The sequence below is a fragment of the Mixophyes fleayi genome, chromosome 2 (assembly GCF_038048845.1).
Source record: "Mixophyes fleayi isolate aMixFle1 chromosome 2, aMixFle1.hap1, whole genome shotgun sequence".
Taxonomy (NCBI): Eukaryota; Metazoa; Chordata; class Amphibia; order Anura; family Limnodynastidae; genus Mixophyes; species Mixophyes fleayi.
The window spans coordinates 16,411,359-16,483,447 of NC_134403.1; the positions used below are offsets into that span (position 1 = coordinate 16,411,359).

At 42.1% G+C, this 72,089-nt stretch overlaps 1 non-coding gene across 1 annotated transcript; it reads left to right on the top strand.

Annotated features, from left to right (window-relative positions):
* Positions 1-40,160: 40,160 nt before the first annotated feature.
* TRNAP-AGG (transfer RNA proline (anticodon AGG)) lies at positions 40,161-40,232 on the top strand. Its single transcript has one exon. It is a non-coding gene; the product is annotated as a tRNA-Pro (tRNA).
* The last annotated feature ends 31,857 nt before the right edge of the window (positions 40,233-72,089 follow it).

Consider the following 72,089-nt stretch of genomic DNA (forward strand, 5'->3'; position numbering starts at 1 on the left):
CCATGCAATCTCCATAGTCACACATTAGCAGCAGAATGGGTCAATGACATTCAATGAGAGACTGTCACAGGTTGTCACCTTTCCAACAAGTCAGTTTGTCAAATTTCTGCTCAGCTAGAGCTGCCCCTGGTTAGCTGTAAGTGCTGCTACTGTGAGTGGAAACATCTAAGAGCAACAACAGCTCAGCCACGAACTGGTAGACCACACAATGGTACCACTGAGTGCTGAAGTGAGTAGACCGTAAACACCGCCAGTCCTGGGTTGCAACATTCACTACCGAGTTTCAAACTGCCTCTGGAAGCAACGTCAGCTCGAGAACCATCGGGAGCTTCCTGGATGAGCGGCTGCTCACAAGACTCAGATCACCATGTGTAATGGTAACCGTCAACTGGGATGGTGTAAAGAGCAACACCATCAGACTCTGGAGCAGTGATGAATTAATGCTTTAACATCTGGCAGTCTGATGGATGCATCCGGGTTTGGCAGATTCCAGAAGAATGCTTCCTAGCTGAATGCGTAATGACAATTGTAGTTTGGTGGAGGAGGAATACTAGTCCAGGGCTGTTTGTCATGGTTTGGCCTGGCTCTCTTAGTTCCAGCAAATTGTGTGCTTCCAAGTTTGTTGCAATATTTTTTGTAAGGCCCTTTCCTCTATCAGCATGACAGTGCCCCCATTCACAAAGCGAGGGCCATCCAAAAACATTTTTCCAAGTTTGGTGTTGAAAAACTTGTCTGGCCTGTACTGAGCCCAGACCTCAACCACCTTTGGGATGAACTGGAACGCTGACTGTGAGACAGGCCTTATCGCCCAACGTCAGTGCACGATATCACTAATGTTCTTGTGACCGATTGGATGCGGATCCCCAAAACCTTGTTCCCAAAATATAGTGGAAAACCTTTATAGCAGCAAAGAGTAGACCAACTTCATATTAATCCCCAGGTAACAAGAAAGAGATGTCCAACAAGCGCATATGGGTGTGATGTCCGGGCGGGTGACTACATACTTTTGGCCATGTAGTGTATATTGTGCCGATATAGCTAGATATATATATATATATATATATATATATATATATATATTGTAACAAAGGGAGGCATTTATCTGACAAGATGCAGAGAAAGTATACAAGCAGAATAAAACATTGGCGCAGTTATGCACCTAGATTGAGGTTAAACCAGGTAAAGACTTATGTATAGTTTAAAGTTTGGTAAACTTACATGATTTGAAAGCTCCTTCCTCTCAGCAAACAGACAGGGTGTGTCTGTTAGTGCAAACAGAGCCAGTGATGGGTGTTTCCTCTTAAAGAGAAGGTGGGTGTGTCACCTGCCCGTCAAGCTAAGGCTGGGGGAGGAGTATCATGTATAAAAGCTTGATTGTGTCATTTGTTCACTGAGACCAACGCTGGTAAGCTGGCTGGTCTGGAGAGAGCTGGTCTATGTCTAGCTAGCGTTTAGGGTCTCCATAATTGCTGTGAAATTCATACGGTGTCAAAACATTTACCATCCTGACAATAAAGCTGCATAAAAAGATGAAGTTGTTCACGTGTGCTTCAGCAGTAGCGGGCTCTTGCCACAATATATATATATATATATATATATATATATATATATATATATATATATATATATATATATATATATATATATATATATATATACTTTGGAAAATCTACAGGCCCATTCTGATTATTGATTGTGACAATATAAATACTTAAATACTCTGTGTCATATTTTAGGGGATTAAGTCAGTGATATAAACCTGACAATAATAATTATTATTTATTTATATTGTTTATTTATTTATTATTATTGTTCTTTATTTAACTCAGTTAAATAAAGAACAATAATAATAAATAAATAAATAATATAAATAAATAATAATTAGATGGCAGATATAAGTGTCTCAAGTAGATTGGGATTTCGTCCTGCTCGGACGCACCGCGTGAGCTCTCCACTGGGGCCCAGAGCCTGGGCTCCTTACTCCTGTGGAGCAGCCCCCCGGCACCTCTCCGCTGCCTGCCTGCCTACCTCACCTCCACCCGGCCTCTCTCTGAGTCCTGCACCCGCTTGACTTGCCTGCTCTCGGCCCCCTCCGGCAGTACTTCTATCGGGTCCCCGGCTCTGGCCCAGCTGCCTTCTACCTGGCTCTCTTCCACCGCTCCTTCATCGATCTTCAGCGTTTCCTGGCCAGGTTCTTCCCTCCAGTGGACCTCCATTCGGCTGTTCTTCCCGGGTCCTCCCGCTGTCTGGTACTGTTACATTTACTGCCATTTATTGCCTCCTTAATTTACTTTACTTACTGTTATTTTACTTAGTAACTTATTACTTATTTACTTAATTTTATTTACTTATTACTTTTCTTTATTTACTGCTATTTACGGTTATTTACTGTCCTCTGTTTTTGCTCATGCCCTTGCCTTATACTTACTCTCATCTCTCTCCCATGTTCTTTGCATACTCATATATCTTTTTGTCGCATTTGCCCTCAGTCACTCCCCTCAGCTCATACTACACGACCTGCCACACTCCTATGCCTCATCCTCTCTCACCTCCATCTTAGACCTTTCTTACCGTCCTTATCTCACTCTCTTTTCACTCCCTTGCTCACGTCTTTTGCCTCCCCTGTACCCTGCGGCTGTCTCTCTCTCTCTCTCTAACCGTCATTCTACTTTATCTCACATTTCACAGCCTTCCATGCCCTTACGCCACCTCCTCTCTCACCTTCTTACTTGGCCTCTCTAACTGACTTCTTCCCTTCCTTCCTAGATCACCCATCCTCCACCCTCGATTCTGCCCTCCCTCCTCCTCTCTCTCCTTACCATGCCTCCCCGCTCTCGCCCCATACCCTTACTCTACCCCCGCCCCACCTCCCCCTCTCCTCCCCGCATTCCCGCTCGCACTGCTCATCTTGCTAACCTCATTTCCATCTCCCCCCTCTCCTCTCCCCCTTTCTCCTGTGCCCTTTGGAATGCTAGATCCGTCCGTAACAAACTGACTGCTATCCATGACCTCTTTTTATCCAACTCCCTCAACCTTCTGGCCATTACCGAAACCTGGCTCTCCGATTCAGACACTGCCTCCCCTGCTGCCCTCTCCTATGGTGGCCTCTCCTTCACCCACTCCGCCAGACCCGGGGCCCACCCTGGCGGTGGAGTCGGCTTCCTCCTTTCCTCCACCTGTACTTTTCGTGTCATCCCTCCTGAACCCTCCCTCTCCTTCTCCTCCTTTGAAGCCCACTCTATCCGGCTCTTCTACCCCATCCATCTCCGCGTCACTGTCATCTACCGCCCCCCTGGCCCCACCTCCCTTTTCCTTGACCACTTTGCTGCCTGGCTTCCCCACCACCTATCCTCTGACCTCCCCTCCATCATCCTCGACGACTTTAACTTCCCCATCAACAACCCCACCGACTCCGCCTCCTGCAAACTGCTCACCCTTTTTTCCTCTCTTGGTCTCACTCAGTGGACCTCTTCCTCTACCCACTGCCTTGGTCACTCCCTTGATCTTGTCTTCTCCTACCTTTGTAGTCTCTCTGACTTCTCCATTTCTCCCTTTCCTCTATCTGACCACCATCTCCTCTCCTTCTCACTCTCCTCTTCACCTGCTCCCCGCCCCCAGCCCAAACCTACTCTGTCCATTCGCAATCTTGACGCTCTTGATCCAGCCACTCTGTCCTCCTCTCTCGATACTCTCCTTTCTCCCCTTTCCTCCCAGGCCTGCCCCAACCAGGCGGTCTCCCTCTACAATCACACCCTCACCTCCGCTCTCGATGCGGTTGCCCCCGCCCACTCCGTCCACCCTCGCTGCTCTAAACCCCAACCCTGGCACTCCAAATTTACCCGCTTCCTACAAAAATGCACCCTTACCGCTGAACGCCTCTGGAGAAAATCCCGCTCCCTGGCTGACTTCCTACACTTTAAGTTCATCCTCTCCTCTTATAGCTCTGCCCTCTCGCTCGCCAAGCAATCTTTCTTTAAATCCCTCATCTCTTCCCAGTCCTCTAACCCCCGCCGCCTCTTCGCCACCTTCAGCTCTCTCCTGGCCCCTTCTCCTCCCCCTCCCCCCTCCTCCCTGACTGCCATCGACTTTGCCTCCTTCTTCTCCTCTAAAATCGAGTCCATCCGACTTGACATCGCCTCCTCCACTCTCTCGTCCACCCCCCCTTCTCTTCCGTCCTCTCCCCCTAGCCACGTTTCCCTTCACTCCTTCCGCCCCACCACGGGTGAAGAAGTCCACTCCCTCATCTCTTCCCCTCCCCCCTTCTACCTGTCCCCTGGATCCTATCCCCTCCCACCTTCTTCGCTCCCTTTCCCCCACCACCTGCTCCCACCTCGCTCACCTCTTTAATCTTTCCCTCTCCACCGGCATCTTCCCCTCTTCCTTTAAACATGCTCTCGTATCTCCCATTCTTAAGAAACCTAATCTCGACCCCACTTCTCTCTCTAACTATCGCCCTATATCTCTTCTCCCCTTTGCCTCCAAATTACTCGAAAGGCTCGTCTGCAGCCGTCTCACCTCCTACCTTTCTGTTCACTCCCTCCTTGATCCTTTCCAGTCTGGTTTCCGCCCCCTTCACTCCACCGAAACTGCCCTGGCTAAAGTTACCAATGACCTCCTCTCTGCTAAAGCCAGAGGCCACTTCTCCCTTCTTATCCTCCTTGATCTTTCTGCTGCTTTCGACACCGTCGACCACCCCCTCCTGCTCCACACCCTCCAGTCCTTTGGTCTCTCCGGCCCTGTCCTGTCCTGGTTCACTTCTTACCTGGCTGACCGTTCTTTCTCTGTCACCACCTCTGGGTCTCTCTCCCCCCCTTCCACCTTTTCAGTCGGGGTCCCTCAGGGCTCTGTTCTAGGACCCTTACTCTTCTCTCTATACACCTCTTCCCTGGGTGAACTCATCAGCTCCTACGGCCTCAAGTACCACCTTTATGCTGATGACACTCAACTCTATCTCTCCTCTCCAGATCTCTCTCCCTCCCTCCTCTCTAGGGTGTCCGCCTGCCTCTCTGCCATCTCCTCCTGGATGTCCTCTAGATTCCTTAAACTCAACCTCGCCAAAACCGAACTCATTGTCTTTCCTCCCCCTCTGACCTCTCAATCACTGTCTGCTCCTCCTCTATCTCCCCTGTCCCCCAACTTCTCTGCCTCGGTGTCATCCTCGACTCCTCTCTCTCCTTTGCCCCTCACATTCTCTCTCTTGCTAAATCCTGCCACTTCCAGCTGCGTAACATCGCACGCATTCGGCCCTTCCTCTCCCAAGATGCCACCAAATGTCTTATTCACTCTCTGATCATCTCCCGCTTGGACTACTGCAACCTCCTCCTCACTGGCCTCCCCCACTCTCATCTCGCTCCCCTTCGTTCTGTTCTTAACGCAGCCGCTAGGCTTATCTTCCTTTCTCGTCGCTCCTCTTCTGTCTCCCCCCTCTACCTAGCCCTTCACTGGCTCCCCTTCCCCTACAGAATCCTGTTCAAGCTCCTCTCTCTCACATACAAGGCCCTCGCCAACTCCACTGCTCCCTACATCTCGAACCTCATCTCTATTCACGCTCCATCCCGCCCTCTCCGATCTGCCAATGACCGTCGCCTCTCCTCTCCTCTGATCACCTCCTCCCATGCGCGTGTCCAAGACTTCTCCCGCGCTGCCCCCCTCCACTGGAACAAGCTCCCTCCCTCCATCAGAACATCCCCTAATCTGTCCAGTTTCAAACGGGCTCTAAAAACCCACCTCTTTCTCAAAGCCTTCCAGTCTCCCACTTAACTTCCTACCTTTTTCTGCCTCTTCCCCCTCCCCTGACTCTGCCCCCGTTCCCCCTTCTCTCCCTCTCATCCCTGTGTCTCTCTGTCTGTCTACCCCTCCCCTTAGATTGTACGCTCCCTTGAGCAGGGCCATCTCACCTCCTGTTTCCTTCACTTCTAACTCTGCTCTCCAGCTACCTTTCCCCCCACCCCTCTGGGGGTCTCCCCGTCATCCGTGCCCTTCCTCTTGGGCTCCAGCGCTTGCTGGTCTTCCCTCCCCCTCTCTCTAGCTGTGCTTTGAGCTTACAGAGTTACTGTGCTTATTGTTTATTGTACCGTGCTGTCCCACCTTGTATTGTACTTGTTTGTCCCTGTACGGCGCTACGGACACTTTGTGGCGCCCTATAAATAAAAATTAATAATAATAATAATAATAATAATAATAATAAAAGTAGGTTGTCCCAGTAATTGGGGAGCTCAGTTAGAGAAGGCTGAGCGCCCAGATTTCTAACTGAACATTAGAACCATTAGCAGCATCTGAATATAGATGTTAGGTGGTAGCAGTAGGGTAAGAAGTCTGGTCAGAATTTGGCAATTTGTCCAGGAAGCTTTTGGACGATGAACAGGTAAAGATTACTGTACGTCTGGACACCTGGGACTGCCAACCTGGTCCTGATAACATAAAAGAATTGTAATTGTAGATAAACAGCAAAACAAAACAGCAGATTGTATTGTAAAGTGCATCAAGATAACCAAGGTGAATGTTAGGGGCTGTATCACAACCTACATCCCCATCATCTATAATCAGTTGTGCTATGCACTTTCTGGCCATGGAGTTATAATTATTATTATTTTTATTATTATTATTTTATTTATACAAGAAATGTTCCATAGAGCAAGTCCAATTTGGAATACATTTTGGTCTCAGGGTGTCTGACAAACCAAACGTACGACTAGCATTACACTATAAATCCCAGTACTTAAATTTGGACACTGATATCAGATTAGTGTTGGAGTTTGTTCTAATCAGTAGATCAAGTGTAATTCACTTTGCAATTTTAGCCATTGTCTCAAATAACATGGATACTGTTTTATTACAATTGGAGAACAGTTTATTATCTCTTGTCCCACCTGAGAGAAATCAGATTGCAATACATTTATAAGGTCAGAGAAGTTTCGGCTGAGTGTTATCTGTGTACAGATATATAAAAGGAGTGAGGCCAGTGAGACCACTTTAAGGCTGGGGTCACACTACAGGTTTTTCACCCGATTATCAGGCCAATCACATGATAAACGACCGTTCGCTCCATATCGCATTAGTGTGTACACTGCAACGATGAATGATCATTGTTCTAAAGCTCGTCTTATCGTTTTATTTGATTCGTAAACCGGACTAAAAATCTTGTTCAACGATGGAACAATGTCGTTCCAATTCTGCAGTGTGTATGCACTCAGCACCGGCAGTGTCCATAGATCTCTATGGATTGTACAGAGTCACAATCAGCCGATGGTTAGGACAGATGAAGAGCACAGATCTGACGGTACATCCTGTATACCATCAATAGTGTGTACACATGAATCGGGATACAGATCGGGACTTTCAGCCGTTGGTAAAATCGTTAAAGATATCGGCATCAGGAAATTTTCTGTAGTGTGTACCCAGCCTAAGCCGTGTGTCACTTTATTGCACCAATCAATTGTCCATGCTCCACACTGATTTCCATTAGTGACTTTTAATAAGGTTGTTGCTGTTGAATGTATTGATTAGAAACAAGACTGAAACCGACAAGCGGGGAATTTGTTGTTTTGTAAAAGCAGATTTAGGAATGAACCCAGTAACCAGGACTTTGAATAGGTCCATAGTTTGAAATAAGACTTCTGTCACCACTTTTGTGGTTCGGAATAACTCTTTCAGTTTTTCCATACCTTGGAAATTTGACCAGATTGCATAATAGGTTTTAGTAAGGTGGCACAACGACGGCGGAACTGAGGGGTCCTGCTCTGGCCCACACTTATTATTTAGTTTCATCTAAGCCTGCTCTAAACCTCCTCTTCACATGCTGGGATAAGTGTGAATTTGTGATTAGAATTTGTTGGGGGGAAGTGATGTATGAGTGTGTTCAAATAGAGCGTGTGAATTCTTGTCTGTACTTGGCCTATGTCAGTCCTCCCCTTTTCTACTCCATTCCGCCTCCTCAATCGAAAGGAGGCACAAGTGTTAAATACTTGCAAGTCTGCAGTACCCCGTATGCGTCCACTCGCTTTGTGGGTATGCACTGTATACATTTGCGCAATTTGCACTATGCAAACTGACGAAAGTTCAACTCAACAAAGCATATATTGTTAAGTATTTCCAGTGCGCCGCCAATATCATTGTTGTCAGAGAGTGCTGCGTCATTCTTATTAAGAGCAGGTCCCTGGTAGTAAGAGGGCACAATAAATTTTTAATGTCATTCCAGCATTTTGCAGGATTTGATGTGTTTGTAAAGTGCATGTATTTGGCATGTGCCTGTAATTATGAAGATGTTTAGTAGAATCACTCATTGTTCATTATTTCCAAACGGCATTTTTGAAGTGGTATACGTCAATAAGATCGGGAGTAATCAGGAAGGTGATCCCTACACACTCTGATTCAGAATGACGTGCGGGAATTGCAGAGTTTTAGGAAATCTGATTGAAAAATACTCAAATGCAAAATCAATGCCAGGTATCATATTCAGTCTACACCAGGGACAGGTGGTTAAGTCATCATGGAAATGTCCAAGGTTAACATGTTTGAATGTTCTTGTGTCCAAGACTTTTGGATTTGGCTTTAGAAAGTTTACACAATATACTATGACATGATCATTAAAAATACCAGAGCAGTGGATTCGACTAAGGTGGGATGATAGGATCCAGTCTAGGAGTGAATCATTGAAGGAATTGAGATTGGTCCTCCTTGGCTGGGAAATTATTTGGTTGAAAATAAGTAAAATGATTTTGGCATATAACTTGCTGTTTTTGTGGTCCAGTCAATTCAGACTCCCTAAAAGTCAACGGCTTACTTTATGAATTTGGAGAAATTCCAGAAAATGTATTGTGTTAGTTAGGGACTATATTGAGATTTTGGGGGTCGATAGATGCCAACAATAACGATCGGAATGGTGAAGGGAAGGCAAACTTTTCCAATTAAGTATGGAAATTTAAATGGACTACAGGTGTAACGTATTTTTCCAAATTTAATGGAATCACCTACATAGAATAAGACTCCTCCTCTTCTATCTTTCCTAAAACATAAACATCCTTGGATGGGAACAGCTGCATCCCCAATCTTAGGGCTCAGCCATGTTTCTGTAAGAATTCTGAATTAAGGCCTCATGCATAAAACATCACGCCCTGAATTCATTCAATTTAGATATTAGCCGATGAATATTTATATGGATGTCAGTAAAGCTCTTTTGGAAGCTTGAAAGCGACTCTATCAGCGATATGGGCATTTGGAGAAAGGAGGGGAGAGGTCGGGATTTGCTTTAACATCACAACCAGAGTCAGCAGCTCAATAGATAGAAATGCAATGTATTGTGTGTGCCTTGTATCATAGGAATACTTACTACATCTGCTGGACCTATGCATAGATGGTGACTTGCAGAGTTGTTGAGGACAAAACTTTCATGTAATTTAAATAATGTATCTTTAAATTATATAAATGTAACAAGTTCAGATGAAAATATATGTTATGGGCAGCACGGTGGCTCAGTGCTTAGCACTTCTGCCTCTCAGCACTGGGGTCATGAGTTCGACTCCTGACCATGGCCTTATATGTGTGGAGTTTGTATGTTTTCCCTGTGTTTGCGTGGGTTTCCTCAGGGTGCTCTGGTTTCCTCCCACGCTCCAAAATAAAACCATACTGGTAGGTTAATTGGCTGCTATCAAAAATTTACCCTAGTCTGTGTTTCTGTGTGTGTGTGTTAAGGATTTTGGACTGTAAGCTCCATTTGGGCAGGGACTGATGTGAGTGAGTTCTCTGTGCAGTGCTGCGGAATTAATGGCGCTATATAAATAAATTATGATGAGGTTTTGTTCACTGGGATGTTGGGTAAATAGCATGTATCTGAAGATAAAGAACAATCATTCTGAACGGCAGTAATACTGTTAAGGACTTTTGCAATCTGAGGTATTTTTTTAGAACAGATCTTTGGACACTACTAGATCCCGTGCAGAGAGCCTCAGAATGTAACATGATATAAAGACACAGATGAAGAACACAGAAGGGAAAAAGACAATGCAGTGTATTAGGTTCAGAATAGCATCTAAAAAACCAATATACTAAAGTAACCTTAATTGGCAGGAACTCTTAAACAGCTGTAGACAAAAGAGGCTTGAAGACTAAGGGCCTGAGTCATTAAGGAGAGCAAGGCAAAAAAAAGGAGGAAATGTTTTCCTGGACAAACCATGTTACAATGCAAGGGGTGCAAATGAGTTATTGTGCACATAAGATAAATACTGACTGCTTTTCCATGTAGCACACAAATACTAAATATTGATAGCTTTATGTTTACACTGAAATTTAAAGTTGATCTAGGACATGCACTACCCCAACTATAAATCTGTCCCTACATTTTAAATTTACCTCCCCCTCCAATGCAACATGGTTTTGTCCAGGTGCAAAGTTACTCCTTCTTTTATGCTTTACCCTCCTTAATAACTCAAGCCCTAAAAGTATATTACAGTGTTAATTTATCGCTAAGTGTTAAATGTGAATGTCTTGGCAGGAAACTACCTATTTTTATTCATCTAACAGGACGCTATAAAAAAAATAAATGAATAAGCAGAAAAAATAGGTAGATTGGTCCCACTGCAAATTATACAAACCGTTTCCATGCTGTTGAGCTGAGTTTAATTTAAAGAGGGGTTGAGAGTGGGGGGGGGGGGGGGGGGCAGGTGAACCGTGTGTCTGCCTGTTTAGTGGGAGGAGCCTCCAGCCTGGTGTGGCCACATCCCTTCTGCGGCCATGGAAGAGGCCCTAAGAAGATGCTGTAGCGGGCCTGAAATTCATCAGCTGCTCCCTACTCCACGGGGTAACCAGTCCTACACTCAAATGCTCCGGGGCGCATCCAGACCAACGTGGGCGTCGGGGGTCGTATGCAGGCCCGGCGCTCGCATTAGGCAAGGTTAGGCACTTGCCTAGGGCGCCGGGCTCTGGAGGGCGCCACAGATTAAAAATTACTTTAAAACTGTGCGGCGACCGCAGACCATACCTTTCACGGCCGCCGCACAGCTTCACATACATCCACAGGGAGGGGTGATGGGGACTATTGCTCACTACCACCGCCGCCTCTCTGCTCCGTCTCCTCCCCTCCACTCACTTACTGACTGTCGGACGTGACATCATCATCACGGCCCGACAGTGTCAGTGACTATTTTGTAAGTGTGCAGGGTGGGGGCGCCGATTGTGAAAATGTGCCGGGCGGGGGGCGCGCGGGGGGGGGGGGGGGGGCGAGGGGCGCGGAGTGTCGATTTTGTAAAGGTGCCTAGGGCGCTACGGACCCTAGCACCGGCACTGGTCGTATGGCGTTACCAGAACTGATAAAACATGCTTTATTCTACCTGAACCGCTGTTTTCAGATCTCCAGCTGGTATATAAGTCATCATGTCAGCCAGGCAGCGGAATATTTAAAAAACAATCGGCACAAGTGGAAGAAGCAGGGCGGAGCTGGCGAGCTACAGGAGCGCATAACTAACAAGGAACTTTTCTTATATAAATAGAAATAATTTAAACAATACTGCGTTAAAAATTATTTATTCAAATAACAAAAGTAAAGAACTAAAAAACATAAACTTTATTTAGATACGTTCAATTTAAGTTACATTTTTTTTATATAAGCTACATATTTTCTATATTTAAATATTATGTACTTTTTATCTTAAAAATATAATAAATATTATAATAATATATAAAACTACTGTACATGCACTTACATAGATATAAGTTAATGTCATCCCTACTTTCTCTCTCTCTCTCTCTCTTTTCTGTCTACTCTTCAAGATATCTCCAGTGTGGGTGACGGGGTACAAACCCGAGAGCCTGGTAGAGGAGCCTGTTAATGGCATTTAGTCTTCCATTGAATGCATTAAGCTGGGATCCATACAGCCAGGTAGTAATGGAGAGAGCTGAATGCACACCCCCTGTTTATCATTTGGACTCACCATCATTCATTGTGAATCTTCGTTGCCTTTTGTCATGGAAAATGTAAAAATGTAAAAACAAAAGTATATTTTGCAGGCCAAATCAAAATGTATTTTCAATGAGAAAAGACGAAAAAGTTTCACATAAAATACACACACTAAATTTTGTTTCCATAGATTGTTAGGGTACAATTGACCGCGTGTTCCCCAGGATTTAAACTACCAATCACCAGACACTGCTTATCGCAAGCCATTTTTATATGTGTAAGTTTGGAGGATCCTCTTTTCTATGTCTATATCCAACTTACTGGTGGAGCATGCTGGGATTTATAATTTTCCAGCAGCTGGATGAGGGGTGTGAGACAGAATTGTATATTACCTAAGAAGTACAGGATATTTCAAGACCATCATAATCTGGCTTCATTAAATCTACTGTCATAGAGGCCGGTGGCGGATATAATTGCGACAGTGGTAATGTTGGCACTTGACCTGCAAATGTTGGCCGCTAAATGGCGACACTTCCATTATGCTGACAGGTTGACAATGTGATTGGCCACATGTACAATGTCGCCAATCACATTGCCGACATAAAAAGACCAATGACGCCGGGTCCTGCGGCTATGCCCCGGTGTGTCACACGCCGGCCTCCCGCGGTGTCTCCCCGGGAGCCGGCGTGCGCGCCCTCTGCTCTCCCACCAGCCTGTCTTACCTGTTCGGCGGCAGCTGCTCTCCTGATCTCCTCCAGCGCAGTCTGTCTCGCCGGCTCTCAGCGGTTCTGCTACCCCCTATTGGCTGCCCTGAATGAACCAGCCTATATCATGTCCTTCTATCCCAGGCTCTGGGCTGGTTCTTTCAGTCAATTCCTGACTACTGACCTGGAAACATCTCCTGTGCTTTCCCGTTCCTGGTTCCCGTGTTCCAGACTCTCTATCCCAGTGTTCCTGCTCCTCCGGGCTTCTACGCTGCAGATCATTCCTGCTAAATCTCTTCCAAGTGACGACGCTGCAGACCATTCCTCAAAACCATTTCCAAAGTGACTACGCTGCAGATCATTCCTGCTAAATCACTTCCAAGTGACGTCGCTGCAGAACATTCCTCAAAACCATTTCTAAGAGACTACACTGCAGATCATCCCTGCTCAATCACTCCCAAGTAACGATGCTGCAGAACATTCCTTCCAAACCACTCCCAAGTGGCAACGCTGCAGATCATCCTTATTATCGCTCCCTAGTGGTAATTTCTCAAGTCATCACTAAACTCCAGTTGTCAGTAGTAACAGCTACAAATCTCCTGTGGCTCTACATCTTCTTTACCTCCTGTGGTTTACTACCTCTCACATCCTACGCTCATTCTCTTGTGGTTCGTTGGGAACTTCCCTAGGGGGTCGCGACCTGCAAGTGGAAGCCGCGAAGTCCATATTCCCTTGCGGGAATCACTAGCGAACACCTTCCATTTGTTATACTCCGCGTCCCTAGCTGAAATCACGCCAATCCCGGCTGAACTACCATGATCCAGCTGCCCCTCGTTAGAATAGTGACACGGTGCCAACGGCGTTGGTCTTTTAATGTCGGCATTGTGCTTGGCGAAATTGTCGCAATTATGTATCCTACCCATAGTGGCACCTGGAGACATCCAAATAAATGAAGCAATAAATATGAGTCCCAGAGGGATGTCCCAGCACCTAACTATGCTAATAGAGGAGGGAGAGGGTGGTTTGGAAGGGAGAGTGATTCCCAGGCTCCGGCACACCAATACTCTTCACTTTCTTTACACATTTTCATCTCCATGAAGGCTTTCACTAGGTGCCGGCAAAGGATTTTTACTTCAAAAATGTCCCACTATAACAAGTCGCCAAATATTGATTAATTAACATTAATCTGACCTTTTTGTGCAGCTGAATACCTCCTTGTCTGCTCTTAGGGTGTCCTGCCCGGCAAAAATAACATTATTTAGAAGAATTGTGCATACTTATTGGGAATATCACACATTCCGTGAGGAATACCCTGATCCCACTAGGTCCAGCCTGGTCTGCCTCTAATCCTAAGCAAATACTTGTTCACTCTGCAATCAGCGCAATCCTCCTCTGCTAATCCATGCGCGACTCTGTAAAAACAAGCTAATCAGAGGAAAAATAGATGCACGATGTCAAAGTACAGGAAGCAAATGGGCTGTTGGGCTGTGATGCTGAATTATTAGCCCTCTGCAATGTGAGAAGAACTTTGACGTCTCTTTTGCACAAGTTCTTTGGCCATTTTTACTTTGTATTTGTTACACATGTAATAGTTTATTTAAATCTTAGTTTTCCCACATAAATTCACGATACAGTGTGCTTTCTTTTGATATTATAGCTGGGATCAGTATATTTGTTAACTTTCAAAATAGAAATAATATATAGCTGTGGGAGCTTTCTAATATGAGCACTGAAGTGTCTGGTGCATGGATAGACATTGACTGAATGCATAGAACCCTGGGGACTTGAGTCACTAAGGAGACCAAGGCAAAAAAAAGAGGCCAATTTGATCCTGGACAAACCATGTTACAATGCAAGGGGTGCAAATTAGTTTGCACATAAAAAAATACTGTCTGTTTTGTCATGTAGCACAGAGATACTTGATAACTTTATTTTTACACTGCAATTTAAAGTTGATCTAGGACATGCCCTACCCCAACTATAAAACTGCCCCCATATTTTTAATTTACCTCCCGTCCAATGCAACATGGTTTTGTCCAGGAGCAAAGTTACTCCTTTTTTTTATTCCTGACAATGTTCCTGTATTTTATTATTGACCAAACGCACAGTACTACGTGCTCTGCATGCAGCTAGGTCCTAATTTTCAGGAATATATCTCTTGGTAGCAGTCTGATGAGAATTGAGATGCTATCGTGCATGCTGGCAAACATTTATGTATGAACATAAGTGTGTACATATAAGTCATGATGTTGGCTACTGTGCACTAGATATTTAAGTATCCCAATCTAAAATCTGGGCTGTTTCCTGCTGGGAGGATTTAGCTGTGTGCCTCAGTTTTGTACTCTCTTGCAATTATTTTTGGCTATCCTGACTTGGCTACTGCTGTGTGCTGACCTCTTATACCACTGCTAGACCAGTTGTATCTGTCTTGAACACTCACTTATTTACTGATCTTGAACCTGTGCTGTCTGTCCCAACCTCTAACTTGCTTATCGATCTGCAACCTGTGCTGTCTGTCCCGACCTCTGACTTGTTTACCGATCCGGAGCCTGTGCTGCCTGTACTGACCTCTGACTTGTTTACCGATCCGGAGCCTGTGCTGCCTGTACTGACCTCTGACTTGTTTATTGATCCTGAACCTGTGCTGTCTGTCCTGACTTCTGACTTGTTTACCGATCTGAAACCTGTGCTGTCTGTCCTGACCTTTGACTTGTTTACCGATCCGGAACCTGTGCTGCCTGTACTGACCTCCGACTTGTTTATTGATCCTGAACTTGTGCTGCCTGTCTTGACCTCAGGCTTGTTCACTGATCCTGAACCTGTGCTGCCTGTCCTGACCTCAGACTAGATTACAAACCGCAACCTATCTTGCCCATCCTGACCTCAGACTTGTTTATTAATCCCGAACCTGTGCTGCCTGTCCTGACATCTGACTTGTTTGCCGATCCTGAACCTGTGCTGCCTGTCCTGACCTCAGACTTGTTTGTCGATCCTGAACCTCTCCTGTCTGTTCTGACCTCAGAATAGATTACAATCTGGAACCTATGTTGCCCATCCTGACCTCAGACTTGTTTATCAATCCGGAACCTCTGCTGCCTGCCCCAACCTTTGACTTGTTTACCGTTCCTGAACCTGTGCTGCCTGTCCTGACCTCAGACTTGTTTACCGATCCAGAACTTATGCCGTCTGTTCTGACCTCAGACTTGTTTACTGATCCTGAACCTGTGCTGCCTGTCCTGACCTCTGACTTGTTTACTGATCCTGAACCTGTGCTGCCTGTCCTGACCTCTGACTTGTTTACTGATCCTGAACCTATGTTGCCCACTTGACCATTGAGTTATTTACTAAAATGCAACCTGTGCTATTTATTCAGCCTTAGAAGACAACTTTCGTGAAGATGTGGCTAGTTTGGGCAAGGGCATAGTCAGAAGTCTGCTGGGCCCTGTGGAGAAATGTCTCTACTGGTGTTCCTTGTTCTGGCTGCGAGATACCACCACATAGCTGGGGACAACTGATGAGTATGTGCACATGTGTAAGTGAAAGATAGGATCCAGTCTCTTGATTAGACGACATCACCCATGTAATGCTCATGTTTAGACACTAGAGGCACCAAACACTCTAGCCGACTGTGAGGACGCCTTTGTAGCCAGGATCCCAACACCCAGGGCTTTTGTGCTTATATTACACTACACAGATGTGGAAAAATATGCAGAGAAACATCACGTTTAAATTATACCCTTTTCCTCTAAAGCACATTAAAAAAATAAAAATAATCAGGATGGGCTATAAAACATTTTCCAATGTTATTTATACCAGTCGTATATTTTTAAGAAACGTTTCCCACTTTTATGACCCGGTGCTTTGAATGCATGCCACGGCGTTTATATCATACTTGCCACTGTCTTTGTACTCAGACATTTTATTGTTGGAGAAAAATGTTGGCATCTTTCTAATAACTGATAACATTAATCTTGTTACGACTTTCCTCAAGTTTACAGCATTTGGAACCTCAGCGGGATGAGATAGGGATAGGAAAAAGTATCACAGCCCGGAATGTTTCAATCATAACAATCCCTCTAAAAACATGCAGGGACTCTCAATACACGGTGTTCACACCCTACATAAATATATAAAATGGAGCAAGAATATAATATTTGTATTAACGAGGTATTATTGTATGTTCTGTGATCTGTGTATAGAGGAAAAATCGTAAAGCAGTTACAAAAAAAGTGGAGGTGTTGCCCATAGCAACCAATCAAAATCTAGCTATCATTTAATAGAATGTACTAGATCAATGGCAGCTAGAATCTGACTGGTTGCTATTGGCAACACCTCCACTTTTCCTTTATAGAAGCTTTGGTAAATCTCCCCCTTAATGTACTCAAACATTTGCAGCTATGAACTTGGGCAGCACGGTGGCTTAGTAGCTAGCACTTCTGCCTCACAACACTGGGGACATGAGTTTGATTCCCGACCATGGCCTTTTATGTATGGAGTTTATATGTTCTCCCTGTGTTTCCGTGGGTTTCCTCCGGGCGCTCCGGTTTCCTCCCACAATCCAAAAACATACTAGAAGGTTAATTGGCTGCTATCAAATTGACCCTAGTCTGTGTGTGTTAGGAATTTAGACTGTAAGCTTCATTGGGGCTTACAGGGACAGGGACTGATCATTATCAACATCATCACCATTTATTTATATAGCGCCACTAATTCCGCAGCACTGTACAGAGAACTCACTCACATCAGTCCCTGCCCCATTGGCCAATTAACCTACCAGTATGTTTTTTGGAGTGTGGGCGGAAACCGGAGCACCTGGAGGAAACCCACGCAAACACGGGGAGAACATACAAACTCCGTACAGATAAGGCCATGGTTCGGAATTGAACTCATGACCCCAGTGCTGTAAGGCAGAAGTGCTAACCACTGAGCCACCGCGCTGCCCATGTGAGTGAGCTCTCTGCACAGCGCTGCAGAATTAGTGGCGCTATATAAATAAATGATGACGATGACGATGAACATGCATTAAAGCGTTGACACAGGAGTTTATAATACAGCATGTAGCACCATTTACTGCTTTGGCCCTTAAACAATTCCCAGAAATAATGTAAAACTAAAGTGAAATAGACATGACATATTTCCCTCACCATGACCTCTTACTTTATTCTATTACTTTCTCTGTTTCCTGATCTTCTGAGGTTCGATGTTTCTCTCCCTCTCAATTTGGCAATCACTTTTATATTTTGCTGGCACGGTGCCATTCATAATACTGAAAGAATGGATGTATCAAATAATGGCATAAGTCACCCACCGCAAATGTCCAAATATTTTCAACAAGCCCAATCATTCAAGACTTCGTATTTTTTTTTATTTGATTTTTTTATACCAGTTTTGAAACAAGCGTGTCAGAGAACTGCCATGGATCTGCATTTCTCAAACATACGCACTAAGCGGAAAAAAAAAGGTCGCTAAGAATCAGCATTTCAAAAGAGCCGATATAAATCACAAGAAAATAATAAATGCTGCTCTGCACAAGCCTAGGTCTCCATATATACAGAACGATGGTGGGTGGCCCAGCTCGCTAATACACTACACATTCCCTCTCTTCTGCTGTACTGTAAACAACACAAGTATAATACGTTTATAGGGACACTGAGGTCAACCGATGCTACAGAGGGAATGATTCGAACCCTCGGTTCTTACAAGAGTGCATAATGCTGTGACCATGACTGTTGGGGTGATGGACAACAAGATACACATTTTACAAGTAGTAGAATTAATGGTCCGATTGCATTCAAAAGGGAAAAGCATTTACTGATACCAATATTGTTATACACACATTTCATAATAAAATCATCCCAGCGTCTATTTTAAAACCGCTCAACTCACAAATCTAGTTCACCCTTAAAAAAAATTAAACTAAAAAAAGAAATAATTAAATGCCAGGATAATTAATATATACATGCACAATAATAAATGAAGTCACAATTGCTTAAAAACTCAAATGAACAAAATGTGTATTAAAAGACAAATCAAATTTTGCAAAGCCTCTGTGACTAATTGTCAAAAACATAAACAGTGGCAGTTTATAACATTCTACCAGTCCTCCATATAATCATTTCACCTTGCAGTATACCTCACTCTCTGTCATTGTCCATCTCTCCCACTCTTGCCCTCAGATCTCCTTACATTGGCTCACTTCCATGTGTCAACCGTTTGTTTGCCTCTTTCCCTTTAGATTGTAAGCTCTGGTGAACAGGGCCCTCTTCCCTCCTGTTCTCATTACCTATAACTTTTGCTCACCAGCTACGCTGCGCACATCCTCCTTGGGGCTCTCTGCCCATTGTCTCCACTCCTCCATTGTCTTCGCACCTCTTTCAGTGGCTCTAAACCTGTTAGTTGCGCCCACGCTAATGGGCACAGGTTTCAGCCTGCGCTGAATATACCCCTTGTACCCCAGTAGCTGTGTTGAGAGTTGTAGTCGTATTTGTTTATTGTATTGTACTGTTATACCATGTACTGTCTTGTTGTTTGCCCTCTGTACTGCGCTGCGGACCTCATGTGGCGCCCTATAAATAAACATTAATAATAATAATAGTTAAGATCTTATAGATGTGTTGGCTGAGAATATTGATGTTAAATATGATCTGCAAGTAGAGACTCAGGCCTAATTTAGCGTTAGATGGAAGTTCCTATGTGGCCAATAAAAATCTGTATTTCTGTACTGCGCAGGCGCACCAAAATACAGCTGTACTCATAGTTGTGCGTATCTTATACTTGCGGCCACTTGTGCTGCAGAGGCATGTAGGGGGTGTCAACGTGGGGGCGTAGAGACGCAAATTAATCAGAGATGCTGTGAAGATACGTGGTTTCCAAATCAGTCAGACACAGTATTAGAGGAAAAAATAGAAGGATGATTTATTCTGCAGAACAGGATTAAATACAGCACGGCTCCCTTAACGATAGCAGGTCCAACATCAGTTCAAATAAATCCAGTGAGATATGTTCCACAGCACATCTCTGGCAGAGCATCACCTCTTGGCCAAAGTCAGTCACACACATCTCCAGCTCCCAGGGTAGCCTCTTTTATCACCTCATAATCCCACCCTGGGAATTGCCTGCCCATGGAAGTTGCAAAAGGCCTCAATTGGTGGGCTTATCACACTTACCAGCCCCCTCCCCTACCTCCCCAGGTGTCCTCCCTCAGGTGACCCCTGCTGGGTCCGGCTCCTGGCTGTCTGTAGAGCTCACTAATGGATAATAGGGAACAAACAGAAATAACAATGGTAGCTTAATTCACTCAACTCTGAGTGTTCCATGTGGAGGTGGAATTTAACCCCTGAAGTACTTTTCCAAGGAGATGTTACAGTTCCATCACTTATACTTCCTGATAACAACATGGCTAAAAAGTGTAGTCCGGTTATTTATTATATTGAGGGGCTGTAACACTGGTTCCATACACCATGCCCGTTCTTTTACAGATGCATTCAATTTTGACTAAGGCGTAGCCTTAAGATATGCCTCTTAAGTATATTTCTCCACTGGCACCGGGCTGTGCGTTAAAAGATGCGGTGAAAATAATGGAGTCAAGTCTCTTCTCGGCAGTAAAAAAAATTAATTCTGGCAGCAATATAAAATTGTGGGTGCAGGGTGGGTGGCATGGGTTTGAAGGATGGCCTGGTGTCAAGAAGGCCAGCAAAGAAGCCACTTCTCTCCAGGAATAAAGATCAGTTACAGACTGATATTCTGCAAAAGGTACAGGGATTGGACTGCTGAGGACTGGGGTAAAGTCATTTTCTCTGATGAATCCCCTTTCAGATTGTTTGGACAACTGGAAAAATGCTAGTCCGGAGAAGGAAAGGTGAGCGCTACCATCAGTCCTGTGTCATGTCAACAGTAAAGCATCCTGAAACTATTCATGTGTGAGGTTGCTTCTCAGCCAAGGGAGTGGGCTCACTCACAATTTTGCCTAAGAACACAGCCATGAATAAAGAATGGTACCAAAACATCCTCCAAGAGCAACTTCTCCCAACCATCCAAGAACAGTTTAATGATGAACAATGCCCTTTCCAGCATGATGGAGCACCTTGTCATAAGGCAAAAGTGATAACTAAGTGGCTCAGGGATGAAAACATCGAAATTTTGGGTCCATGGCCAGGAAACGCCCCAGACCTAAATCCCATTGAGAACTTGTGGGTCAATCCTCAAGAGCCGGGTGGACAAACAAAAACCCACAAATTCTGACAAACTCCAAGCACTGATTAGGCAAGAACAGGCGGCCATCAGTCTCTATGTGGCCCAGAAGTTGATTGACAGCATGCCAGGAGCGAATTACAGAGGTCTTCAAAAAGAAGGGTCAACATTTCAAATATTGTCTCTTTGCATAAACTTAATGTAATAGTCAATAAAAGCCTTTGACACTTATGAAATGCTTGTAATGTTACTTCAGTATACCATAGCAACATCTTGATTTGATCAGGATTTTATGTTGATAATGTGCATCTATGAAGGTTGCAATTAACTAATCATCTCTTCCCTTGATCATTTCTATATGTGTGTTAGTTTGAATGCATGTTAGAATGCTGTTTGTCATGGCTGATAATTCTCCACTGCCTACAATGTCATCTTTAATCTGTGTATTATCCTCATCAATTTAACTACCATCAATTCTCAAGAACACAAAAAAAAGGAAGATGGCGCTTCTGGCAAATGTCCAATGAAGTTTCTCAGATAAACTCCCTTATGAAGATCTATTGTCCAAAATTTTTTGAGCAAATATTCAAATTCCAAGTTCAAGATTTCATTCAACCTGTCTCATGTTGTTAGTTGTAATCAAATCCACTCCTCCAGATAATACATAAAAAGGAATAGCAAATATCATAGTTCAACCAATATATTTTAATATATTTGATATCTTTTAAGACCCATTGGAACCAATGCAGGGTGTAATAAATACAAAATCACCACGTGATCCATTCCTTGGCCCCTTTTGGGTATGTACTTACATATACACAACAGATAGTGAGCCAAATATGTCAATTATCAATCCAGCAGATTCTTTCCAAAACTAGTTCTCGACTCCGTTGAAGATGGTATGAAAAGGGGAAAATAAATCTCTCATAGAGTAAAATCTGTATACCATTTATTAAAACATAAATACAAAAACAGACTGGAACATGTATAATCTGAATCGCTCCTACGGCAGAAGCGCTTGTGAGGATGGACTCTTACCCTCAATCCACTGATACAGGCATGTAGATAAATGCATAAATTCGGAGAGAAACTCCAAACCGCCGGCTGAATATCCACACGTCCCGGGGCAGACAGAGAGGACAAGAAGAAAATGCCCACGTTTCAATTCGTAAATCTTTATCAAGGCATATGGTCAATCCTTAAGAGCCGGGTGGACAAACAAAAACCCACAAATTCTGACAAACTCCAAGCACTGATTAACTTGATTGGCAAGAATGGGCGGCCGTATGTGGCCCAGAAGTTGACTGACAGCATGCCAGGGTGAGTTACAGAGGTCTTCAAAAAGAAGGGTCAACACTGCAAATATTGACTCCTTGCATAAACTTAATGTAATTGTCAATAAAAGCCTTTGACATTCATGAAATGCTTGTAATGTTACTTCAGTATACCATAGCTACATCTTGATTTGATCAGGATTTTATGCTGATAATGTGCATCTATGAAGGTTGCAATTAAATAATCATCTCTTCTCTTGATCATTTCTATATGTGTGTTAGTTTGAATGCATGTTAGAATGCTGTGTGTCATGCCTGATAATTCTCCACTGCCTACTGTCAGAAACCCCTCCAACCAGTACAACACCACCCGGAGTACTCTGAGAGTCAGGTGTTCACTGGAGCCCCTAGTGGTGGGGACAGACTTGGCTGCAGACTACAGAGGGTCGTGTGATGTGTACCAGCTGCGGGGAACCCAGGAGCAGAGGGTAGTGGCAGACAGCAATTCCAAAGAACAGGCCGAAGTCAGGGGTCACTTGCTAGGAAGAATCGTCAGGAAACATGCCAAGGGTCGAGGTCACGGGCAAATCAGCAGAAACGGAGATATAATCCAAAAGGTCAAGGGCACGGGCAAAAGACAAATCCAGGAAACAGGCAGGGGTCATACACGGCAGGCAACAATCCAAAGGCTTAAGACCAAGAGTACAGGAGTACAGCAGCAGGCAGCAACACAGGAATCTAGAAGCTATAACCGGCAGGGAGGCTGAGTCCTCCCTGCCTTATATACAGAAAACAACCAATGAGAGCCAAGCTCTATAATTGCCCCCAGACTGTGCCACTACTATTAATTAAATTAAATAGCCCACAGGCTATTCTCAAATTGCGCACGCGCCCGGCTGCCCCACAGTGCCGGGACGCGGCGCTGAACCACTCAGCGTCCGACCGGTGCTACGGCAACGGTCAGGCTGGCCCCGGAAGTGACGTCCCAGTCGCCATAGCGACGGCCGGGACGGAGGTAGGAGAGCCGCGGCGGCTGGGCACTGCCGCGGCTCGTAACACCTACATTGTCATGTTTAATCTGTGTATTATCCTCATCAATGTAACTACCATCAACTCTAATCTGATCAGCATCACTGTCATCATCATCATTTGCTTGCTTGAGGGCAGCTTATTGAGATGATCAATCTCCTTATCTTGCTCCACAAAGCTTAGTGAATGCTCTAACCAAAGAAGAATGGGTACAATGACACTAAAGCTACAGTTTTGGATGTAACATGTTATGGTCACTAATGATTTTTCTCATGCAGTCTCTCAAGCATGGCCACAGTAGAAAGTCATTTAACTGGAAGCAGAGATGATGTTGAGATCATCTGTTACGTATCATCATCAACATTTATTGATATAGCGCCATCAAATTCCGTAGCGCTTACGTATTTGTAAGGTAGTAAGAGAAGGTCTTACAACATATAATGGGTCTCATTAAGTAAAGTAGAGCTAAAAAATTAGTAACTTTGGACCTTTGCAAAACCATGTTGCAATACAAGGGGTGCAAATGAGTTTATTTGTTTGCACATAAGGAAAACACTGGCTATTTTTTCATATATGATGCAAATATTTGATAGCTCAATTTTTACACTGACATTAAAAGTTGATCTAGGGTATGCTCTACCCCAATTATAAATCTGTCCTCACATTTTAAATTTACCTTCCCCTCCAATACAACATGGTTTTGCCAAGGTTCAAAGTTACTCATTTTTTTGTTTTGCTTTACTCTCCTTAAAGTATCAGGCCCAATGTGTTCAATTTACTCAGATCTTACTTATCTTTGACTTTTACCAACTTATCCTACTAGCGCTACTGTGCCATGCCAGCTAGTCATTGCCTGTGTTAACAGCTCCCAACGTGGTGTCCACAGTTGTACAAGAGTAATACCAGGCTCTTTCACTGGCACTTGGAAACGTACATGCCGGTTGCTCTGGCTAAATCTACCCTTGCCTCTAACTATGGATCAAGATTGCTGGGTAAATACACAGAAATATTCTGCGCTAGACCTAAATAATGGTTGTGGGTTGATATGATTGGAGGAAGCACGTGTCGTGACAAGATACTTTTATAAGCACATAAATACATAAAAATACACAGTGATTGATAAAATAGTTATAAACTAGTATAAATTTGCACACATGGATGTAAACATTGATTCCTGTAAAAACGCATATATTGCTGCAAACCATTCAATTATTCTAACATTTTGGCATTCTTATTAGAATAAAAGTGGTACATATAGTAAAATAAAGTTAAAATAAAGTAAAGTGAAGTAGTCCAACCATAAAGGTACACTGATGTGTAACTTAATAGAAATAGTACAGGCTAAATAGTTCAATTGCAGATGATATGGCAAATGTCCTGATAATTTTGCAGTCCAGCTTGTCCTGGCTATTATATAGTGGAAAAAACCGATCGAATATAGCGACCAGTATACTTGCGCTTGGTAGCGTTCAGAGGTGAATCGACGAGTCCAGACAGGTCCAGATGTCGTCCTTATCTGCGGGTGAGTGTCCTTAGTAGGGAGTATAGATGGTACACTATCGCGGAGGTTTACGGAGGTCTGCTGAGGGACGGTGATCCAACCGCCCAGTGTACTGTTGGCGTGCGTTCCACCTTGGAGCATACTACTACCGGATATGACGAACCGGATGTGGAAAGACTGGATGTAGCTCGTGATTGGCCGAAGCGTTTCGTCACAGAAGTGACTTTTTCAAGGCTGTAGTTGGTCTATGTGTGGAGGTGTGCCTTTTATAATTGATGTAGCGATGATTGTCCGGTTATCCCGGAAATGTAGCAGATAAACATATTAGTGAGACAATATAATATCTTCTCGTGTTATATATGGTTAAGTGCATTGACTTGAGATAAGGCATATAAATATAAAATATGGTACAAATGGTTGTCCTATATAAAGTGGTAAATATGTACAGGACTCTAAATAAGTCAATATACGTTAAAGCATTGTAAAGGCAGTAAATAAAGATATAAACTAAACAACATGTTTGACAACACAATCAACATTTAACACAATCAGCATTTTACATCAGTGTATTTACTTTTTATTCATTGTAGATGAAGAGGCTTTACTGGAAATTGTGATAAATAATACCAGTGAAGTGATCTGGGATACATATGGATATCCTGATGGGCACTTTTATGTCCTAGTTCTATTAACCTCATGTGGTATAGTGGGTGGTGTTGTCTCTGGGCTTAGGTTACCGTTAGGTTTACATAACCACTTGATAGTCTATGGTATACTATAATGATAGTATTGTGAGATAGTAACCTTGGTTTATCTTGATCACTTATGTTGTGTGGAGATATCACAGAGGCTAGTGGCCATCGGTTTAGTTGTCAGTATGTGTCTGCTTTCCATCACTAGGTAGGGAGATCAACTCTCCAGATTACTATTAACTATTTTATCAATCACTGTGTATTTTTATGTATTTATGTGCTTATAAAAGTATCTTGTCACGACACGTGCTTCCTCCAATCATATCAACCCACAACCATTATTTAGGTCTAGCTCAGAATATTTCTGTGTATTTATATGTTGACAGGTTGGACTTCCCTGATATTCCACTGCTGACCTATTTATCCTGTAGTGCGCTTCCCTTCCCTGTAAGATTGCTGGGTAACTGGCACAGCGATGGGCTCAATGTAGGACATCTGGGGGACGGATTGAAGTATGAGATTTAGTCTGTTAGTCACGGGACCACAGAAGTGCATGGACAGGCTTCATCACGGGAACAAGCACTCAAATTAATTGCATTTAGTACCACAATTAGCTGTTCTAAATGCATACAAGTATAATACAAGAAAATACTGTTTATATAGGTTACGCGTCATCTTTTTATACTACTTATTACACAAGGCTAGCAGTGGGTAGATCAGCCCCCTTAACCAATCCAGACTGACCTCATTATCTGTCCACAAGGATCAGTGTGGACATTTTACATTAACAACACTGGCAGCGGGTGTATCCATCCCCTTGTTTACGTGCAGAACGAAACCGAGGACTTGGACCCCTTTTGACACTGGCACCACATAGTCTAGGCTGGGAGATCTAGTCTTTAGAACTCACACACAAACCTGATGCCTGGGATTTTTCACCAGGTTCTAACACCAACTCTGAGTACAATTATTTTGTTTTTGGTTTCCCTTTACAATGCAGCGCCGCTTTAAATTTAATCGCCGAAGACGCTGAACACGCCGGAGTTGAAGAATCCGGACATTAATACATTTACCCCCATGAGTCATTAATGCAGGCATACTGAGCGCATGGTGCATTTGTTTTAAACTGCACGTAACTCGGCTCTGCGTACTCCCAAAGTCAACGAAGCATACGAGACTGACATAACTAGGACTCAGGACTAAGACTAGATCACTAGCTATAACAAGAGATACGGCAGAAAACCAGCCTAATTCTGCGTGCGTCCATCCCATTCCCTCCCTCAAATCGTAGGCTGTGTCGTTTGCGCTCGAAGATGACTTGGACGTGGCTGCGTTCTGTTACATACCATCCGGTTCTGAGCACGCGCAGAGTGATTTTGCGGACAACACATACAAAATCGGCAGATACGTTCCTTAATGACTCAGGTCCTGAGTCACCATCCAACCCATAAAGGGAGAAGTATATAGCAAATTTATCCTGATTATTTATTTGAACGGGTAGCCGCAAAAAATCCAGAGATTTATTTGAAAGGTCCTGTGAACATTGGAGGGCAAGACATGCAGAAAAAGAGACCTTTTGTTTAACACCAGCATCAGCATCATGAGGTAAGAAAGAAGTCTTATTAATTAGGATTGATGATACACACTAACAACATGTTGATGTCTCATTGATATCGTAGGTGACCTTCATCACAAACTGGTCCGCAAACCTTCCATGGTAAGTCATCACCTCACTATCTCAAAAATACTCTTCCCACTGGAATTCTTTCAAGATAATCCCTGCACCAACATACAGCAACCTTTTTGCATTTGGCTGTAAATGTGATCATTGCAAAAATGTCTATGTATACTTTAAATCAACGTTTTCACTGATACTAACAATGCCCACAGTGAGAAATCTGTAGGGATAGCCAAATGTGAGCTTTATCCCACACAACATTGTTGATGAGGTTGAAAAAAGACACCAGTCCATCAAGTTCAACCTATTTTGGATCTCCTGCCATCCTGCACTTATATTTGAAATTGATCCAGAGTAAGCAACCGCCAATCTGTTTCAATTGGTAAAATCCCCCCAGACCCAATATTTCAGTCCTATATTTACCCTACATCCACTACTATCCTTCATTTTAATTAACGGTCGTATCCCTGGATACACTTTTCCGCAAAAAATTTGTCTAGCCCTTTCTTAAACATATCTATTTAATCTGCCATCACAACCTTCCCTGGCAATGAATTACATCTTGACTGCCCTTACCATAAAGAACCCCTTCCTTCGCTGGTTGTGAAACTTCCTCTCCTCTAACCTTAGGGGGTGACCGCGTGTCCTGCGTATAGTCCTTGGGGTAAAAAGTTCCCATGAAAGTTCTTTGTATTGACCCGTAATGTATTTGTACGTAGTAATCAAATCTTAGTCGCCTCTTTTCTAAAGTAAACATGCCTAAACTGGATAACCTTTCCTCATAACTTAATGACTCCATACCCTTTATCAATTTTGTCGCCCTTCTCTGAACCCTTTCTAGTTCCAAATTATCTTTTTTTATAGAGTGGTGCCCAGAACTGTATAGCAACATGTGAATGGCTAACATTCTCAAACACATAACTACCAGTGGCCAATCACGTTAATGCATTTCACCAGATACCTGTGAGACACTTTTGTGAAGTGCAAGCATTCTTCTGCTATTTAAACACCAGACTACTAACTCTATAGTCCAAATTAATTTATCATTTAAAAGCTCTTAGGCTCTCAGGACTTAACCACATGTACTTACAAAGTGATTTAAATTATTTAAATTTGCTTTTAACTGTTTGGTTTATCCAGCTTATCTATAAATATTACCTCCTTGTGCTATGCTGGTTTATTCTGATGGAGTAACTTGACTGTACGTGAACCCCGTATCAGGTACTTGTCGTCACAATGTTACGTCATCGCAAGGTGGCATCGAGATACTTTCTTTGTAGCTTCTTTCGGAGTCTACATTGCTTCAGTTCTACAGCATAGCATTTGCATTACCGTGTCTGAAACATTATCTTTTAACATTTTATTCTAATTGTATCTGATACATTCAGAGCATTTGGCATCTGACATTATGATAACATTATATCAGACGTTCACAGTTTGGTAGATCATTTTAAAGTCAAAATCACGTGACATATTTCCTGTCTAGATCTACATTAATAAAAAGATCATCGGACTGGTGTTTTGTTACAGTGTATATGTATTAGCGAAAGTATTTGCTTATAATAATTTATCAGAGAGACATGCTAATCGTGTTTTGTTTTATTATGCATTCCGAGTCATATGAATGTGCAATTCATATCCATTAATCCACTTCACCTAAAATTACTCCCTTACGGTATGGCCAGCGCATTAAATCTGACATCAGAGTGACTGCACTCCCTCTAGGCTCACAATGACCTACACTCACTAAGCAGATCAAGGTTTCCTCTTCATTAAATGACCAAGAGCTACCATTACTTCGAAGGGGGCAGTGACTTGTGGCCAATCAGCAATAGCGCTATATGTATCAGATGCTGATCTCGGTGCTTTCCTGCCACCGCTGTTGTCCTTTACCAGCCCGCCTCCAGACGACTTATGGATACCAACTAACTTTGAATAAATTCACTCTATAAAAATACCATACTCTTCACTTGTATCCCATCTTTACGGTATAGGTACGTTTGGTATATTTTGAGCAAGGGATGATCTAAAACAAAACCACCTAAGGCTGTCAAGACATGTCCTAAGGAACGTTAGTTAGTTTTTTGACGAGCTTCTGCATGGTCCTAAGTGGAATTTCCATTCTTCAAGAAAGGCGGGGCACTAATGCAGACTCTACCAGGGTGATGGTCATCCATTGGGATCTAAAGGTCAGCAAATCGGTACGAATTCTAATTAATAAATCCAGCCACTTGACTTTACCAAGTAGTTACTGCCCAGGTGGAAAATAAGAATTTTGGGAAGTCTCGATCTTTTGATTTCGCTGGCAAGCCAAGGCAGGAGGTAAGAGCAACAGAGGCCCCATCTTCCAAGCCAATGACTATCTACCGGGGCCTGAAAGGAATCCCAATTAGAGGCCGTCTCGGGCCGCATGGACAGAGGTCCCTGCTGTGTCTCCCTGGTGAGTGAGACTAAGAGGGGTGATGAGGAACAAGAGACTGGTGGTCGTCCTTGGGCAAGCCGCCGCCGGAAGGGTTAAAGTGCCAAGCACTAAAATGTCCGGCAGAGGAAGAGGGGGGGGGAGGGGGAGTCAATCAAACGAGCAGACGGGCAAGTGATTCTCTTAGAGGTAGCAAAAGGGGGAGGGAGAGGGGAAGAACAAAGGTAGTATAATAAAAGAGGGAAAACTGAGAATGAGGTGATATGTAAATGGGTAAAGTCAATCGATGAGGAAATATCAGGCAAATAAAAACAATTAGAAATGAAATTTCTGCTGATTAAGTGAATCTTTATCTGCAGCTAGTTTCCAACAGTTCCTGTCAGCTTCTGTGCAGTAATAGAGACAGACTACAGGCAGACAGTGCATCTAAGTAAAGCCGAAGCACTCTCCCTTGCCAGCCATTGATTTTAAGTGCGTTAGTTTTCAGAACCCTACTGTCATTTTTGTGACAATAGATAAGTGGACAGAGCAAGAGACAGTAGACACAGAACAAACTAACTGTCAAACTAGAATGGTACTACTACCTGAGGACAAGGAGAGTACCAAAGGCAAAGCACTGGTCAGGGAGTAATCCAGGTAGACAACCTTGAGGTCACAAACAACAGACAACAATGGTAACAGTATGTACAGTAGCATGCACGCAATCGTCAGTAGGGGGCTCTGCTCTACCTGTCCTATAAAGACCAGGGAGCCAATCACAGAGCTTCTCAGGTCAAGCCTCCAGCAAGGCACCAGTGAAAATGTACTGCAGAGAACGTCTAACATCAATATTATGTTTTTTTGTTTTTTTTTTCATTTTGAACACCATGCCTAAAAACTACTAAACACATTTAAAGTTCCTTTACCCATACATTTTCCCCATAATTCCCCTATGTACTGCCCTCCTTACTAAATTGTGTAGCAGAGCTGTTCATTAATTATTTTAAAGTGTCACAAATTAATGGTTAAAAAAAACATGTATAGCATGTCATTATTGTGTGGTACAATCGCAAGTCCTACCAACTTATGTTACCTTTCACAAAGTATCAGACTAGGGGGTATATTTACTAAACTGCGAGTTTGAAAAACTGGAGATGTTGCCTATAGCAACCAATCAGATTCCAGTTATTATTTATTTACTACATTCTACAAAATGACAGCTAGAATCTGATTAGTTGCTATAGGCAACATCTGCACTTTTTCAAAAGCACAGTTTAGTAAATATACCCCCTAGGGGCCTGATTCATTCAGGAGAGCAAGCAAAAAAAAAGGAGTAAATTTTCACATTGGCGAAACCATGTTGCATTGGAGGGGGAGTTAAATTTAAATTGTGTGGACAGATTTATAGTTGGGGTAGGGCATATCCTAGGTCAACTTTAAATTTCAATGTGCAATTAACTATCTCATTTCCACCCCTTGCACTGCAACATGGTTTGTCCAGGAGTAAAGTTACTCCTTCTCTGTGCTTTCCTCTCCTTAATGACTCAGGCCCTAGGTGCGTGATTATGTCCAGCTCCGAACCCCGCCGTTTCCCAAAACATGGGCCTCCTGCCAATCTATATCATCATCATCATCATCACCATTTATTTATATAGCGCCACTAATTCCGCAGCGCTGTACAGAGAACTCATTCACATCAGTCTATAGAGTGTAAACTTGCGTATGTTAATACTAATAGTAACTAGGAAGACAACACTTAGGACTCGATTCAGAGTGGAATGCAAGCGTAAGCGTAACTTGGATTGAAAAAGTTGCACGCAAGTGTACGTGTATGCAGGCCCGGCGCTCCCATTAGGCAAGGTTAGGCAATTGCCTAGGGCGCCGGGCTCTGCAGGGCGCCTCAAAATTAAAAAAAAATGACTATGGTCATTTAAAACTGTCCAGAAATCCACGGGGAGGAGAGGGGGGAAGGGGCTATGAATCTTACCTGCATGAAGCTGCTCCTCTCTGCTCTGTCTTCTCCCCTCCGCTCACTGACAGTGACAGGCCGTGATGATGACATCATCACGGCCCGACTTTGTCTGTGAGTGGAGGGGAGAAGACAGAGCAGAGAGGAGCAGCTTCATGCAGGTAAGATAAAGAAAGACATGGGGAGGGGAGCTGAGGGGAGGGAAACGCAGCGGCAATTTTGACAGGGTACCCACGGCGGGGGGCGCCGATTTTTAAAGGGGGGGCGCCAATTTTCACACTTAGCCTAGGGCGCCAAGGACCCTAGCACCGGCGCTGCGTGTATGTACGTCGCGTTCAGAGTTGAAGATGCACCAGGTCAGAATGAGCAGCAGAAGCATCCGCTTGACACAACAGATGGGAGTGGTCGGAATTAATGGCACAGACAATCCCGACAGAGTTTATAACTACAAATTAACACAGAAAAGTAGAACTGCGACAACATGACGCTATCAACTTACAATATATCAAGCAGTCCTTAAGTGTGACCCACTGCCTGTATAATGCAATCCTGTATAATCTAATCTTGAGTGTTTCTACCTCTGGCACATCCTCCCTTCCACTCCCACCATCTGTTGGGGTCCCACAAGGCTCTGTTCTTGGCCCTTTACTTTTTTCATTATACACCTCTTCTCCTAGAGCATTAATTCCCTCATTCTGCCTCCAATACCACCTCTATGCTGATGACACCCAAATCTATATCTCTTCCCCTGACCTCTCTCCTTCTACACTATCTCGTGTAACCACCTGTCTCTCTGCTATCTCCACATGGATGTCCCAACGCTACCTAAAGCTCAACATGTCCAAAACAGAGCTTATTATCTTCCCTCCTGCCAGAGTCACCACCTGCCCTCAAATCTCCCTCACTGTCAATAACATCACAATATCCTCAGTCTCCCAAGCCCGCTGCCTTGGTGTCACACTTAACTCAGCCCTCTGCTTTATTCCTCACATCCAGACTCTCTCCCAGTCCTGTCGATTCCATTTTAAAAACATTGCCAGAATACGCCCTTTTCTTACTCAACATGCTACCAAAACTCTTTCTATTCTCTCATCATCTCCCGTATTGACTATTGCAAACTCCTGCTATCTGGCATTCCTGAGACCCATATATCCACACTTCAATCCATCCTAAATGCTGCTGCAAGACTGATCTTCCTCTCTCACCGCTCCACATCTGCTGCACCACTTTGCAAATCCCTACACTGGCTCCCTGTGTCCTCCAGAATCCAATTCAAATTACTCACCCTTACCTACAAAGCCCTCAGCAACACAACCCCTGCATACATCCCAAATCTTACATCAAAATACTATCCCTCCTGTCCTCTTAGATCTACTTCTGACCTGCGCCTTGTCTCGTCTCTGATAACCACCTCTCACTCCCGTCTACAAGACTTCTCCCATGCTGCTCCCCACTTATGGATGTCCCTACCACGCTCAATCAGACTTTCCCACAGCCTTCAAATCTTTAGATGCTCTTTGAAAACCCATCTCTTTTTTAGAGGTGACCTTATCCTCAATAACACTATTTACACTAATACACCCTCACAACTATCCCAAACTCCACTCTGATCCACACTCGCTCCTTTTTTTTCAGCTGAGCCCTCTTCCCCTTAGAATGTAAGCTCTCTAAAGAGCAGGGTCCTCCATACCCTTTGTTTACATGTCTCCATTCATTGTTTCTGCCTTGTATGTTCTTGTTTTCCGTATGTCCTGTTTTATGTATGTCCTTGTCTTCCCTACTGTATGGTGCTGCGGAGCACTGTGGAGCCTTACAAATCTACAATAACGATAATAATCCAGGCAGTGGGTCTGGGAATGGCCGCTTTTAAAAACGTTTTCACAGTGTCTATTAGAAAGGACGTCATTTCTTCATGTAAATATTAATTAAAGTCACATTTTTCATCTGTACATAATTAAAGGTGCTGGACATAAAGACTGCCTGGTATATGGTAAGTCCATATTGTCATGATGTCGCAGTTATACTTTTCGGATGTTACTTTGTAGTTATAAACTCTGTCGGGATTGTCCCTCCGATGAAAGCACCACCACCACAAGATACCACTTAGACACTTGTGTAACACTTGCCATCCTGTACAAAAACCTTTTATTTTATGATTTATGAAGGCAATCACCATGAAGCATCATTTAAGAACACCCCTTTTCTCCGCTGGCAAACAGTAAAGGGTCTATATAGCTGCAGTTATGTACGCTCACTTCCTGCAAAGATACGCTAGACAAACGGGCGTACGCCTCAATCTGAATCAGCCTCTTGGTTATCATGAGTGTATCACACAAATCACATAGATACTTTACTTTTTTCTTCTATAGTTTTTGCAACTCTCTGAATAATGAGTTTTCAGATAATAGATCCCAGAACTGTAAATGCCAACATGTAATTTATGAACAATTGTGCAAATAAAGGTGTTTCATGCGAGTCCTGCACTGAGTAAATAGCTGTCATTGGTCAGTAAGGTTTTCGTTTTCATTAACATCTTAAGAAATTTTATCACGGAGCAAAAGTCTTACAAAAAAGAGTCAATTTTCCTTACATAGAAGAATAGCAAACACAAAGACAGTCACAAAGTGACCCAAGAACGACCCGCCAGCCGGGGTGATTTTTTACTGTATATATTCAAAACACTGCAAGTTTAGATATCCATTCATCAAACTCTCGCAAGAATTTACTACAAATCAAATTTCTTTATTTGTGTAACTGGCCCAATACTCTGTCACCGCATCGGATCTCCAGCTAGAACACTTTGATAAATAGCTCCAGTAAATAAATCATTATTACCACCGGCCTGTCATTAAAACGATGACAGAAACATTAGGATTAATCTGTGATCTTTGGTATCGGCGTACGGAAGGGTCCAGCGTTAAACAAGTCCCAGATGTGACATTTACCGCCTTGCGCAGCAATTACAGGTAACATATTTGGGGAGAAAATGATCATTTCCTTTTTTTTAACAATGTACGTACTGTGTATTTGTACGCACAGTAAAAATGTTAACCCCGAAGATGCTGAAAGCAGCTTTAAAGGGCTCTCCAACAAAATGTTTAAGTTTTCCTTCTCATCCTCCTTTACCGACTGATGTGAAATGAGGTTTCTGTCGTCTCTGTGCTCTAAAACACTGTATATTAAACAACATTTTGCCATCAAGAAGCGCAGGAAATAAAGGCTTTGGAAAGATGGCTGTTGCCCCCGATTTCAATTGCTTCTCCAAAGAGATGTAAAGAAAGCCACCAAAAAAAAAAAAAAAAAAAAAAACACCACATACATACAAAATATACAATTATATTGCTTCCTAAAAAAAAGTAGATGTGAAACCACCACCAGTGGCAAAGGCTACATCACCGAGGGGTAAATTTGGAAAGCTGAGGGTTTGGAAATTTGAAATGTTGCCTATAGCAACCAATCAGATTCTAGTTATCATTTACTTCGTACATTCTACAAAATGACAGCTAGAATCTGATTGGTTGCTATAGGCAACATCTCACTTTTTCAAACCTGCAGTTTGATAAATTGTCTTTTTAAGCATTGTAAGCGAAACAGGGGAAAAACAGAGGTGTAATTATCCGTTGGATCTTTACAAATAGGAAGTCTGCCCTTAACCTTACTAGTAATGGTGCTCAGATTTGGGAAGATTATTCGGTGTACTACGAGGGCATGAAACCCATTTAAATTAAGAGAGTCTACTGTGAGTAGGTTGATCCGGCTGCATAGGAGAAACCTGCCGTTGGACAGTGGTGTCTGGAGATGTTTTAGAGGGATTCATGTCTGGGCTCCTGTTCAAGAGAAAAGAGGGTCGTCTATCACGGAGGTCTGTCATCCCCCCCACGTCACTTGTCAATGAAAACTGCCCCATCTATACCTGCTGGTTTTAAGGGGCTGACATTTCAGCCCCTGGTTTGGTAGTCCTGTCTGCTATTGCACATGCTTTCATGATTTTCCTTTTAGCAAAGAATTCACAAACAATCAATATATGAATATATTTGCGACATAAATGTTTGATTCCAAATATAACTATTGTGGGTGTGACTCAATTGCCATAACACAGAAGAAATGTTTTGCAAACGGTTTGTTAAGACAAACATCTGAAACTAACAAATGTCATTTCCTTCATTAAAAATGAAACAATATTATATGGATGTACTGTGTCCTACTCTCAATAAAGTCTATATAAAATATGTTTTGCTTGTTACTCCTTAGATTAATTCACTAAATTTACTCCTTGATAGTGCCAACAAATATATATATATATTTTGTTTCATCTCATTGCAAATATTGAATATTTTGCAAAACAGTGTAAGTAATAAATCTGTGGACAATATTTGAATGAGAAGATTTTAAGGATACATTCCAGAAATATGTAAGAATCGATGTTTGTTTGAATTACACTATTGTGTCTTGGGCTGTTCCACCAGAGTGACGGTGGAATATAGACATCCAGGTACTGTAGGATCAACATAGATACCTTATCGAGAAGATAATGGAAGGGATTTACCTCCACAAATTGTAACAACTGTCTTCCATCCAAGAAGTTACAATGGATGGATGACATGAGATTTCATAGAGCTATATCATCATCATCATTTATTTATATAGCGCCAACGTATTCCGTAGCGCTTTACAATTGGGGACAAACACAGTAAACTAATGAACAAACTGGGTAAAACAGACAAATATAAATAAATAATAATAATAATAATAATAATAATAATATTTGCCAATTTGGTAAATCCTAAAAAAGAAAATGACATTCTAATATAAGGGTTATCAGTGAGGGCCCCCACAAAAATATTCAGACATTTGGGGTAACAAATAAAATCAATAAATAAACACATCTATGAACTCTAGGTCACAGCTATCAATATAACTGGTCATTTAAAGTTAGCGCCCCGGCTAACGAGGTCCTGGATTACTAGCGAAGGAATCTGTTGTCACAAAACACAGATTCCAGTCGCCATAGCTGCACTTTTATATCTCACGGCGAATCGCCCAGGGAGTACACAAAATACTCTGCATACTTCACTGTGACCGAGCAGAGCGATAGCTCCATCCAGGAAAATATTTCTCAAAACCAAAAACATGCCAGTTACTCATGTCTGTGACATCTGCACAAGACATTAAAATAGGAAGCTGTTAAATTTCTCTCCAGAATCTGATATGTTTTTCAAAATAAAACTTGAAATTTGCTCGTAAAGGCAGGGGATGGTTAGCCGTAAACAGGCCGAAATCTCAATGGAAACGGCATGTTTCAGTTCAGGTGACACATTAACTAGCGCACTAAAAGTCTGTTTGTTTCTGAGTCACTAAATAATAAATAGGAAGCTTAGAACACCTTAAATCAGGCCTTTCAATACGAGATAACATTATCTGATTATATGGTTATATACAATGTTTTCTGTTTGCTCTGGAAATGTTTACTTATTATCAAGGAAGAGATAAATTCAGCAACACTCTATGAGGTTATAAAGAACGATGTTATACTGTGGAGACTATGGTGCATTTAAATCTCTAGAATACAAGAGACGAATATAAGCTATGATTACCCAACAGCTATCACAGTTGTTGTTCCACAACCTTATGAATCCAGTGTTCACCACACCTCTTAGAGTGTCAGCTCATTTGGTCAGAGCCATTCTTACCTTCTGTTCCACGTCATTGTATGTGATTTGTTTGTGTCGTACGCTGCGTAATATGTTGGAGCCTTATAAATTAAAGATAACAATACCAGCTTATCCAGGTTGTAAATGAGAAGATGACACATACATGTTTTAAAACAATGTAGATATCTGCAAGGCCTGACTAAGAGTTCTGGCTGCCCAAGGCTAGTACACCCATAGAGCCCCCCAACCCCCTCACCACTACTGTATAGGTGTATAGGAATATTCTCCAGCAGTCAAATTTAGACAGATTGTGCTGTTCTCTCTTACCTGTTCTTGCTCTTCACTTACCTGTTCTTGCTCTTCTCATACCTGTTCTTGCTCTTCACTTACCTGTTCTTGCTCTTCACTTACCTGTTCTTGCTCTTCTCTTACCTGTTCTTGCTCTTCACTTACCTGTTCATGCTCTTCACTTACCTGTTCTTGCTCTTCTCTTACCTGTTCTTGCTCTTCACTTACCTGTTCTTGCTCTTCTCATACCTGTTCTTGCTCTTCACTTACCTGTTCTTGCTCTTCACTTACCTGTTCTTGCTCTTCTCTTACCTGTTCTTGCTCTTCACTTACCTGTTCATGCTCTTCACTTACCTGTTCTTGCTCTTCTCTTACCTGTTCTTGCTCTTCACTTACCTGTTCTTGCTCTTCTCTTACCTGTTCTTGCTCTTCTCTTACCTGTTCTTGCTCTTCTCATACCTGTTCTTGCTCTTCACTTACCTGTTCTTGCTCTTCACTTACCTGTTCTTGCTCTTCTCTTACCTGTTCTTGCTCTTCACTTACCTGTTCATGCTCTTCACTTACCTGTTCTTGCTCTTCTCTTACCTGTTCTTGCTCTTCACTTACCTGTTCATGCTCTTCACTTACCTGTTCTTGCTCTTCTCTTACCTGTTCTTGCTCTTCTCTCTTGTAGCTTTGCTGTCTTCCAGACTTGGGTTCCTGTTTTGAAAATATGCAAAAATTATAGTATAATGCAAAATGTTAGCAAACCCTGAATGATTAGGCCAGGGGCGATCCTAGTCTTTATTTTTAGGGGTGGCAATTTAGCATAATCACGCCCCTCCTTCACTCTGATTGGCTGCCCCGGTTGGGGCCACCCCTCCGGCAATTGGACCCGCCCCTCCCATTTTGATCACTGTGTCTTGGAGCAATTTAAATTTAGGTTTGTGCTACTAAGGGGGGCGATTGCCCACGATCTCCCCCCCCCCCTTGGATACGCCACTGGATTTGGCTCTTTAGTTCAAACATAACACTCCATTATGGGCAGATAAAACTACAGCATAGTCCAGGCATATATAGGCAATACTTGAACATTTCTGGTCAAAGAGATGTAGTCAAATACAAACATCTACCAGCCCCATACGACTGGTATTTAGCATATTAAGACCATAGAGAAATTGTAACCGCCACACAATGCAGAGATCATGCCCCCCCCAGCAAATTTCAATACCCACTCCGCAGTCATTTTCATCACTTACCTTCAGCCACCCCTCCGCCCCTCCCAGACTCACTTATCGCAGTCTTCTACATGGTAGAGAGACTGGCAGCAAATCCGCTTGTTGCTCACTGCCTGGCAGTGCCAGTGCGGACAGGCAGTGCAGACAGCACTTAATCCAGTCTGGTGATATGTGGTGATCTCACAAGACCAGACCAAGAACCGCCTCCGCACTGACAGTCAGCTAACCGAAAGCGGATGTGCTATCAGACTGCCTGTCTGCTATAGTCATTGTCGGGGCCGATCCCTTTAGAGCAGCGGCAGCCCCCTATGCCAGCCAACCCCAGGACCGCCTGCCACCTATAATTTTAGAAAAGTGGTAAAAGAAATAGTAAATGCATGTAGCGTCGCGCCTACTCCGGGCCCCAGGCCGCAGTATGACCTGCCCTTTGGTTGATCAGGCTCTGGATATCTGTAGAATAATATAACTTGTGATACATGAATTGTAGAAGCTGCTCAGGATGGCTCTCTGATAATGATGGAATGCTTATTTAAAAGTGTGTCTGTGATGAGGGGACCTGAGTCAGTTGTCTCAAGCAGCAAGTTTTTGGGGGGCAGTAAAAGTAGTGAATTAATTTGAAAAGTGTCAATTTTATTGCTACATAAGCAAAATACTATCAGTCTATATCATAATGCTTAGAAGTGACACGTGCTTAGAAGTGCAGACAACTATTATATGAAAATATTACTGGCAACAAGCTGGTTCAAGGAACGAAACACGGCTTTTTCTGTAGTCCCCAAAAAATCAAAAACGTTGTTGTTTTTTATTATCTATAAATTGAAATATTTTTGAATGCCAGAGGTTCTAGTGCAAAGTGTACATGATGGAAACAGAAGTGATTATATATACACACACATACATACATATATATATATATATATATATATATATATATATATATATATATATATATATATATACATACACATACACATGGGGTAGAGGATGCTGGGTATTTTTTAAAGAGACACTTTTCCTAATGTTCAAATGCACAAACACCAACCTTAGCTATATAATACATAAGCATACAAAGGGTGGATATATAGATCTAGCTATTGAGTCCCAGAGAAGGGATCATACTGGGAGTAAGAGGGATTTGGCTGCTGAGGATGTAATTGTGCAACATCTACACGTGTTGCTGGAATAATACAGCTTTCTAACATTTTCTTATCCCAAAACACTTCTCCACCCATTACCTCACCAGTATTGTATAATTGCATGCTCCTGTTGCAGCCCTTGTTGCAAGTGAGTGAATTACAAGTACTGAGTATAAACTGTTTGTCGTTCTTCTACAAGCACATTTTTTGCAATTGCAAAACGTCAAGCTGAGCATTTGTGGCATGTCCACATGTCCCAGCATGCCTTGTCAGCCTGGCATGCTGGGATTTGTAGTTCAACAAAAAGTAACCAACCAGAGGTTGATCAAGCCCGGTAAATTCGCGAATTGCAAGCAGATGGTATATTGCAATATCTACATAATGAAGGTTTATTGCTGAACAGCAGTGATACTGTTTGCAAACACCATGGTCTGCAATGTGCAGCAGTAATAGTCTCGTCTCATAACCTCCCCCCCCCCCCTCTGCTGGTTCAGTTCCACGTGTTCAGTTCTAAAATTTTAAGAGAGAGGATTTCTATCAGCTGGCTCGTTGGTCTAGGGGTATGATTCTCGCTTAGGGTGCGAGAGGTCCCGGGTTCAAATCCCGGACGAGCCCATTTTTTTTCTCTCTCATTAATCTGCTTTGTAAATTATATTAGCATTATTATTAGTTTATTTACATATACAGCGTGTGAATTTTTTTTAAAATGAGCTCATCGTATGCAAAATATTTTCCCATTCAAGTGTTTTGCACAGTGCAACATATAAGAAAAAGGATATAATTCCACTGGTACATTTGCAAACAAATGAATGATTATGTAATTTTGGAAAATGAAAATATTTATTTTATGATGTTTAACCTTGGACCCCATAGGCTCAAACTGCAAATCCCAGCCTTCGTCCAATGGGTCAGCTAAAGTAAATGGAAAAGACAATATAAATGAATTTCTTGGGCATTTATTTTCCATTTATCTGCAGTGGGGGGCAGTGTGTCCTGAAGGGGGACAGCAGAGTGGGCTGTAAAGGAGACATTGTGCTGAGGGGCAGTGTGTGATGGAGGGGGGGCACAGTGTGATAAGGGGCACAGTGTATTGAGGGGACCGCGTGATAAGGGGCACAGTGATTTGAGGGCTGGCGGGAAGAGTGTCATTAATTGTCCACTGGGTGCTAAGAGACATTTATTTATACATCCTTTTCACTAATGTTGGGGGAGCTAAGGTGGGTGATGAATTGGCTGTGAGGAAGGTGATGAATTAACTTGGGAAGTTTGTGATGAAATTGTCAGGGGTATCATGAATTGGCCACATTCATGAGGATAAAGCTAAACGACAACAAAGCTACAAGAACAGTAAGAAAGAACAGCAAGAACAGGTAAGAGAATCTGTCTAAATTTGTTTGCCGGATAAAAAACCTGAATTTCCCTTTATTGATACAGGTGTATTAGACTAGAGCTGCTGAGTGCTGACCTCTCACAAACAGCCATCTTTAAATATACATTTCACTGAATGATCCTTATAAAATAGACAATTATTGAAAAATAGAAAAGATTAGAATATATAGCTTTTTTGGGGTGTGTAACTGCTGCTGAATCTCACACGCAAACACTCAGTTTTTTTCTTATTTCCCTTGTCACTGCCCCACACAAGATTACTGTCACTAGAAAAACTCAAGTTTAAAAGAAAGAAATCTGTTTGTTTTCTGGATTCTGCTGCTAACAGTCTGACAGCAAAAGCACTGTTTTTCTCAAAGAATATACTAGTTAGTTCAGAATGATTTATATCTAACTCAGTCTGTATATACTGACTAGTACTATTAGATATATACAATGCGATGTATTAACAACAACCAGTAGCCACTAGTCTGTGTAAAGTCTATTTAAGACTTAAATTAATAGCAGTTGATCAGGAAACTATTGTAGCTGACTGTTCTCTACAGAATTACTTTTAAAAGGACTCTACTGCCTTCCTATGTCCCAAGTTCACCCTGAATAAAATATAGATACACATATATATATATTGAGCGTTTTGCAAAGAAAAATTGCCGAAAATGTTCCACCTCATCTTGAGATTTGAGTTTGGCTTGAGAAACTGAGTCACAACTTGGTCTCACTCGGCACCATAACATCGGACTTTGTCGGGATCCGAACCACTCATCTCTAATATATATATTTATCTATATTTATCTATCGATCTATGTATCGATCTATGATTCTATCTATCTATATATATGTACAAGTTAACCCGTGCATGATACTCATGCATTCTAGTCAAATCAAGCTACTTAAGGTGTTAAAAAGGTTCTTGTCATGCATTTGGGCCATAGCCCAGGCCTCCTCAGGGGAAGAGCGTTACTTCCCGATGCAAGCGCCCTTTTTTTAACGTAGTTTTGTCCACATGTCACCACCTCATCATTCTTTTCCATCACCTCATCCTTCATCTTCATCGCCACATCTATCCAGATGTCTATCCAGACACAGGGATCTCTCTCAGCGGTCCTGAGTATCACACTCCTCTCACTCTGTCACCCCTGGCAACCACCAACAACTCCCCACTGTCACCCCCGGCAACCACCAACCACTCTCCACTGTCACCCCCGGCAACCACCAACCACTCCCAACTGTCACCCCCGGCAACCACCAACCACTCTTCACTGTCACCCCCGGCAACCACCAACCACTCCCAACTGTCACTTCTACTTCAAAAAATATATATATATTTTTTTAAAATCTTTATAAACACTTTTAACAATTAAATTAACAAATTAAAAACATCTTAGTATACCAAATTTCAGCCCTTTCTGAGTTTTTTTTCCACACACACTAAGAATTTAGTAGGTCAGTGTATAACTCTGCCCAGCAGGTGGCGCTGCAGCTTGGTTTTATTTTTTCCACACAGACAGACAGACAGACTAACACACGCCACTAGACATTTATATATTAGATATATCTATATATATATATATATATATATATAGATATATATATATAATGCCTTGTATTGAACCCAAATGCAAACCTGTGACTTCATGTTGTGCAATGAGATATTTACGCATGCTTCAAGAGGAGGGGGGAGATTTAGGAGAGCATTCCAGGTACAGTCGGTGGCTGCAGAGCATTTGCGCAGTCGCACAGATACATGACGCAGGAGCAGCCTCCATGTACACTGAGAACCCGATAACCCGTGTTTTGGAAGAGAAATGGAAAAATCCAGTCACAGCCCCCAATAATATTACAGCCTTTGGAGACTGGCATTTCTGTGCAGCTATTAGTGGTGTATTATGGTCAGAACGAGGAGAGGCAGCAGAAGCCGGAGACACGAAACATGAACCAGTCACTGTAGAAATATTAAGCGACCATAACCGTCCTTCACCATGTATCCTAACTAAGTATCCTTCCTCTGCTGGGTTTAGAGAAGGCTCTTTCTTTCATTTCCACAGGCATATATGAAACTAAGTTATTAATCTAGGAGTATAATTAGAATTTAGCACTTTTTTTCGGGTGGGTGTTTTTGGAACTATAGTTATTCAAATAAGCAGTTCATATTTGTATAGTGATTTAGAACAGCTATACTGGCTGCTGCCTTGTTTTCAATAGTCTTTGAATTCTTATGATTATTTTGTTAATTGGTTGTGTTGTTTTGTTATTATTGGTTCAGTGTTAACTAGAGATGGGCGGGCTCGGTTCCCCGAGATCCGAATTCATCCGAATTCAGTCTATCCGAGTACCGAGCCGAGCACATTCTGTACTCTCCCGCTCGTTCGGAATCGAAATCGAGGCAAAACGTCATTGTGACGTATTCGTATTTCTGAGCTCAGTTCTCGCGAGATTTGAAAAGCATAAATACCAGTCTCCACAGCAATCCATCGCCATTTGACAGAGGGAGAAAGCAGGGTTAGGTCACACTGGCTATATCAACGCAGGGACAGAGCAGTAATTGGAGACATTATTGTTTCTATTCAATACCATTCTAATCTTAATACCAGTTGTTACAGCAGTAAGAGAAGGATAGAGGAGGGTTTTTGTTCAATATCTGGCACTCAAAGTGCTTTTGGGGTGTTCCCCATTCTTTTGCATTAATTTTTCTGGCTGTCAAAAGTCCTATTTGTCAGCAGTCTAAAAATATAATATTTAGCACTCCAAGTGCTTTTGGGGTGTCTCATATTCCCCAGTGTTTTACTGTAATTTTTCTGGCTGCCAAAAATCATATTTGTCAGCAGTATCTAAAACAATTTTTAGCACTACAAGTGCTTTGGCCTCATTATAATGGAATCAAAGCAGTCCACATATGAGCAGAATCAGCAACCAGGTTAGGATAATGTTTGCTCTGAATCAGAAATGACACCAATCCCTGGGGAGAGTCCATCCAACAGTGGGATGTCTAATCGTGAGCATTCTGTTAGTGTACCCATAAAGACGGGCCCTTTCAGCAGTTCTGCTGATGTGTGCCTGAACAGCCCGAGTGTAGCCGGTGATACACAAATTGAGGATGCCACTTTGGAAATAGAAGAGGATGAGGGGGAGATTTGTATAGGCGACGAGGGCGCTAATGAGGATGTTGATGAGGATGAGGTAGTTTGTGTAAGTCCTGCACCAGTGGCAGCAGTTCTGGCATGTGACAAGAAAAAGGCCATTGTCATGCCTGGCCATAAAACAAAAAAATCCACCTCTTATGTGTGGAATTATTTCTACCCCAATCCACAGAACAATTGTATAGACATTTGTAGTGTATGTCAAGCCACAGTCAGTCGAGGGAGGGACCTTAACCATCTTGGAACCTCGTCTATGTTACGCCATTTAACGAGAGTTCATGGCAAAGTGTTGGGAAAAGCTGAAAGTTCTTCCAAAAAAATTACAAGCACTCCCATCATCAGCTAGGACCCTCCGGTCACCGACATCCCGACGGCTACAAAATACACCCACCACACCATCCTCATCAATATCCTCAGTAGCGCTCGGAGTTAGCCCTGCATCCCACTTAGTAAGGCTGGATGACTCCTGCACTATAAATGATTCCTCTGAAGAAAGCGTTAGTCCCACTGCTGCTGCTGTTGCTGCTGCTGGGGGTGAATCGTCAGCCCAGAGGAAGGCCAAGAAAAAGAGCAGTCCTACATTTCAACAATTAACTGTGAAACAATCATTTGCTAGGGGAAGCAAATATGACAAAAGTCACCCAGTCGCCAAGCGAATCACAGACGCCATGGCTGCCATGTTAGTGTTACATCTGTGTCCAATACCCACAATAAATGCAGCTGGCTTTTCACAATTAATTGAGGTTTTGTGTCCGCGTTACAGAATTCCATCGCGAAACCATTTTTCCCATAAAGCTATTCCACAACTATACCAAAAAGTGTGTACAAATGTAGAGATTGCGCTGAAAACTGCCATTCTGCCCACTGTCCACTTAACCACAGATATGTGGACAAGTGGAAGTGGCCAAACCAAAGACTATATGACTGTGACAGCCCACTGGGTTGGTCATTCACCTTCACCAGCAGGAACAGCAGCAGCTACGTAACATTTGTCACAGGCAGGCCACTCTTTGTATTACCGGCTTCACTAACAGGCATACGGCTGACAATTTGTTACGCAAACTGAGAGATGTGATTGATACATGGCTTATACCACTTGGACTCTCCCCAGGATATGTAATTTCTGATATTGGCAACAATATAGTGCGAGCATTACAGCTGGGTGAGTTCCAGCACATTCCCTGTTTTGCTCACACCATCAACTTGGTGGTGCAGAGCTTCCTATGAACTAACCGTGAGGTGCAGGAGATGCTTTTGGTGGCCCGTAAAATTTCAGGCCATTTCAGGCATTCTGCCACAGCATGTAGGAGATTACAGCAGCTCCAAGAGCAGTTTAACTTGCCCTGCCACCAACTTAAGCAGCAGGTGGTAACTAGGTGGAATTCCACCCTGTACATGCTGCAGAGGATGGAGGAACAGCGCAAAGCCATCCAAGCGTATTGCACAAGCCATGACATTGGGAAAGGAGGGGGGATGTATTTCACTCTTGCACAGTGGGGAATCCTTTCAGTGCTGTGCAAGGTGCTGAAACCATTTGAAGTTGTGACGTGTGAGGTGAGTGCAGATTCTGCTAGTTTGAGCCAAGTCATTCCTTTAATTAGACTATTGGAAAAACAGCTTGAGAAACTGAAGAAGGAGATGAAAGCAAGCAATTCTGCAAAGTATGTTGGCCTTGTCGATCAAGTACTTAATTCGCTTCACAATGATCCTCGAGTTATTAAGATCTTGAACTCGGATCAGTACGTTTTGGCCACTGTGCTTGATCCAAGGTTTAAGACCTACATTGAGTCTTTGCTTCAAAATGAACGAGATGTGAACTTTTGCAAGGAGCTATTGCTCAGCAAGTTGTCCGCTGAACTGGGCCTTGGCTTGACGACGAGTCCTTCTTCAGTTTCTCAAGTTGCTGCTGCTCGTAAAAAATTTAATTTTCAAAAAAGAAGCAGGGAAGACGCAGGGGGCAGACCAGAACAATTTAACATCTGGGCTGGTTTGAAGGATTTTTCCAAAAAATGTGTGACCTTGCCCATAACTCCATCCAATACGAGTATAAACATGCAAAGGATGGTGGAGGATTATTTTCAAGAGGTAATTGATATGGAAATGTCAGACAGTCCCTTTCCTTACTGGGAAGAAAAGCAGGCAATTTGGAAACCCATGTACAAACTTGCTTTGCAATACTTAAGCTGCCCACCCTCCAGTGTGTACTCTGAATGAGTGTTCAGCACAGCAGGGAACTTAGTCAGTGATCGCCGTAGAAGGTTACCTCCCAAAAATGTGGAGAAAATGATGTTTATAAAAATGAACTACATCTTCCACGAGGAAGGCCTTCACCATCCAAAACATCCAAGCACTGACTGTTCTCTAATGGCGTATTCAAGCGGCGATGAATTGATAGTCTGTGATGATGATGTACACACTGATGAGGGTGAGGATGAAGCTGAAGATGATGACAATAACATCTTTTTAAAACTTTCTATTTAAGTGTAGGGTGCAATCTACCCCCAAAGAGGAAAGGGACTTGGAGCATTTCCATATCACGTACCATCTTGAAAGGCTGCTGTTTGGGCAATTTCTCCTTAAGGGTAGGGTGTCATAGACAGAGTGAACCCAAACTGGCTTTCTCCATTTCAATTAATATTGTACAGTCTATAACGGGTGAATTTCTTGGTATTTTCGACAAGTGGAGGGGGGCCTAGAGAGACAGAAACCAAACTGGCATTCTCCATTTCAGTTAATTTTGTACAGTCTATAACGGCTGAATTTTTTGGTATTTTCGTCAAGTGGAGGGGGGCCTAGAGAGACAGAAACCAAACTGCCTTTGTCCATTTCAATTAATATTGTACAGTCTATAACGGCTGAATTTTTTGGAATTTTCTACAAGTGGAGGGGGGCCTAGAGAGACAGAAACCAAACTGCCTTTGTCCATTTCTATTAATATTGTACAGTCTGTAACGGCTGAATTGTTTGGTATTTTATCTAAGTGGAGGGGGGCATAGAGAGACAGAAACCAAACTGCCTTTGTCCATTTCTTTAGATATTTAAGTTTAAGTGTAGGGTGTAATATACATCCAAAGACGATGGCTGCATTGCCAATATGCATAGATGGAGAGGAAGACAATCTGGTTTGTGTGTCGAATTAATGACGGCCTACCAAGAATTAAACAGTTTTTTTTGATAATTTATTAGCTTTACAACTATATTACTTATCCAAGAAACAAGTGGAGCACTAAATTTGGTTCTTTTATCACCAAAAACATTGATTTTTGAACAAAATAGCAAAACAAAACCAAACAAAACCAAAATCAAAACCAAAACACGCAATGACGGTTTGGCAAAACCAAAACACGATGGTAATCCAGATCCAAAACCAAAACCAACACCAAAACACGGGGGTGAGTGAGCATCTCTAGTGTTAACAGTTAAGTGGTATAGCAGATGAACCCCAAATATGAACCATAGTTCAGCAATGTTTTTTATTTTGATTGAAGAGTGTAATGTTATAAATGTATCAAATTAAATATGCTTCACTCAGTATTATTAAAGAAATTATTGATGATTATAGGAAGAAAAACAGGAACTATCCCAGATGTCCCAAGGACCAGGTTACTTGTGAAGTTAAGACTGACCGCAGAACAGAGATGGTCCAGGAATATGTTGTTAAGTTGGGAAACACAAGTTATATGTGTAAGGTGTATAATGGCTAAGTGTCAGTCTGCTCATGTTGTAACCCTGTTGATGTTTGCAGTTCTACACAGCAATGTATAGTGTATAAAGTGTATAAAACCTTATCTGATAATCAGAAACATCTCGATATACATTTGAGAAACATCAGAAACTTCCGAGCTGCCTGTAATGAAGATCTAAGCTGTAATTATCACTTCTTGTATGACTTTGTTGTGTGAATCTTGGGATAAAGGTGTGAAAAGACCACTGACTGCACCTATGGGAGGCGGATCCAGGTATCCAGCTGTCAAACACCTTGTTCTTTAATGTATGATGAAGCATTCTACACATAAGGAATTTCATATTATTTAACAATACACTGAGCTGTTCTTTATGGTTTTACTAGAAAAGTCCCAATATTTACGTATTAATATATGTATTTTTCTTATATATGTCATACACATTGTTTTATGTAAATATATATTACTGTTATTAATTAGCCAATGTCTGTAGAAGTGGGATTACCCACAGTGTGACCAATGTAAATTCACTGTGACCAAGAGGCTGAGAAATCACCTATCAACATTACATTGTATTACACTACCGCTATGGGACCTATTATCCAAAGTACATGGGACTATGCTTCATGAAGAAGGGTTTTTCTATATTTTGAAGCACTTTGACTTAAATATACTGAATTATAAATAGACCCCGGTCTTTCCAGTTACTACCCCCGGCATTCCTCTCCTCCTGACAGTTGTGAAGCAGAGCTCCTCACAGTTACTGAAGGAGACACTTTCTGATCATGTCTGTGTGCATGACATTATCACCAAATAGCAGCAATTATTTATAGTCTTCCTTTCTGATTTTCATTATCTGATTAATGGTTTTCAACGTAAAATGACCCTTAACTCTACCTGTATTCATAGTGATTATCTAGTAGTCATGTGACCCTTCCTTCCATTCTTATTTCTGTCTGGTGTTTTTGCAGAATAAACCACTTTCCCAGAATTCCTAACATGAGATAACACCACAGAGTATTGCGTCATGGGGACGGCTCATGTCCTGCTGAACCACTGATTGGTTATAAACAAACCTCCTCTGTATATCAGCTGGCAGTCTGTATCCGTGGTACTCAGGGCCTCCATAAGGACTCCAGGGCCCCTGTGCGTGTGCTTCTTATGGGCACCCCCTAGTCTTGGCTTATGGGGGGTGACCATACAGACCAGCAGGAAGCTATTAGTTCTCCCAGTTACTATAAGCAAAATTAGGCCCTGATGGGACCGGAGGTGTGGCCGGAGTCCTATCCGTCCTCTCACAGTCATCACCTCCCCATTCTCCCCGAACTCCATTGATAACCAACCAGTTACCTAGTTATACCTACTTTGATCATTGTGTATGAGTGTGTGCAGCTTAATATAAACAAGAATCACACAGAGTTTATTTTCAAATATTTGTTTTTATTTAACAATATTCAGAAATGCAATTGAAATATTGCTTATGTTTTATTTCAAATTAAAACATACATTTGTTATTCTGCATAAAATAGGAACATATGTTTTAACATTGTCCTATGTCTTTTACACACTTGTTCTATAAGAGAACCATGATAGCGGATACCCCTGGACTCACGAAGAATCATCCTTCAGCGCTCAGGAGAGGAAAAACCCCCTGTGGAGGAAACCTCTGGGGAACCATGGCTGCGAGGACTGCCCTTCCCTCTGGGCATTAAGGGGCTGCAGAGATAACTTGTAAGGTTGAAATGTTTGTTGATCCATACAGGTGAAATTCACCAGTATTTCTGGTAATAATATCCATTGTTCTGGTCCTGTTTCAGCTCTCTGTGATCTGGCTTCAGAGTTACTCTTCTTAAAGATCCAGAGGAAGGCGAAAAACCCCTCAGAGACATTTCATTTTTCTCAAAGAGGGAAAAATAATTCCTTCCTGACTCCATGTATGGAAATCAATATTCATCCAGGATCATATATAGCTCTGTAGAGAAATAAAGGGGAGGGAGCCCTGCTCCTAGGAGCTTACAATCTAAGGAGATGAATCCTGCCCACTAGGGCTTACAATATGATTCATCTATACAGAACAGGGGAGGAAGCCCTGCTCCTAGGAGCTCACAATCTAATGAGATGAATCCTACCCACTAGGGCTTACAATTTGATTCATCGATACAGAACAGGGGAGGGAGCTCTGTTCAAAGGAGCTTACAATCTAATGAGATGAATCCTGCCCACTAGGGCTTACAATATGATTCATCTATACAGAACAGGGGAGGAAGCCCTGCTCCTAGGAGCTCACAATCTAATGAGATGAATCCTGCCCACTAGGGCTTACTATTTGATTCATCTATACAGAACAGGGGAGGGAGCCCTGCTCCTAGGAGCTCACAATCTAATGAGATGAATCCTACCCACTAGGGCTTACAATATGATTCATCTATACAGAATAGGGGAGGGAGCCCTGCTCCTAGGAGCTTACAATCTAATGAGATGAATCCTGCCCACTAGGGCTTACAATATGATTCATCTATACAGAACGGGGGAGGGAGCTCTGTTCAAAGCAGTTTACAATCTAATGAGATGAATCCTGCCCACTAGGGATTACTATTTGATTCATCTATACAGAAGAGGGGAGGGTGCCCTGCTCCTAGGAGCTCACAATCTAATGAGATGAATCCAGCCCACTAGGGCTTACAATATGATTCATCTATACAGAAGAGGGGAGGGAGCCTATACAGATATAATTAATGCTTCTCACTTACCTCTACCTTATTGGATACAATGTGATTGGATCTTGCCTATAGGGCTCACACAATCCTGCATAGAAGAGAGCAGGGGATCCCACGCAATAACTGTTAAAAGAACAAGTTACTTGAGCAACCCTGATCTTCATTCTCTTCGCTGGTGTCAGTGATCCTCAGCGTCACCCTCCCAACTGACTTCCTGATTGACTGACTGCAGCAGTTTCTGGTCCTTTATATACAGTCTCATGATCATTTCATCATAATGGTATCCATGGAAACTGTCACCTGCTCTGATGTCATAATAGGCTCTGACCTCATGTTACTGATAAGTGATGAAAGTATAACCAGAGGTGGTGGAGGGTGTAAGCCTAAAATATAAATACACAAATCACATTCATGTCATGTCTACATCAGGTCTATGAGTGGATGGAAGGTTTGTGGCCCCTGTGGCCCTTTCTTACTGTGTTACCCCTTCCCCAGATTGGTCTCAGAGATCCATGGCCCAAACATCCACCACATTCTATGTGTATAAATACTATAAATCATCTATTCTGCCGCTGGTAACAATGTACCTGTTCCTCCATCCTATCAGAATTACAGTCTCCATCCTATTAGAATATACAAATGAAACAAAAGAGTCAAATATGTTATTTTACTTTTATAAAGTTTTATGTGACATTTCCACTAATCCGACCTGCAGATAATTAAAATTACTGTACTATTTACCCTTAATTTACAGAAGTTTAACAGATATAAGAAAAGGAAATATACTAGTATATAAAATGTGACGCGCATGACCTCAAATACCCAACAAAAGAATATATATCTATTACCACTATTATAAACACCATAAATAAAAAGCATTTATGAATTGCAAGTATTTAAAATGAATAATCTTGTTCTATATAATCAGATTAATAATTTATTGACTAAAAAATAAATCCAAATGATGAACTGCCCATAACTGAATCTAAAAATAGCGGGTGGGGGGCTAGGGGGCGATCAAAAACATTGTTGGTCAGTGGACAGCATAGCGGTTGGCTGCCTGTTGCTGTACGGGGTCCCAGAGCACTATGCGGCAGACAGGAAGTCTGACTTCATTTCCTGTCGGCCCGATCTAAGGAGCAATTCTGCACAACTCATATGAGGGTAAGTGAGCAGAGGGGGGGCCTGTCTTTACTAAACCATAGGGGGGGCTGCCTATTCTAAGCTATAGGGGACTGCTTCTACTAAACTATAGGGGGCTGTCTGTACTAAACTATAGGGGGCTGCCTGTACTAAACTATAGGGGGCTGCCTATACTAAACTATGGGGGGCTGCCTATACTAAACTATGGGGGGCTGCCTATACTAAACTATGGGGGCTGCCTCTACTAAACTATAGGGGGCTGCCTATACTAAACTATGGGGGGACTGCCTATACTAAACTATGAGGGGGCTGCCTATACTAAACTATGAGGGGGCTGCCTGTACTAAACTATGGGGGACTGCCTGTACTAAACTATGAGGGGGCTGCCTATACTAAACTATGAGGGGGCTGCCTGTACTAAACTATGGGGGACTGCCTATACTAAACTATAGGGGGCTGCCTGTACTAAACTATGAGGGGGCTGCCTGTACTAAACTATGGGTGGCTGCCTGTACTAAACTATGGGGGCTGCCTATACTAAACTATGAGGGGGCTGCCTATACTAAACTATGAGGGGGCTGCCTGTACTAAACTATGGGGGACTGCCTATACTAAACTATAGGGGGCTGCCTGTACTAAACTATGAGGGGGCTGCCTGTACTAAACTATGGGGGGGCTGCCTATACTAAACTATGAGGGACTGCCTATACTAAACTATAGGGGGCTGCCTGTACTAAACTATGGGGGCTGCCTATACTAAACTATGAGGGGGCTGCCTATACTAAACTATGAGGGGGCTGCCTGTACTAAACTATGGGGGCTGCCTATACTAAACTATAGGGGGCTGCCTGTACTAAACTATGAGGGGGCTGCCTGTACTAAACTATGAGGGGGCTGCCTGTACTAAACTATGAGGGGGCTGCCTATACTAAACTATGGGGGGCTGCCTGTACTAAACTATGGGGGACTGCCTATACTAAACTATGGGGGGCTGCCTGTACTAAACTATGGGGGACTGCCTATACTAAACTATGGGGGACTGCCTATACTAAACTATGGGGGCTGCCTGTACTAAACTATGGGGGAGGGCTGCATATTCTAAACTATAGGGAGCTGCCTAATTTAAACAGTGGGGGGGGGGCTGCCTGTTCTAAACTATGTGGCTGTTGACTATAATAAACTATGGGGGAGATTTCCTATACTAAACTATGGGGGGCAGTCTGTTCTAAACTATGGGGGGCTGTCTATTCTAAACTATGGGGGGTTGCATATATTAAACTATAGAGGGGACTGCCAATATTAAACTATAGGGGAGGGTGTCTATGTTAAACTATGGGGGGCTGGCATTGTTAAACAATAGGGGGTGCTGCCTATATTAAACTAAAGGGGAGCTGCCTATACTATACTTTGCTAGAGGAAGAAAGTATGAAAGCTGTCACCCAGTTGCAAAGCGGATCACAGACACCATGGGGACTATGCTAGTATTAGATCTGCGTCCAATGTCCACTCTTAATGCAGCTGGTTTTAGACAGTTACTTGAGGTCTTCTGTCCCTGTTACCATATTCCATCACGACACCATTTTACTAGAAAAGCTATTCCTCACCTCTACCAGAAGGTTCATAAAAATATTTGGGCTACAAAATGCATTTCTACCCACTGATATGTGTTTAAGCGGAACTGGGCAAACAAAAGATTATATGACTGTGACAGCCCATTGGGCTGGTGATTCGCCTTCACCAGCAGGAACAGCAGCAGCGTGTACCCAAGTACGTCACATTTTTCAGAAGTAGGTTACTCTGTGTATCAGCGGCTTCAGTAAGAGGCATACAGCTGACAATCTATTACAAAAAGTAAGGGATGCCATTGCGACATGGCTATTCCTGCTTGGACTCCCCTGAGGATATGTCATTTCTGATAACGACACCAATATTGTTAGAGCATTACAGCGGGGTTGAATTCCATCACATTTCCTGTTTTGCACACACTATCAACTTGGTGTTACAGAACTTTTCAAAAATGACAATGATATGCAGGAGATGCTGTTTGTGTCCCAAAACATTTTGAGTCATTTTCGGGAATCTGCAACAGCATGTAGGAGAATGCAGCAGCTGCAAGAAGACTAGCATTTGAGTTTAATGTACTTTAGTCCAGCGAAGTAGTCACCCGTGAAGAGAATGCAGACACAGTTAGATTGAGTTAAGTGATTGCCTTAAGTATACTTTTTGAGAAGCAGCTAGAGAAATTTTACGGATGAAATAAAACAAAGTAAATCTGCTAACTATATTGTAATTGTAGATTAAGTACTTAATTCGCTTCGCCAGGATCCAAGAGCTATCAACATCTTGTAATGACGTCTACTCCTTCAGTTTCTCTGGCAACTGCTTGTCGGAAAAAACTTAGCTTTCCCAAGACACCCAGTCGTGACGCAGATGAGTCAGCACAACATTTTGATATTTGCTCTGCTCTAAAAGAAGTGCCCAAAAATCGTGACAGCTCTGCCCTAAAAAGAACTACAAATTCCATGAGGAAGGCCAGTAACGGCAATTACATCAAAGTACACAGACTTCTGTGGTGGTAGATTCCAGCGGGGATGAATTAGTATTGTTTGAGGAAGATGTACACAATGATGTGGGTGAATATGATGACTGTGTAGATTGAAGGTGTTGAAAACTAGCTAAGAGAAGGGAGCTACCTGATGCTGGTATGCCTGGTAATATTTTGGATAGAATGGCATGTTGGCAATTTTATGTTTTTCTACAGTAAACTTTCACCTTTTTAGAGAGGTTTTTTTTTTAAAAAAAGGTACAAGCTTCTTGTTTACATTTTGGCACCAGTCCTGATGATAGGAATGCCTGTACGTCATCTGCTAAAGCTTATGTTAAAGACTGAGGTGCATAGTGTTTTTAAAGTGAGGGTAAACAAAATTTAAAAAAACACAATTTTCCTTTGTAAATTAAGAAACACCTGTAATCAAGGCAAAGTTAAATGGGGGTAGGGACTGATGGGAGCTAACATAACTTATAACTATATCTTATAACTATCTACCTAACTAACATAACTTGTAACTATATCTTATAACTATCTACCTAACTAACATAACTTGTAACTATATCTTATAACTATCTACATAACTAACATAACTTATAACTATATCTTATAACTATCTACATAACTAACATAACTTGTAACTATATCTTATAACTATCTACATAACTAACATAACTTGTAACTATATCTTATATCTATCTACATAACTAACATAACTTATAACTATATCGTATAACTATCTACATAACTAACATAACTTATAACTATATCTTATAACTATCTACATAACTAATATAACTTATAACTATATCTTATAACTATCTACATAACTAACATAACTTATAACTATATCTTATAACTATCTACATAACTAACATAACTTATAACTATATCTTATAACTATCTACATAACTAACATAACTTATAACTATATCTTATAACTATCTACATAACTAACATAACTTATAATCTTATAACTATCTACATAACTAACATAACTTATAACTATATCTTATATCTATCTACATAACTAACATAACTTATAACTATATCTTATAACTATCTACATAACTAACATAACTTATAACTATATCTTATATCTATCTACATAACTAACATAACTTATAACTATATCTTATAACTATCTACATAACTAACATAACTTATAACTATATCTTATAACTATCTACATAACTAACATAACTTATAACTATATCTTATAACTATCTACATAACTAACATAACTTATAACTATATCTTATAACTATCTACATAACTAACATAACTTATAACTATATCTTATAACTATCTACCTAACTAACATAACTTGTAACTATATCTTATAACTATCTACATAACTAACATAACTTATAACTATATCTTATAACTATCTACATAACTAACATAACTTGTAACTATATCTTATAACTATCTACATAACTAACATAACTTATAACTATATCTTATAACTATCTACATAACTAACATAACTTATAACTATATCTTATAACTATCTACATAACTAACATAACTTGTAACTATATCTTATAACTATCTACATAACTAACATAACTTGTAACTATATCTTATAACTATCTACATAACTAACATAACTTATAACTATATCTTATATCTATCTACATAACTAACATAACTTATAACTATATCTTATAACTATCTACATAACTAACATAACTTATAACTATATCTTATAACTATCTACATAACTAACATAACTTATAACTATATCTTATAACTATCTACATAACTAACATAACTTATAACTATATCTTATAACTATCTACATAACTAACATAACTTATAACTATATCTTATAACTATCTACATAACTAACATAACTTATAACTATATCTTATATCTATCTACATAACTAACATAACTTATAACTATATCTTATAACTATCTACCTAACTAACATAACTTATAACTATATGTTATAACTATCTACATAACTAACATAACTTATAATGGTTTCTGCCTAGTTCTCATCTGCTCTGTACAGCGCAGCACAATTACTGGTGCTATATAATTAGCTGCTGCTGATGAGGATGATGACGGGGACGTGCAGGAGATGCTGTCTGGGGCTGGAAAAATTTCTGGACCTTACCGCCATTTTCCAACAGCAGGTAGGATATTGCAGCTGCCACCACAATAATACAATTTGCTCTGTCACCAATTGAAGCAAGAGGTGGTAACAACGTGGAAATCCACCCTTTGTATGCTTAAGTGGATTGTGGAACAGCGAAAGGCCATCCACGCTTACTCTACACCCCATGGGAAAAAGGGGGAATGTATTTTAGTCCAGCGCAGTGGAGAATAATTTCACTGTTATTTATGGTCCTGCAAGTAATATACAAAGTCTACTGTACAATGAGTTCAGCACAGCTACCTTGATTCCCTTAATTACACTTTTGGAAAAAAATTGGTGAATATCAGACTGGTAGATCAAGTACTTTATTCGCTTCACCTGGATCTAAGATTTATCAACATTTTTAAATCATACTTACCTACTTTTGAGACCAGCTTTCCGGGAGGGGGTCTGTTGAGTGGGCGTGGCCACGCGCGGTGTGCTGCTAGGCTCCGCCCCTGCCAATCTTAGGAAATTCTGGCCAATCGAAGCAGGGCACGGGGCCACGATGCCGCGGTTAGCCCCGCCCCCACCATCTACAACAACGGGGAGATGCTGGTTCCGGGATTTTTGCCTGCTCTCTCGGGAGTCCGGGAGAACTCACAAAAATTCGGGAGTCTCCCGGACATTCCGGGAGAGTAGGCAACTATGTTTTAAATGTGATCACTAAATTTTGGCGACTATGCTTGACCCTAGGTTTAAGAGTTATGTGTTATAATTATTTTAAAATGACACACATCTCAAGAGATGCAATGAGTTGCTGGTCAGCCAGTTGACAGCTCAAGTGGTACATGACTCCACAAGGTATACTCCTTCAGTTTCTATTGTGACATCATTTCAACTTCTGGACATCATTTCAACTTCTGCTCTGGTCTAAAAGAATTGCCCCAAAACTGTGACAGCTTTGGCTTAATAAGTACTACAAATTCCATGAGAAAGTCCTTTGCTGGCAATTACATCAAAGTACAGAGACTTCTGTAATATAGACTTACAGCATGGAATAATTAATATTGTGTGAGCAACGGTGATGTACACACTGATGAGGATGAGAATGGTGACTGTAGATTGCAGGTGTTGGGATGTAGCTGAGAGAAGGAAGCTAGATAGTTTTTTCTCCAATTTCCTCTGAATCTACTTCCCTCAGTATATAATATCATTGTGCTCTAGTGCTTTTCTTCCTTTGAAGAATGCTACCCTCCTGTACCTTGTTAAAAAAAAACTTCTTAATTATATATTTCAATATTTCTATTATGTCCCTCCTTTCCCTTTTGTTTCTGTGTAGGCAATGACACTGAGACTGGAGAGTGACTGTTGTTAACCCTTCTGTTTCTCTGTGAGCTCTGTGAACAACAATGCCAGCCTATTGCATTCTCATTCTCCTATTTCTGGGTGAGCTCTGGCACAATACAATGTGACTGAAGACTTGGAAGAACACTGCCAACACTTCTCTTTCACTTGCATTAATAACGCTGCCTAACTGCACTGGAGACTGCTGAGAACCCTGCTATTCCTTCAGTGTCTCTCTGTGAACTGGTGCTAGATTGCGGTATTTATACATTCCAAAACCTGCGAGATCCGAGATCCGACGACATCACAATGACGTTTTGCTGCGTTTTGGAATCCGAATAGACGCGACAGTACCGAGCAACTCGGCTCTGTACTCTCGCGTTCCTGAAGTTCGGATTCCGGAAGTTCGGGCGGGTTCGGTTCTCGGGGAACCGAGCCTGCCCATCTCTACTATTAATATAATGGTTGAGTTTAGATGGGTGCTAAATATTAAATGGATGCTATTTTGTTTGTGGGATGCTGGTGGGGCAATTTAATTTATTGGTGGGGCAATTTAATTTACTGGTTGGGGCCTATTAAATTAAGAGGGTGACAGACCTTTAGTTTAATGCTGTGGTGGTTTGGGCCTATTAATGAAATGTGGGGTTGAGTTTAGGGAGGGCTATTTATTAAATGTGAATAATAATTCTTTAATGCCAGGGATGGTTGTGGGAAATGGCTATATTAAACGTAAATGCTATTAATATATTGCTTGGGCTGTTTGGATGGAGGGAAATAGGTTTACTTATCAAATGTGAGTATGATTAGTTTAATGTTTGGACTGGAGGGAGACCTAATTATTAAATGTGTGTGCTATTAATTTAATGCCGGGGCTGGTTGGAGTTTTCTAAATTTCTTTTACCCATTTTTTTTCCCAAATAGGGCCTCCAACATTCAAGGATCCAGACAAGCAGCAACTGATCTAAAGAAACCAGCAGCCACAGGTGGTGAAAGTGCCAAGAACAGGTAGGAGAGAGCAGGACAGTCTGCCAACTGTCCTGAGTCTGGTAGGACAGTCCAGAATGTGGGTGACTGTCTTGCTTAGTCAGGATTTGGTCCGACTACAAGGACAGTTGGGAGGTACGTCCCGTTTCACACTGTACTGCTCGTGAAGACAGAGCTGTGTGTACCTAACAGTAGTGCACACAGTTTTGTCTGTGCATTTGTCTAAAATGTATCTAAAATTATAACCCTCCTGTCTTAAGTGTCCCAGGGCCCCCAGAGCCTTACTCAGCTCTGGTGATACTTTAGTGGTTCTTGCATTGATTCCATTGTCTGCCTTCTACCTTGCACTGGTCCCATTCTCAGATCACTTTGTAGAGCATATGGCCAGCCCACATTGCACTGACAATATTATTAATCCTTCCTCCTTTGTGCTTAGTATATCACCAACAAACCCTTGGAATAGCTCTCCCCATCACTTATACCATTGTCTGCCAACCCTCCCTGCACTGTTATTAATTCATGCCACCACCAATCAATGGGCACATTTAGAGCTCATACGCAATTGTTACAACAGAAGTGTTTTCTTGTAGATTCTTGCAACATTTCACCTTTGAGGTGATCACACTGGATAGCCATTTATTATAAGGAGTATTTTTAATGCCTTTTTGAAACACATAGAACACATATTCATATAATATATATAGAGAGATATGACTAGTAGTTTGCATCTCAGGACGTCAGAGAAAGATGCACCAGTGGGGTAAGGTGTTCATATGCTGCTCTGGTAGACTGATCAGATACAATTGTGCCAACATGGTTCATAATAGTTGAACGTATTAATCAAAATCAGATATGTTTCTATGAAGGGAATTTTGGAAGGACTAAACAAGTTTTAGCCCAGAGACATAAACCAGTCGCAGATAATGTAAAATAATTCAAGTAGTTTTATAGCACAGGACTGGCAGCTTTTCCCCTGCATGGCTTTAGAGATGACCCACTGTGTCTTAAGTCATCACATCCAGGTTTTCCTAAATGTTACCACAACTAACATCCTGTGTTGGCCACACCTCCAGTTGACTTGGTCCCATCCACATGAGGCCACTTTAAGAATTTTTTTCAGAGCCACTTTAAGTTCCCAATCCGCCCCTGTGTACACCCCTTCTTGGGGACTGCCTCTGCTGCAAGTATCGGGCAGTCCCTGTTGGACGAAGCTTACCCCGGGGCAATGATTTTTCAGCCCTCCCTCTCACATAAATATTTACGAGCCCCCTGGTATGATTCAGAAGGGCAGCATTAGGGCACAGATGTGACTCTCTCCAAGGACTTGCACCATTTAACATTGAGCCCTCTCATCATCTATAAATGTCTACTAATGCCGCTGTCCGTAGTTGTCCACTGTTGTCCTAATGAAGGATTTTGTAAATCTGCCACCGGTGCATTTTTTCTCACCAATTCAAATCTAAAAATGATTAACAATACTTTACAGTTCTCTATCTCCATCACATAACATAAATCATCATCCATCATATCTCCATCTATACATCTGTTCTATGCCAGGTACAAAATCTGTCCTGTTAATTTCTCAGAATGTGAAATTTATTTATATAGCGCCAGTAATTCCGCAGCGCTGTACGGAGGACTCACTCACGTCAGTAAGCCCCCATTGGAGCTTACAGTCTAAATTCCCTAACATACACACATAGAGAGACACACAAACTAGGGTCAATTTGTTAGCAGCCAATTTACCTACCAGTATGTTTTTGGAGCATGGGAGGAAACCGGAGCACCCGGAGGAAAGCCACGCAAACACGGGGAGAACATACAAACTCCTCACAGATAAGGCCATGGTCGGGAATTGAACTCATGACCCCAGTGCTGTAAGGCAGAAGTGCTAACCACTGAGCCACCTTGCTACGCACACATGTAATTATACATAATTACATGTGTGGGAAGGGTGACTATTGGTTTATCTGAACAGTCTCTTTTACATATTTCTTACACATCACTAATAGAACATATAAATATAATTTATATACATTCCATAGTTACATACATGGGTCTTGGGGACCACCTCTGCTGCAAGTCTCAGGCAGTCCCCTCTACCCCGGGGTTGGGCGAGGCTTACCATGGGGAAAAGATTTTCCCTCTCCCCCTCCCCATAAATATATGAGTCCCCTGGTATGATTCAGAAGGGCAGCATTATGGCACAGAGCATATAAGTAAAACAAGGTAATAAAAGCCATGCTCTTGGCCACCGATGAGTACTCTGGCCAAGGACTGATCAACCAATAGGCTGATCAGGCTGCAGCCTCAGGCGCTGGGATGTGGGGAGCGCAGCGATAGCAGCATGTAAGATTTTTTTTTAACATTTTCTTTTTACTACTGATTACTTGCACCCGGAGCCACCCCCCCCCCCACTACGCTGTCCCTCCCTCCCATCCCTTTTCCTCCCCTCCCCTTTCCTCCCAAAGGAAAGGGGGGCAGTGGGGTGATGAAGGGACATATGTGTGATGAAGGGACATATGTGTGATGAAGGGACATGCTAGAGCTGTCTATTTGGATTACTTGTCATTTCCATTTGGACCAATAAAGGAAGAAAGATGCCCATGGCTTTTAACAAGTTCATAATACATAGACTTATTGTGTTTTTTGTTCTGAAATCTAACACCTGGACACCTCCCAGGTTGGGAGGAAAGGGGAGGGCAATGGGGGTCAGTGTGTGCTGCAATGGGGGTCAGTGTGTGTTGCAACGGCGGTCAGACTATGCTGCAAGGGGCAGAATGTGCTGAGGGGCAGAGTGTGCTGCAGTGGAGGGCAATGTGTGCTGCAGGGGAACAGTGTGTCCTGAAGGGGGACAGCAGAGTTGGCTGTAAGGGGGGACATTGTGCTGAGGGGCAGAGTGTGATGGAGGGGGGCAGAGTGTGAAAAAGGGCACAGTGTATTTAGGGTGCCGTTTGATAAGGGGCACAGTGATTTAGCCTAGGGCGGCCAGAACCCTTAATCAGGTCCTGCCTGTGCACCAGGCCTCTGACAGTATATAGCCTATGCTTCACTTGTTGCTCTCTCACTTCCTCCTAACAGCTTCTTCTCCTCTGCACGTGCCTGCTGACTGAAGTATTGACTAAACACCTCTATATGCAAATCCAACAGCTGAATTCAGTGACCTTCCCAATATTTACTTTTGGAGCTTTTTGGTTACAAACCCCCCCCCGGAAGACACATACATTTATTATTGCACATAGTAGCACAAAATAGGCCAGATAGATAGACATAAATGGATTGAAGTTTAGGACACTTCTACGACTGTCCTACTGTCAAGGGAATAACTGGTCACACAACAAGTTACGTAAACTTTAATCCTAACCGTAAGTGCATCATGTACAATAATTGGCTACATTTATAGCTGTATTTGATTTATTCAAGGCATGCACTCTTTGACCTGGCGCTCTCCATTACAATATATTCTCTATGTCAGTGGTTCTTAATAGAGATGAGCGCACTCGGATTTCCTGAATCCGAGCCCACCCGAACGTTGCCGATCCGAGTCGGATCCGAGACAGATCCGGGTATTGGCGCCAAATGAAAACTTGAAACCGAGGCTCGGAGTCATAATCCCGATGTCGGATCTTGCGATACTCTGAACCTATAAATTCCCCGCTAGTCGCCGCCATCTTCACTCGGGCATTGATCAGGGTAGAGGGAGGGTGTGTTAGGTGGTCCTCTGTCCTGGTAGATCTCGTGCTGTGCTGTTTAGTTCTGTGCTGTGCTGTGCTGTGCTGTGCTGTGCTGTGCTGTGCTGTGTTCTGCAGTATTAGTCCAGTGGTGCTGTGTGCTGTGCTCTGTCAATTTTGAGTTCAGTGGTGCAGCTGGGTCCTGTGCTGTGTCCTGTTCAGTCCAGTGGTCCTGTGTCCTGTGCTCTGTGCTTCTAAGGGCATAGTTATTTCCCCATTATTCTCAAGTGTTTAAAAAATTAAAAAAAAGTTATAAAAAAAAATACAAAAAAATAATTTAAAAAAAAATTAATTACAACAAAATTTGCAAAACCAATCCTGCAGTATAAGCCCATTGGTACTGCAATATTACCAAGTTCACTGATTCAGCAGTATAAGTCCAGTGGTACTGCTATTACAAAGTTCACTGATTCAGCAGTATAAGTCCAGTGGTACTGATATATTACAAAGTTCACTGATTCAGCAGTATAAGTCCAGTGGTACTGATATATTACAAAGTTAACTGATTCAGCAGTATAAGTCCAGTGGTATTGCTATATTACAAGGTTCACAGATTCAGCAGTATAAGTCCAGTGGTACTGATATATTACAAAGTTCACTGATTCAGCAGTATAAGTCCAGTGGTACTGCTATTACAAAGTTCACTGTTTCTACAGTATTAGTCCAGTGGTACTGATATATTACAAAGTTCACAGATTCAGCAGTATAAGTCCAGTGGTACTGCTATTACAAAGTTCACTGATTCAGCAGTGTATAAGTCCAGTGGTACTGCTATTACAAAGTTCACTGATTCAGCAGTATAAGTCCAGTGGTACTGCTATTACAAAGTTCACTGATTCAGCAGTATAAGTCCAGTGGTACTCTCCTGTGCCGCATATAATTTTTAAAGGCTTTGCCGAGTGTGTGTGGCTTAGGGGTACACTCTCTTGTGCTACATATAATGGAAAACCAAAATTTGGAGTATAAAGTAGGGAAAGATCAAGACCCACTTCCTCCTAATGCTGAAGCTGCTGCCACTAGTCATGACATAGACGATGAAATGCCATCAACGTCGTCTGGCAAGCCCGATGCCAAATCTCCTAGTACAGGGCATGTAAAGTCCAAAAAGCCCAAGTTCTCAAAAAATAGCAAAAAGAGAAACTTAAAATCATCTGAGGAGAAACGTAAAGTTGGCAATATGCCATTTACGACACGTAGTGGCAAGGAACGGCTTAGGCCCTGGCCCGTGTTCATGACTAGTGGTCCAGCTTCACCCAAGGATCTAAGCCCTCCTCCTCCCCCCCCTACAAAAAATTTAAGAGAGTTATGCTGTCAGCAACAACAACAAAACAGCAAGGAACTCTGCCTTCTAAACAGATGACATCACAAATCCCCAAGGTGAGTCCAAGGGTGTTGTTGGTTGTGAACCCTGACCTTCCCATCACTGTACGGGAAGAGGTGACTCCATCCAGCATTTGCAGCACGCCCTCTGCATATGCTGGAAGGATCACCCACAGTCCAGTTACAGATTTGGCTAATGAAGGTGTGAATGTTGTACACCGGGAGGAGGATATTGATGTAGCTGGCGCTGAGGAGGATGTTGATGATTATGATGCAGACAGATACCAAATTGCCTTTCTCAATTTCTATTTATATTCTAGATTATATAACGGCTGAATAGTTTTCTATTTTACTCCTAGTGGAGAGGGGATCTGATGCAGACAGATACCAAACTGCCTTTGTCCATTTCTTTGTATATTTGAATTTCTAGTTCTACAGTCTATGCAGGCTGCTTTTTTTATATTCAACTACAAGTGTAGGGCGGGGGGGCATAGATAGCCACCAAAGTAACGTGGTCCATTTAATTTCACTTTCTAGCTCCACAGTCTGTGCAGCCTGCTTTTTTTATCTTCAAAGTATTAACAAGCCTTGCAATCTAAATTAACTAGAGGTAGTGACGTGGTAGAACTCCAAAAGGCAGTTTGGAAGCCCCTGTACAAACTGGCTCTATTTTACCTGAGTTGTCCCCCCTCCAGTGTGTACTCGGAAAGAGTTTTTAGTGCAGCGGGGAACCTGGTCAGTGAGCGGCGAAGGAGGTTGCTTTCTCACAACGTTGAAAAAATTATGTTTATAAAAATGAATAATCAATTCCTCAATGAAGTACAGCACTGGCCTCCAGATAGTACAGAGGGACCTGTGGTTGTGGAGTCCAGCGGGGACGAATTGATAATGTGTGAGGAGGAGGAAGTACACACTGTAGGGGGAGAGGAATCAGAGGTTGAGGATGAGGACGACATCTTTCCTCAGTAGAGCCTGTTTAGTTTGTACAGGGAGAGATAATTTGTTATTTTGGTGTGGGGGCCCAAACAAACCAATCATTTCAGCCACAGTTGTTTGGTAGGCCCTGTTGCTGAAATGATTGGTTTGTTAAAGTGTGCATGTCCTATTTCAACAACATAAGGGTGGGTGGGAGGGCCCAAGGACAATTCCATCTTGCAACTATTTTTTTGGCATTATGTGACCATTCAACAGTTGTTTGCCATGTTCAAAAAGTAAAAGAAAATGTCAAAAAAATCAAAAAATTTAATCAAAAGTTAAATGCCCTGTCATTATTTAAAACAAGAGGGTTTGACGTGCTAGAATTAGTGTAGTGTTAATATGTTATAAACACTACAATTGGAACTTGGAGGAGGTATTGTGGCCCCGGTATCAAATTTAGTACTGGGGCCACCCCACTACGCAGTCCAGATACTTGTTTGGTGGAATTCTGACCAGTTGAGGGTGTAACTATTTATTATGTTGTGGCCCCGGTATCAAATTTAGTACCGGGGCCACCCCACTACGCAGTCCAGATACTTGTTTGGTGGAATTCTGACCAGTTGAGGGTGTAACTATTTATTATATTGTGGCCCCGGTATCAAATTTAGTACCGGGGCCACCCCACTACGCAGTCCAGATACTTGTTTGGTGGAATTCTGACCAGTTGAGGGTGTAACTATTTATTATATTGTGGCCCCGGTATCAAATTTAGTATCCGGGCCACCGCACTACGCAGTCCAGATACTTGTTTGGTGGAATTCTGACCAGTTGAGGGTGTAACTATTTATTATATTGTGGCCCCGGTATCAAATTTAGTATCAGGGCCACCCTACTACGCAGTCCAGATACTTGTTTGGTGGAATTCTGACCAGTTGAGGGTGTAACTATTTATTATATTGTGGCCCCGGAATCAAATTTAGTATCAGGGCCACCCCACTACGCAGTCCAGATACTTGTTTGGTGGAATTCTGACCAGTTGAGGGTCTAACTATTTATTATATTGTGGCCCCGGTATCAAATTTAGTACCGGGGCCACCCCACTACGCAGTCCAGATACTTGTTTGGTGGAATTCTGACCAGTTGAGGGTGTAACTATTTATTATATTGTGGCCCCGGTATCAAATTTAGTACCAGAGCCACCCCACTACACAGTCCAGATTTTTTTTTTGGGAAATTCAGAGCCGTGGAGGGTTTTTTATTAATTATATTGTGGTGACCCACTCCTCTACGCAGTCCAGATACATTTATTGGTGCGATTCATACAAGTTCAGGGACTTTAATTTATATTGTGGTGAGTGACCACTCCTCTACGCAGTCCAGGTACATTTTTTGGTGCGATTCATACCAGTTCATGGTTTTCTTATTATATATATTGTGGTGACCACTCCTCTACGCAGTCCAGGTACATTATTCGGTGCGATTCAGACCAGTTGATGGTTTTCTTATTATATTGTGGTGACCCACTCCTCTACGCAGTCCAGATACATTTATTGGTGCGATTCATACAAGTTCAGGGTTTTTAATTTATATTGTGGTGAGTGACCACTCCTCTACGCAGTCCAGGTACATTTTTGGTGCGATTCATACCAGTTGATGGTTTTCTTATTATATATATTGTGGTGACCACTCCTCTACGCAGTCCAGATCCATTATTCTGTGCGATTCAGACCAGTTGATGGTTTTCTTATTATATTGTGGTGACCCACTCCTCTACGCAGTCCAGATACATTTATTGGTGCGATTCATACAAGTTCAGGGATTTTAATTTATATTGTGGTGAGTGACCACTCCTCTAAGCAGTGCAGGTACATTTTTTGGTGCGATTCATACCAGTTGATGGTTTTCTTATTATATATATTGTGGTGACCACTCCTCTACGCAGTCCAGATACATTTATTGGTGCGAATTATACAAGTTCAGGGTTTTTAATTTATATTGTGGTGACCACTCCTCTACACAGTCCAGGTACATTTATTGGTGCGATTCAGACCAGTTGATGGTTTTCTTATTATATTGTGGTGACCACTCCTCTTCGCAGTCCAGATACATTTATTGGTGCGATTCATACAAGTTCAGGGTTTTTAAATTATATTGTGGTGACCCACTCCTCTACTCAGTCCAGGTACATTTTTTGGTGCGATTAAGACCAGTTGATGGTTTTCTTATTATATTGTGGGGACCACTCCACTACGCAGTCTAGAAAGATACCTCGTTGCAACGTTTTGGACTAATAACTATATTGTGAGGTGTTCAGAATACACTGTAAATTAGTGGAAATGCTTGTTATTGAATGTTATTGAGGTTAATAATAGCGTAGGAGTGAAGATAAGCCCAAAAACTTGATTTTTGAACTTTTTATGCTTTTTTCAAAAAAAATCCGAATCCAAAACCTGAAATCCGAACCAAAACCTTTCGGCAGGTGTTTTGCGAAACAAATCCGAACCCAAAACATCACGAAAATCCGAATCCAAAACACAAAACACGAGACACCAAAAGTCGCCGGTGCACATCCCTAGTTCTTAACTGTTTTGGTGACTTTCACCCATTTAATTCTCCAAATATGTTCTTGCATCCCTTGAAAAATATGTTCAGAAAACTTAATTTTATTGCAAAGTACTTTTCCATATATTTTTATTATTGTTTAGTGGGGTCTTTGCTATCTCGCACCAACCATTTGGACCCAGGTTTAACAAATTACTTATATGATCTACAAATCTATTTTGGAGAATCGCACCCTGGGAAATGTTGTCTGGCACGCCCAGGGCTGCACACTCCCTTGGAGAAGAACCATGGCTCTCTATGAATCGGCACCAATGTGGCGGTGTATCAGTCTATTGATCCCAACTGGAGTAGCAGCTATGTACGGTGTGTGATTGCTGGGAAGACTTTGAAGTGGACTCCTATTGCCATCACCAAACCTAGACTGTCCTGGATTGACTATTCATTCTGTGTGTAGCCCTTGCCTAAATCTAACAGGTGTAAAATTAGACTACATGTCCATGGCAAACATTTAATCAGTCCATTTCTTGCACCGCCACAATTAGGTAGTCCATTCCCCCTTTTGGCCATGGGAAATCAGGACTGTCCAGCAAAATCCTCTCTTAACTAGCTTGCTTCATGAACACAGCCTGCAGCTTGGCACTTGGCTGTAAGGAGGGGGCTGTCATAAGACTGTGCATGCCCCAAATTACCAACAGCTTGGCGCTTGCCAGCAAATCTTGCCTCATGGCTATAAAAATAGGTAAATATTGGAGAGCCACTGGAGGCCGGTAGTTAAATGGAAGATGGAAGCCAGGAGCAGAGGCAACCTGTCTTCTAGACCATTACTTGCCCCATTCCAATGATCTGATAGCATTGAGCCTAAAATAACGTGCACAAATGCTGTGGGTGATGACAATGCACATTAATCGACAAGACTTTCTAAGAGAAAATCAGTTATTTTTCCTAAAAAACAGCCCATTGTCCTGCTGATAAAGCCGTCATCTCCTTCATATCCAGCTGCAAACAGGTAAATGTTTGACTGGGTTGGGTTGGGTTTGTTTGCAGTCTGTGTATAGTAACAAGCTGGTAGCACCTCTTCAAACACTAAATCATGTAGGAGAGTTTTGTGTGCGGACACCGAGCATGTTAAAACCCCGCTTGTAGTGTATTCATAGATCTGCTGGCTGGTTGTCACGATACACATGTATTAACCTGTTGCATGGTATATAGCAAGCGTGACGTCTTCGGAAGAAAACTGGTGCTGTGTAGATGCTCAGTATTTAAAGAGGCACATGAGAAATAGGACTATACTGCAAAACAACCCACCTATGCCAGATAAACTGTTTTATGTTGTATTGATATGTGTGCGGAAAGCATTACTATATTGTCCTTTGGTTACACAGGGCTCTCATTGGTTGATTTTTGTGTGACAGCTGCTGAAGCCAATCCTGTGTATGTAAATTAAGACAGGGACAAGCTTCCAATTAGGACTATAAATGGCCTATGCGCTGCTCACAGAGGTCTCTTGATCTGAATTATTATACATCACAATAAATCCAACTGCCATGTAATCTCATTATAACAGCTTTCCCTACCCCCCATGCCAGCCGATTTGAAAGTAACTTTATCCACCTTTACTCCTGTCACTCACTCTGAGGTCCGGCTCCGTCCTGCCACCTCCACTCTCTTTCCTCTAACACTTACCTTTTCAACCTATCTCTCTGTACAGGCATCCTACTTTCTGCCTTCAAACAGACGCTCATCACGCCCATTGTCAAGAAACCATATCTCCACCCTGCCTCTTTCTTTAGCTACTGCCCCATATTCCTACTCCAACTATTTTCTTGAACAGCTACCCTACAACTGTCTAACACATTTTCTCACTTTTCACTCCCTCCTTGATCCCTTACAATCAGGCCTCCCCTCTCTCCACTCCATCAAGACTGCCCTCACAAAGGTGCCTAATGATCTACTCTTGGCTAAGTCAAAGGGCCACTTCTGCTTGCTCTTTGTCCTCTCTGCCGCATTGGCACAGTTGACCATTTCTTCTCCTTGACAACCTTCACTCCCTTGGCTTACACGGTACTGCACTTTCCTGGTCTACCTCCTACCTCTCTGAACGTTTTTTCAGTATCTCTTGCTCTGGTATGTGCTCCCCTCCAGTCCCTCTATCTGGTGGGGTTCCCCAAGGCTCTGTTCTTGGCTCATTACTTTTCTCTTTTTACATCTTTACACCTACTTTTTTGGTCTACTCATCTGCTCCTTTGACCTTCACCTTTATGCCGATGACACCCTAATCTACCTTTCCTCCCCTGATCTCTCTCCCTCCTCTCCCTGCGTCTGAATGCCTCTCTGCTATATCCACATGCATGGTGGAGGCTACCTCAAGCTCAACATATCCAAACCTAGCATCACGTCCCCTCCTCTGACCTCCCTTAAGGTTGGTGTTGCCTTCTTCCCTGATCCCCATGCATGCTGCCTGGGGGTCATCATTGACTCCACCCTCAATTTCTCTTCCTATATCCAGTCCCTTGCCCGTTCCTGTCACCTCCATCTTCGCAAAATTGCCAAGATTTTCCCTTCCCTCTCCCTGCATGCCATCAAGACCATCATCCATGCTCTTAACATCTCCCGCCTTGAGTATTGGAATCTTCTCCTCTCTGGCTTGCCTGACAAATGTCAGTCCCCTCTGAAATCTGTGCTGAAACCAACATCATGACTAATCTTCCACGTCCGACATTCCTCTACCGCTATTCCTCTCGCAAAACCCTCCATTGGCTCCCACTTCCCTCCAGAAAACAATTGAAGTTATAAAGCCCTGTTTAATGCTTCCCACTCATACATCTCTGTTCATGTCAAATTCCACTACTTGCCTACTACGTTCTATCAATGACCTTCACCTCTCCTCATCGCCGGTCACCACTCACACTCCCGCCTTCAGGACTGTGCTCATGCTGCTGCCTAAATTTGAAACACTCACCCACTTAGACTAGTCCCAACCTTGAATGTTTCAAATGCTCCCTCAAAACTCACCTTTTCACACCTGCCTACCTGTCCCCACCTTAAGACAACTCCCCCCTCACGCTCCACCTGCCCTTTTCACTCAATCTCTATCGTCTCCGTTTACTACCCTAATCCTATTAATATTAACTCTCACAAGTTTGGCCAATCTACCTGCTATCTCATGATCTTCCTTATAATGTTTCCTTTGTTTTAATTCTGTCTTCTTATTGTAGTTGTTTTCTCTATAGACTCTTGTATTGAATTTTACTGACTATTATTTCTCTTGTTCCATTCTTATCTGTATTTTCTTCTGTTTATTTTTTGTCGGTTGTGGATTCTGTGGGGCCATATTAATAAAGATGATGATGATGATGTTCAAAAGGAGTGTAGCAGGTGTCGTTTCCTCCAACATTAGGAAGTGCTGAAACTACAGCAATCGGGGTGAAATCTGTTGGCAGATGCTGAAGTGTAGAAAGGAATGAGGGCACCAGTTGGTTTCATTTTCAGAGCTCTACTGACAGTGACTATCATCATCATCATCATCACCATTTATTTATATAGCGCCACTAATTCCGCAGCGCTGTACAGAGAACTGGAGCTTACAGTCTAAACAACACATAGGGAATTTAGACTGTAAGCTCCAATGGGGCAGGGACTGGTGTGAGTGAGTTCTCTGTACAGCGCTGTGGAATTAGTGGTGCTATATAAATAAATGATGATGATAATATACATGCAATTATTATTATTATAAAATCTAGAGACTGCATTTTTTTATTGACACCACGGAAATGTATGAAAATGACGATGGGGATTAACAGGAACATGTAACTCAATAATTTGCGATGTGCGGTCGCAGACCTAGTCAGGCATATGTCTATGATAAATTTGTTACGTGGAGTTTTGGAATGTTAGTAGGTTGTCGTATGTTACCGATGATAACTACAAAAGGACTTTACGCATTTCATTGTTGCATCCAAATTACCCGTAATCTGATTAATTGCTTAAATGTTTTATTCACTTTGTAATATTTCATACATTTTTAAAGCACTGTGCTACTTTTACCTTTTTAATTAAAGGGATTATAGTTTTGGCCAAACTGCCCCCCTCAGTATTTCGCTGTGTCCAGCCCAAAAAAGTCTTGGGGCTAGATTTACTAAACGGCGGGTTTGAAAAAGTAGAGATGTTGCCTATAGCAACAAATCAGATTCTCTCTCTCATTTATTTAGTATATTCTACAAAATGATAGCTAGAATCTTATTGGTTGCTATAGGCAACATCTCCCCTTTTTCAAACCCGCCTTTTAGTAAATATACTCCTAAATATCTACACTACAGTGATATTTGGATATTTATTTTTTTTAATTAAGGAGCTTCTAAAGCACATTTTCGTTGAGCACCTGCAGTTATCCACCAAGGGAACATAACACTGGCTTATGGAGTCAGCTTTCAGACGCTCAGCCTAGAACTTGTAATGAGTTAATAATACGAAATGTGAATAATAAGATCCTCATTAATCATTGTCACGAAACAGAATAATAACAAATACAAAAGTGTAACCAAGGTCACACACATTGCAGCCATCAATGAACAATTCAATGGAAAAATATACTACATTCCTGTAATGTTTAACCCTAAACGTGCACAACATGTAATATGTTAGCTTTTATTGTTAGAGATGGGCCAATTTCCTGCGGTTTGGTAGACGGGCGATGAACGATATTGTCCAACAGCTCAATTTTTGGAAAATAGATTAATTCGTATTTTAGTTACAGAAAAAATATATATGTATATTTTTTTTTAAAAAGACTACTGTATAAAATGTAATTATGACATTATTGAGGATTTTATGAGATTGTTGTACATTTTAACACAAGTTTGTTCGTAATTCTGAAATTCTGTTCAGCACAAGCTTGGGACTGATTC